This window comes from Nyctibius grandis, chromosome Z (assembly GCF_013368605.1).
Source record: "Nyctibius grandis isolate bNycGra1 chromosome Z, bNycGra1.pri, whole genome shotgun sequence".
In the NCBI taxonomy this organism is placed as follows: Eukaryota; Metazoa; Chordata; class Aves; order Nyctibiiformes; family Nyctibiidae; genus Nyctibius; species Nyctibius grandis.
Window position 1 is genome coordinate 36,305,357 of NC_090695.1, and position 72,089 is coordinate 36,377,445.

The 72,089-nt window shown below is 40.4% G+C and overlaps 1 protein-coding gene across 2 annotated transcripts; it reads left to right on the forward strand.

Moving 5' to 3' along the window:
• Positions 1-7,703: 7,703 nt before the first annotated feature.
• Positions 7,704-42,049, forward strand: LURAP1L (leucine rich adaptor protein 1 like). 2 transcript variants are annotated; one of them, XM_068423834.1, is made up of 2 exons: positions 7,704-8,260; positions 40,995-42,049. In XM_068423834.1, the coding sequence occupies exons 1-2, from the start codon at positions 8,051-8,053 to the stop codon at positions 41,367-41,369; spliced, it is 585 nt and encodes a 194-aa protein (XP_068279935.1). In that variant the 5' UTR covers positions 7,704-8,050; the 3' UTR covers positions 41,370-42,049. The 2 variants fall into 2 exon arrangements, 1 of the variants encoding a protein (XP_068279935.1); XR_011050136.1 differs by lacking the exon at positions 40,995-42,049 and adding an exon at positions 21,561-23,004 and having other exon boundaries at positions 8,173-8,260.
• Positions 42,050-72,089: the final 30,040 nt, after the last annotated feature.

The window sequence follows — 72,089 nt, forward strand, 5'->3', positions numbered from 1 at the left end:
TGCAGAAAGGTTCTTGCTGTACTTGTTCTTAGAGAAACCAAGGTCACTGCTAAATTCCTCACTGATTACAAGTGAAGAGTTGTAGAAGGTCACACCTGCAGGGAGGAGCGGACAGGGCAGGTGACCCAAAATTGACCAACGAAGGTATTCCATCCCATACACGTCATTCTCAGTATAAAGCGGGGGGATCACGAGGGTCTCGCCCCTTCTTCGCCCTTCTTGCCCTTCTGGTATGGCCAATGTCCAAAGAGGACTCTGTCCGTTTTCCTGCTGCCCCCGATCCTGATCCATGCATCCCTGAATCCAGCTCCCGTCCATCGCTGGGCCCAGCCTGGGCCTTCCCGGAGCCTGCCCTGCAGTGCCGGTGGTGATGTGACTGACATCGGGGGAGCTCGATCTTGGTTTTGTATATATTTGTATATATGTAATCATTTCTATTATTATTATTATACTCTTTTTAATTATTATAGTTTATTAAAACTGTTTTAGCTTTCTAACCTGTAAGTCTCTCTCCCTTTTCCCTTTCCCTTTCCCTTTGGGGGGTTGGGGGGGACAGGGCAGGGAGGGTTAATAAAGACCGTCTGTCACCGGTTTAATAGCCAGCCCAGCTTTAAACCATGACACAATAAAATAATAACATTCAATTTCACAGCAAAAGCAATCCCCATACTCAAGCTTTGCATTATGATGCATCTGTGATATTAGAAGGGAAGACGATCAAAGGATTTAGAAATTCCCCTTAGCAACTCTCACATTTCCTCCTGTAATGTGTCAAAGCAGCAAAGGATGAGCGTGATTCATAGGATGCTGTTATTCTGCTGCTTCTTTATATGTCTGATCTGACTGCTTCTAGAAGTTCAGTTTGCTTTCTGCTGTAGATGTGATGTAACTCAATGCTTGGGCCTGATGTGAGGGTTTTGGCACAACTCTAGGGGAAACTGGATGGGTGGAAGCTTTTTGTCCCAGGAAAAAAGGCTTCAGTCTAGGCTGTTGCCTTGATTAGAATTCTCTTGTTTACTTTATTTGTAAAAATTGATACACATTATGAATTTCACTGCAGCTAAAGGACTCTTCTGTTGGTGCAATGGGAACACAGTTGGTTGAAGCAGTTTTTCAATCAGTGGCTCACAAACCTTGGGAGATCTGTGGACGGTTTCTTTGTTAGGCTTGTTTTGCTAAGGAGACTGTAAAATCCACTGCCAGTAGATTTAAAGCTATTGTCCAGCGACGTATCTTTCTGCAGGAAAATATTATGAAGTTTGCAATTGGGAAAAAAGGCTAAACCACTGGACTTGGAGGTTGCTGAGATGGCTGTCCACTGATACTTACAGCCTTATATAAATCAGTACAGTTACCACTGTGACTCTGAGATAGATGCTTACCACAACCTTTAAGGCTTTTATATTAAGCTTGACCCATAGGTGCAGTTCATTGTTCCATGTATTTTTAAAGTAAAGGCTGGGCTGTATAACTGGTATCTACAATCTTTGCCCCGTGGCGGTAATGGCTAATGAAATCATGTATGTACATGGGCAGAGCAGCAGAGAAAGAATAATAATGCTTTATATATGCTTCTATGTTCTCTACATGCCTCTGAAGTCAGTAGGGTACATTAGTACAAGTTGGTGTGAACACATTGCAAAACTGGGCCTTCTCTGTATGCCTTCAGTTCTGATTAATCTGGATTCTTGTACAAGCCCGTGAAACTGCAAGTGCAGCAGTCTCATCTCCTCCTTTTAAACAAAGCCAAGCAAATACTATTCTGTGTTCCTGAATGCTCTTCCTGTGTTCCTTTTTCTGCTCTCTTTTCCCAGCACTTGGCAAGGAACTCAGGAAAAGGGATTAATTACTTTTAGAAGGCATCGCTGACACAATGTGTCAAAACTGACAGAAATAAAATGCCCTGCTCCTTTCTCCACCACCATGTCCATGTTCCACTGTTCATGGGCCTTTGGGCACAGGACAATGCATCACAGCCGTATTCCTCCTGCTGCTGCTGAGGTAACAGTTTATCAGTGCAAGGTGCCCTTGACAGCTGTATCAGACTTTCACAGTTCTTTTTCTTACAATCTTAAATTTGGGTAAAGCCTGTTTTGGGGTGAACTACCTACACACTGCTTTGCCTCAGATGAAAGTTATAACTTTAGTTGGTATGACCCAAACTTCTCCTGCTCTGTTAGCATGCACAAGGCTTTACCTTGTTAGTGAATTTGAGTAAGAGTCACCTTGATGATGATTATTAATGGCTTCTGTTAGTCTACCTGACCTTACTCATCTGCAGTAGTTCTTCAGTTCTAGAGTATCTTCATTCCTCCTAAGGGACCTACTTAAGAAGTTCAGCATTATCCTACCTGAGTAGGAGTCACGCAATGTGACACCAAAGCACGACCAATAAACATCCAGCTCAAACTGCCTCACCCTCCTCTGGGTGTTGGTTTCAATAAACAAATAATAATTGCTTCCTAGAAGCTTCTGACAAAGAATATTGGCATTAGTGAGGTAACTAGTTGAAAGCAGGAAAGGCAAGACTCCTGTCTACCACACCCTGTGTTGTCATGTACCTGGAACTCTTTTAATGCTCCTGCAGCCTTTGAAGACAAGACAAAGGTCCCACTTCTGTAGCCCGTACTTCCATGGGAAGGTCCACTTACAGCAATTATTTATGTAAGGCTTATTTACTTCAGTGAGACTGTGGGATTCCTTCAGGACCCAGATTACTAAAACTGCGTCTCTTACGGTTTATTTATCAGAGGCCCCAGCTCCTTGGCATAAGCAATGCAAAGAATATTCTCCTCATTATCTATGATATTGTCTTTGTCCAACACTTAACGGGAAGTATAGTTTATTATTGGGAATAGTTTCCTCATTTAAAAAAAAAAGGCTATTTTATTACATCATGAAAAATAACCCCCACAAAACTGGCTGTCCTCCAGGAAATGTATTTTTATAAACCATTACTCATCCACAGTCTGATAGGACATAACTCCAGGTTAAATATCAACCAAACTTTTTGCTGTACTGTAGGAATCTGTCTGACACTGTCAACAGATTAAGGAAATAGAAAACTTGTATGGACCTAGGTACCTGCTGGCTACTTTCCAAGATATTCTTCCAGCATAATTTTTATGGAGGGACACTAGTGATGACAACATCTGAGCACTCCGCTCAGTATGGCTAAGCAATTTATGTTGGCCAAAGGTCAAGATCTGTCTGATTGCCTACCTAGTTAAGTGGAAACCTTGAGCAGTCTCTGGATTGGGCTAGTATTTCCAACATGGAGTCAAATTCATCTTGGACGGCACTCTAGCTGAGGGAGGGCCTGACTATATGTGCCCCCTTTGGATCTGTCTTCAGGAAAATTCCTACATTGCAGGATCATATTACAGCTACTTTTGACCTCTAAGACATCTTAAAGACTTTATTTCATAGACATTGAAAAGAAATTTATTATAAAGAGATACACTATTATTAAAATCAATAAAATAAATAACCTGAGCTGCTGTGTCTCTTCCCTTAAGTATAACACATCTAGAAACAAATTTGCTTTTGTTTTGCTGTTCCTTTCCATTTTGAATTCTAGCACTCCTGTCCTGTTTAATGACTTTCATCCTTTGATATCCCATGTGATTAGCCTCAACAATCATTCAAAAGCTAAATCTGTAAAGAACTACCGTTAAAATAAGGATCCTACCTTACAGGGTGGAAAGTAGTTACCTGGTTAAACTACATGCTTGAAGTTCATAAAATCAAGTTGACAATGTGATCTTTGGAAAATGCAGAGGTGTTGCGTGATGGCACTATGGTTTTGTTTACAGTATTTTCACCCTTCTGGACAAAGACAGTACCGTGTTCCAGACCTAGCAGGTTTAGGGCTTCAAGAAAAACTACACAGTGGAATCATTTTAGGATCACCAGTTTACTTTCAAAACGTTTAGCATAAAATCCACTCTCCAATTTCTCATGTAAAATCACGGTTTGACCTAAGGCAACTCTAAGGCAGTGCTCAGTAGAGTCACATGAAAAAACTTTTATTCCTTGGCTCTTACCCCTAGTAGCAGATGCAGATGAGATGGTGTGACAACAGAGAGCCTATCCAAGAAGAGGCTGAACAGCCTCATTTCTTGTCTACACAAGCATCCACACTTTTCTGGACTGAACTATCAAGACTTCCAGCTACAGAAAGCACGAAGTGGTTGATAGGAGGATTTAACAAGGCAGTAAAGTCACTGAGTATGTCTATCTGGACTTAAAAAAAAAAATAAAAAGCTAGCAAAGTCTGATCTAAATGGCCTTATTTAGCGATTCAAAGTAAGAGATTCAAAAAGCTCTGAATCTCACCCAAAGAGTAGACAGCACAGGGCAGAAGAGAACAGGGCGACATGGGAGGATGGCCAGTGTCATCATGGGACGTCTCTCCATTATTTTTCAACAGTCTTGGGAGTCTGGAGAGGTTGCAGTCAACTGGAAGCATGGCATATGTTGTCCCAATTTTCAAGAAGGTAAAGGTCTTCCGACCTTGGTAATTACAGGGCTATCATTCTCACTTCAGTGCCTGGTAAAATTACAGAGAAGGCTATTCTGGGAGTTATTGAAAAACACTTGAGAGACAACAGAGTCATTGGTCATAGCCAGCATGGGTTCACAAGGGGAAAGCCCTGCTTAACTAATTTAATTTCCTTTTATCACAAGGCCACCCATCTCATTGTCCAAGGGAAGGCAGTAGATGAGGGTTTTTTTTTTTATTTTAGCAAAGTTTTTGATACTGTCTGTCACAGTATCCTTCTGGACAAAATGTCCAGCATACAGCTAGACAAGTCCCTAATACATTGGGTGTGCAATTGGATGATGGGTCGGGCTCAAAGTAAATGGGGTTACATGAGGCTGGAAGCCAATCAGCAGTGGGGTTCTCCAGGGTTCAATTTTAGGGCCACTGCTCTTTAATGTTTTTATAAAACATCTGGATTCAGGAATCAAATGTACATTAAGTAAGTTTGCTCATGATGCTAAACTAGGAGGAGCTGTGGACTCGTTTGAGAGAGGCCTTACACAGATATCTGGATATACTGGAGAGCTGGGCAATCACCAACTATATAAAATGTAACAAGAGCAAGTGCCAGATTCTGCACCTGGGATGGGGTAATCCTGGTTATATGTACAAACTGGGGTCAAGAGGCTGAAAAGAAGCACCAAGGAAAGAGATCTGGGGGGTTGGGTTGGTGGCAAGTTGAATATGAACCAACAGTGTGCCCCAGCAGCCAAAAGGGCCAACCGTGTCCCGGGGTGCATCAAGCACAGCATAGCTAGACAGTCAAGGGAGGTGATTGCCCCACTCTGCACTGCACTGGTGCAGCCCCCACCTCCAGTACTGTGTGCCGTTTTGGGCACCTCAATGTAAGAAAGACATCAAACTATTAGAGTGTGTGCAGAGGAGGGCGACCAAGACCGTGAAAGGCCTTGAGGGCAAGACATACAAGGAGCGTCTAAGGTCACTTGGTTTGTTCAGCTTGGAGAAGAGAAGCCTGAGGGGCGACCTCATCGCAGTCTATACCTTCCTCAAGGTGGGCAGCGGAGGGGGAGGTGCTGATCTCCTCTCTCTGGTGACCAGCAACAGGACACGAGGAAATGGAAAGAAGCTGCATCAGGGGAAGTTCAGATTGAACATTAGGAAAAGGTTCTTCACTGAGAGGGTGGTCGGTCGCTGGAACAGCCTCCCCAGGGAAGTGGTCATGGCACCAAGCCTGTCAGAGTTCAGGGAGCATCTGGATGACACTCTTGGTCACATGGCTTAGTTTCAGATAGTCCTGCAAGGAGCAGGGAGTTGCACTCAATGATCCTTATGGGTCCCTTCCAACTTGAGATATTCTATGATTCTAAAATGAAGGTGGAGGATCTGTCCCACAGGATGAGAAAACAATTTAGATACTGTTTGATGCACACGTTTTTGTTTACTCAGAAACCTATTTCCTTGAAACGCAGATTAGTCTACCAAATCTGGTAACCTTGAAGATTTAACAGGGTGGCTTTAACATAGGCATATCTTTTTATCTTTGTATTTCAAGAGTAAATCCATTGACTTGCATGCTGTTATACTGATGCAAAGCCTGCGGGAGGTGAGAATCAGGCCATCAGATAGTAAAGCATAAATTCATGAATGCGTAGGGTACATTGTATACTTTCTGAATGTTGCTCACCTGGAACAACAGAAAACTTATTTTCATTATTTTCAGATTATTTACAGTAGGGTTCGGGGAACTTTTTTATCATTAGGAACATTTTTTTTAAACTAACGTTAAACTTTAGATTATTTCTTCTTACATTTTCATTCTAAAAAGCTTGATAATTGACGTAACCTGAAATCTTAAAAAAAAAATCTTTTAGATCTTGTTTTTAAAAAGTCTCTTCAAAAAGAAAGTTTGAATACAGTCAAATCATGACCGTTTTTATAAGGTGCTTCTTGTATAACAAAGAACCCTCCTCTTACAGTTTAATATTGTAGCAACAGTAACATAAACGTGAACCTTTAGTTAACAAGATGTTCTAGTTCACATAGGAAAAACTTCAACATGATCCTTGCTATTTTACAGAATGGCACAAATCAATATTGATTTGAGGTTATATAGAAGCTGTTCTCCAAATATCCATAGATTAAAATAGAACTGTAGGACACATTTGGGGGTGGTGGCAGTAAGAAGGAGGATTCTGTGATTTCTTGGAGTCTGATTGTATTGATGCAATAAGGGTCCTAGCCTGACATCAATGCACCTATAAGATTATCACACATGTCTGGGATTTTTGTTTGATTGTACTAAACCCTTGCAAAGTTCTCTGATCAATAACTCTGAGATTTTAAAGTACTGATGAAATTATTACACAGAGGACATCTGGTTTGCTGTAACAGTATTTTGTTTTCCCAAGCTCACCACACCACTTCTTGTAGTTCTAGTTGCTATAAAGGACCTGGCACCCGAACAGAGTGGCTGGCCTCACTCTCTCAACCTCACTGATACATGTCAGATGCAGCTCCATGGATGGGGCTATTCATACCCCAAGTTTCACGCCTAAAAGTTTTTTCAGCGCCGGGACAGGTGTACGCAGCAACACCCCGGGCCAAGGAGCAACAGGGAGCTTTCAGCGCTGCTTATCTGCATGGCCAGCACATGCCTCCCTATCAGAGTCAGAGCAACTGGCTCAGATAGCAAACTTTGCTTTTCAAAGAGGAGGAAGGGGGTACAAAAATAATAATTGGGGGGGGGGGGGAGAATCAGCCTGCCTGCATTAAAACTTGTTTGATGAGCGGGAATAACATTCATACTGTACTTATACTACTATCCCTGGTAGAAAGTGATCTAGCGTCACAGAGCTCTGGAAACTATTTTATTTTGTCCTTTTTTTCCCCTTTTTCTTTTCTTTTTCTCTTCTCTCCCTCTTCTCTCCTCTCCTCTCCCCTCCCCTCCTCCCCCGCTCCCCTCTCCTCTCTCTCTCCTTCCCGCTGCCTTTTCCCCCAAGGCACACGCCGTTCCCCAGCCCGGCCCGGCAGCTCCCGGGCGGGGGGCGCACTCCCTGCCGTGTGGGGGCGCCCCGCCGCCGTGCCGCGCCCCTTCTCCAGGCATTACGGTAGGAGGGCCGCGCCGCGCCTCTTCCACCTGCCAGCGGGCTTTAAAGTTGCAGCCGACCGAGACGCGCGATGACTCGGGTGCCGGTGCCCGCGGCGGGCGGGCGGGCACGCAGGCGGCAGCTGCCGGGGCGCATCCCGGTCCCGCAGCCGGAGCAGGGCCGGGGCGCACTCCCCCTTGGCTTAGGGAGAGTTTTGCTCCGTCGCCCCCGCCTGCCTTTGTCTTTCCACCCGTGGCAAAGGAGGGCCGGGGAAGGGCGGGGTGGGGGGGACCTGGTTCGCCCAGGAGATCCCCATGTCTGCGGCGGGTCACTTGCGCGTCTCGGCCGCCGGCCCCGGCGCTGCCGCGCGTTACCGCGCGTCCGCGCCCCTGCAGCGGCCGGGCGGCTGCGGGTAGTGCCGGCGCCGCCGCCGCCGCGAGCCCCTCCGGGTCAAGCCATGGAGCCCGGCGCCCCGCCAGACCTCCGCGACGTCGAGCAAAAGCTGGGGCGCAAGGTGCCCGAGAGCCTGGCGCGGCCGTTGCGCGGGGAGGAGCTCCCGGGACGCCCCGCCGCGCCGGCCCGCGGCTCTGCCGCGGCCCCCCGCCGCCGCCGCGCCGCCGCCCTGGCCAGGCTCGAGACGAAACTTCACCTCCTGAGGCAGGAGATGGTGAGTAGCCGGCGGAGCGGCCCTGCGGCAGCGCTTGGGGCGCTTGCAGCCCTCTCGCACCGCCGCCTCCCTCCCGGCGGTATCGGACCTCCGTGGGCAGCGCGGCCTGCAGGGTCGGCCGGGGACGGGGACAACTTTCCCCCTGCTCTGCGACCCGGCCCCGCCACAGGAAGGTAGTGCTGCCCGCCCCCGGCAGCAGCCGCCCCCTCGCATCCCTCCGGTACGGCCCGGCAGGAGGCCGGTGCCGGCGGGGTGACGGGCAGCGCGGAGGCTGCAGCCGCTGCTGCAGCTGCCCAGGTGAGGAGGAGGTGGTTCAGCTGAACGGCGGGGTGGGGCGGGCGTGTAACTCGTCGGCCCTTTTTCTCGCAGAGTGGCAGTTCGCCAGTGACTCGCTGTTGGCTTCTGTTCCCCTGTCAGCGCTTTAAAAGTACTGAAAGCTGGTGTGTCAATAAACAAAACAATGCACTAATCTCTCTGTTGTAAATGCATGTTCTGCATCGCACCCGTTACCTGCTGGGGACTAAGACCTGAAGAGACACTGGATGTTTTCAGGCTGAAAGTTTGGCCTGGTATTTAGTGACTCAATTTCTGGATGTTGGTTTCCAGAGACTAGCTTGGTTCCAAACAGACTGTGCAGAAGATGCACAGTAATTCTTGGACTATTTATAATTTGGCTGAGAGGGTTTTTTGCTAGTGGTCTGTGATGGGACTGCTGTATTTAGTTCAGAACTTCTACCTTGTTTACTATCTTAATGCTGGTGCTTGTCCTACTTTGTATGTCACCATCTCAATAGATTTATTTTTTGATGATGGCATAAAACTGGCTTCATTTTTTTTTTTAAGACAAACCAAAAAAAACTTCTCTTTACAAGCAAGTGAGCAAGCAACTAGTGAACACTCAGCAGATACGGATTCTGATGATGCGGAGTACTTCAGATGTGCAAGCATAGTTGGCTTCCTTTTTTATTAGGGTGTAATTGTTATGTGTAGTCCCAAAAGAGACTTTTTGGTAGCAGCTCTTTCCATAGCTCTTGCCACTAAGCTTATTTGAAAACAGTATGGAATTTGATCTTTTTGGGATGACGATTTTCCTGGCAACGTGTTGAGATGACTCTGTGCAACTATCTTGGAACTCAGCTGTTTACAGCAAACAAAGCAATCTTATCCTGTGTGAACAAGTATAATGCCATACCATCAGTCCCTGTGCAACCTTATATATAAGCAAAAGGTGTGTGGGTTTATAGGAGTTTTTAAAGAATAAGCTTGCTAGGGGAAAAGGGAAATCAAGAATGGATATTCTGAGAGTTAATAGCCAAGATGATGACCTTAATCTTGAGAGGTAATTTATAAATCACACTTGCTATTGTATGGCTTCATATGGTTTAAGAGATCCTCACAAATTAAACTACCAATGTATTTTAGTGTAATGAACACTGTGAATTTCAGTTTTAACACTGAGTTCCACATTGTTAGTATATCTCATGTTTATTTTTGAATTTTAAGCTTGTACGAGGGTTGTAGAGTGAGCTGCAGGTAGCTTATAATGTGAAACTGTTAGGGGTGTCAGACTGCGAAGGAAACAAGGTAGCCAGAGTTCTTGGCATGGCTGTCTAGACGTGTCATGACAGTTAGGCCTGTTAAGGGGGTGGAAAATGAGTGACTTCCCCCTCATCACCTTTTACTTTTGAGTTGGTCTCTTCACCTACTTTACATTTGCACGTTTCATGTCACAGTCTTCAATTTGCTGCTTCTCCCTCCTGCCACTCAGTTTCCCTCTTTTTCCTCTCTGCCCTCAGCATGAACGTGTTTTAGTCCCAACATCCTTGACCTTTCCTGTTCTTTGTCACTTCCATGACTGACTGACTTTCACAACTGAACTGATTGCTCATGCTTAATAAGGGGAGTTCTGTTACACATCTCTTCCTGTTTGACGTCTACTCTGTGTATGCCCATTAAACCACCAATATAATGACTGTTTGTGAAAGGTAAAGTATTGGCACTCTGTTTATATCTTTTTCGTGCTCTCAAATGTCCTCTGTAATCCAGAGCATGAAAGTGAACTGTCTTCCTGGGATTCTCCTCTACTTTCTTGAGCGACTTAAGGATTTTCCTCTATCCTTAAGGTTTCTTCTGGTTCTTAATCTGTCACTTCCCCCTCTGCAATTTTCTTTGTGACATTGTACAGATCTGATCAATCTAAGAATAATATCGGGTAAAAATCACACTGTTTCTTTCTATGTTTCTTTCTCCTTTTTCTGCACATTCATTCCTAAAACAGAGCCAAAACTTATACCTAGCTTCTTATTTCACACCTCTTTGTAACGTGTTATTCTTTGGCTTCGCTGCAAGGCCTAAGAGGCCTTGAACATGTAGAAAAGTAGTTTATAGCTGCTGCAGGAGTAAACAGCTGCAATCAATGGAAAAGATCAGAAGTTTAGAAAACAAAGTGTAATCCATCAAGCTCTTTTTCTAGTTGCACTATGATGGCAGCTTCTGCAGCCCACTCTACTGAACTTTGGATAGACAAATCTGTGTTGTTTTTTTTTTTTCTTGCTTGCTTCAGACTTGAGGCAAACTTTTTCACAGAATCACAGAATGTTAGGGATTGGAAGGGACCTCGAAAGATCATCTAGTCCAATCCCCCTGCCGCAGCAGGATTGCCTAGACCATATCACACAGGAACGCGTCCAGGCGGGTTTTGAATGTCTCCAGAGAAGGAGACTCCACAACCTCTCTGGGCAGCCTGTTCCAGTGTTCGGTCACCCTCACCGTAAAGAAGTTTTTCCTCATATTTAAGTGGAACTTCCTGTGTTCCAGCTTGCACCCATTGCCCCTTGTCCTGTCAAGGGATGTCACTGAGAAGAGCCTGGCTCCATCCTCATGACACTTGCCCTTTACATATTTATAAACATTAATGAGGTCACCCCTCAGTCTCCTCTTCTCCAAGCTAAAGAGACCCAGCTCCCTCAGCCTTTCCTCATAAGGGAGATGTTCCACCCCCTTAATCATCTTTGTGGCTCTGCGCTGGACTCTCTCTAGCAGTTCCCTGTCCTTGAACTGAGCGGCCCAGAACTGGACACAATATTCCAGATGCGGCCTCACCAGGGCAGAGTAGAGGGGGAGGAGAACCTCTCTTGACCTGCTAACCACACCCCTTCTAATACACCCCAGGATGCCATTGGCCTTCTTGGCCACAAGGGCACACTGCTGGCTCATGGTCATCCTGCTGTCCACTAGGACCCCCAGTTCCCTTTCCCCTATGCTGCTCTCCAGCGGGTCTGCCCCCAACTTGTACTGGTACATGGGGTTGTTCTTGCCCAGATGCAGGACTCTACACTTGCCCTTGTTATATTTCATTAAGTTTCTCCCCGCCCAACTCTCCAGCCTGTCTAGGTCCCTCTGAATGGCTGTGCAGCCTTCCGGTGTGTCAGCCACTCCTCCCAGTTTTGTGTCATCACCGAACTTGCTGACAGCGCACTCTATTCCCTCATCCAACTCATTAATGAATATATTGAATAGAACTGGTCCCAGTACCGACCCTTGAGGGACTCCGCTAGACACAGGCCTCCAGCTGGACTCTGTCCCATTGACCACCACTCTCTGGCTTCTTTCCTTCAGCCAGTTCACAATCCACCTCACTACCCGATCATCCAGACCACACTTCCTCAGTGTAGCTGCGAGGATGCTGTGGGAGACCGTGTCAAACGCTTTACTGAAATCGAGATAGACCACATCCACAGCTTTACCATCATCTATCCCCTGGGTTATGTCCTCATAAAAGGCTATCAAGTTGGTTAAGCATGACTTCCCCTTGGTGAAGCCATGGTGACTGCCCCTCATGATCCCCCTATCCTTGAGGTGCCTAGAGACAGCACCAAGAACAAGTTGTTCCATCACCTTTCCGGGGATGGAGGTGAGGCTGACCGGTCTATAGTTACCCGGGTCCTCCTTCTTGCCCTTTTTGAAGACTGGAGTGACATTCGCTTTCCTCCAGTCCTCAGGCACCTGTCCCGTTACCCACGACTTAGCAAAGATGATGGAGAGTGGCCTAGCAATGACTTCCGCCAGCTCCCTCAGCACCCACGGGTGCATCCCGTCAGGGCCCATGGATTTATGGACGTCCAGATTGCTTAATTGGTCCCTGACCCGCCCTCATCAACCAAGACAGATTCCTCCTCTATCCTGACTTCTTCTGAGGCCTCAGGGGTCCGGGGCTCCTCAGGACAGCCTCCAGCAGTATAGACAGAGGCAAAGAAGGCATTCAGTAACTCCGCCTTCTTTTTATCCTCTGTCTCCAGGACCCCCACCTCATTCATCAGTGGGCCTACATTGCCTCTAGTGTTGGTTTTACCTGCAATGTATTTGAAGAAGCCCTTTCTGTTGTCCTTGACCTCTCTTGCAAGGTTTAATTCTAAGGAGGCCTTAGCTTTCCTAGTTGCCTCCCTACATCCTCTGACAACAGACTGACATTCCTCTCAAGTGGCCAGCCCCTCCTTCCATGATCTGTACACCCTCTTCTTCCACTTGAGTTTGCCCAGCAGTTCCCTGGGCATTTTGTAAGCATTTACAAAACAAGGTTATTCAGGCTTTTCTAGTCACATATAAAAAACTTGACACTGGTTACTCTGCTGACATCTTGATCTTTAGTGCTGAGCAGTACTATCTCATCTTCTTGTATTCTTGTTTTTGTTAATGAAGGTATTTTGGACAGATGTGGCTATTTTCTGTTTTGGTTTGGGTTCTGGGTTTTGTTTCTTTTTTTTTTTAACTTGGCTTTATACAAATTGTGCAATTTTGCAGCTCAGCTTCTGTCCCTTCCCACAGCTATTGTTTGTCATGATGACTGTGCCTATGCTGACAAATTTCAACTAAATCTGACAAATCGGTTTTATAGATACTACCTTAGTATGTTTTGACTTACTGCATTAAATCATGGTGATCCCAAAGCTCTTGGCTATGCTAAGGATGTATTTTACTGTTCACGACATTTTCTCATCACTTTCCAGCTCATAGCTTCTATAAAATACCTCTGTGTTCCCCCAACATCCTATCATTTGGCCCCTGACAGTAAAGAACAAGGGAAGCATACATGAACCTGTGTGTAATGCTTGGGAGTAGACACCAAGCCTTAGTTTGGGCAACATATAATCCTTCCAGTGACCAGAGTAAATTCAAACATACAGGCGTGGAAGTAGGTGGAAGTTTTTGTTCATTTGAAAAACTGGAGGGCTGTCTCCTTTCCTGTCAATGCATACTTTGTCCTTCCAAAGAAATTGATCTTCTAATCTTCCATCCACCTTGTATATGAGAAGCTAGTGCTTATCTTGCTTCAGAACAAAGTAGTGATATCTGTTGGACTGAACACTTCTGAGGAAGAGAGAGATGGTGGAAGCTTTGAGAGCTCTCTCTCATCCAGTTGCCATGTCCTTGGTCTGAAGAGCATGAATGAAATGGTAGACGTGATTACCTCTCCTGTGTCATCTGCTGCAGGGGAATGTTAAGAGATAAGCATATTATCATGTCAATATTTGACTTGGAAATGTAGGTTTTGAGAGTTAAGCACCTGACGGATCAGTGGTGTATGTATGTGGCAACTGTACGTATGCTGGCTAAAGGCCTTGAGGCTTGCATCTTGCTGCTTCAGATTCTTTTGCTGTTCCAAGTGTATGGTTCTTTTCCCCTGAAGCCTGATTTTGCTGGTAGTCACTGGAATCACACACGAAGCACCATGGAGTATCTTTCTGGAAATACGGACGTGCGTGGCCAGGCCTCCTTCACTTTCTTTACCTTCAGTTTTCCCCACCAAGGCCATGATGGAGACTGTTGGACCTGAAAACGTTTGAGGAATAAGGCCATCAAGTAACAGCAGAAGCAAGACGTAATTGCCAGCGTGGGTCAAAATGCTGTGCTCCAGTCAGCGTTGGATGTGATGAGTACCTCCTACTAGCCGATGTGCCCTTGATTCAGCATGAAATTTGTCATAATGTTAATATCAAACTCTTTCTTCCTGTGGTATTTTAGGTGGAATCTTCCATTGGGGGATTAATAATAACCCTTTACAGCTGCAGACCTGTTTGTGGTGCATCATGCTCCTGAAGTCACCATTCAGTACGTATGACTTCAACAGCTACACACGGTGGTAAATAATCAGTGAGGTTCATTCTGCAGCCTGAAATGATACGGCTTCAAAAGCCTCATTTCTCCTTCACGAGTTCTGGGGTTACTTAAGTGGAGATTTTCCTTAACACCTGAAGAAAAAAAGTGTAGGTTTTTTTTCTTTTAGTTCAAAAGTTTCCCAAATCAACTTTTTATTGCCTCTTTGAAAGCTAAAAAAGTTAGAGAGTATAGTTTGTATTACATGCAATAAAAAAAATCGCATGCTTTGCATAAAAATATTTCAGGCAGAAAAGGTAAACTGTGTCTTGGAAGTGAGGAGTAAGTGGCAGTGCTGGGACTTTTAGAGGAGATTCCTTCTAGTGAACACAGCTGAGGATCAGATATTGTTAATGAGTCTGAAGGCCAAACTGGGTATTCTGAGTGCAGCAGTTTTTAGGGTGAAGGGATAAAGAAATGGAAATAACCCTATTGCCAAGAAGTGGAGCATGTCAGATCTAGGCTAAAGGTGTTGGAGATAGAGGCATATTCCTATGTTGTCTCATTAGTTGAGTTTTCTCCCCCTTTGCTCTCCTAGTTCTATTTTAGTATAACTATTTTTAAAAGTCTAATTTACATGGAGGCCTGACAAAATGAAGCAGAAGTAAAAGTACTTTTTATTGATTGGAATTAAGGCAAATATAGTAATTACAATGCTAGTCCTTCTCTTATTCTTTTTTTTTTTTTTTTTAACATATCCTTAGCATGTAAATGAAGGTGCAGGTTGGAGGGCAGAGCTGCTGTAACTCTATTCTACCAGCTCTTAAGAGTTTGAACAACTTCAGATTTGCTTAGATTTATTAGAACTACAGTTGTGGGGGGTCTGCCTTTATTAGTTTCTTTAAAGGACCTTTTTAAAAAAGTCAGCAACTGTGACCTGAAACATTTCTTTAACCCATGCTGTAGGTACAGGCTGCTACATTCACTGTTTTGTGTGATAACATCAATTGACTTAATTGAAGCCAAGATCTGGTTCAGTGTGTCTAGTCAGCAATGCAAAGCTGTGTATCAGATGCTGGTTTTCTGTTAGATTAATTGGAATTTTTGCTTAAAAACTTGATTGAAGATAAAATCTTAAATATAAAATTACTAGTGGCTAAGCCTCAAGGCTGTGTAGGAGGATTTGATTAACATTGGTTTCTTACTGAGCAGTTATTCAGTGAATCCCTAAAGTGAGGCTCTTAGAAGTAGAAAGATGACATACAAAAATAGAAATTAACGTATTTACCCAAGTTCTCCTGAAGTTCACAGGAAAAGCTGGTAAACTTGGATCTTGCTAACAAATTCTCTCCTTTATACCCTCTGGTTTGCATGATGTGGTAGAGGAGTTTGTAATTTTTACATATAATGCAGATTGAGCAATGGTATCAGGATACTCAGGTGAAAAGGGATTTGTTGATTGATCCCTAGGGAAAATGATCAAAGCTAGCAAGAAGAAATTGCAACCTAATTATAGTACCAGAACTTTGCCAAGTTTTCCTTGGTCTTTTCAGACCATCTTTGGAAGGACGAGGTGAGCAAGTGTCTCTGCTTAGCCTGCACCTGGGGTTAAACGATAACAGTTGCTCACTCACCCAATGTCCCTTCCCCAGCTGAGGAGGGGGATTGGGAGAAGAAGGGAGACTTGTGGGTTAAAGTTGAACAGATTTAATAAAATAAAGAAACCAATATCAGTGATAACACAAAACCCACAAAATTATACTTGACTAGAGCGCTGGCAAGTTGCTCCAGGAATAGCAATTGTTGGGAATGAGAGAGGGAGGGAGGGAGGACAGAAGAGAGGAGAGCAACAAGAGCCCTGCCCCTCCCCGGCAAGCTTTGCCTTTTGTAGTGAACTTGATGTTAGTGATATAGAATACACCTGTGGGCCAGCCTGGTCAGCTGCCCTTGATCACCATGGCTGGCCACAAACTGAAACAAAATCTAACAGAAACTTGCTTCTATAGAATTTATCCCATGAAACCAGGACAGGAAGGTTACTTGAATTATGCATATTTAAACATATCTTTTGACTGGCAAATCTCACCCAGTGCCTGGCAAAAGGATTTGAATTGTGGAACATCTCCATGTTGCACTAAGTCAGTGCTTATGACCATTCTCATTGAGCTATGGCAGCAGCTGGAGGGTTTAAGTCCCCAGGAAGCACAGATGAATATGTGCTTACATTATTAGCTACTGCCTGACTGTCTGTGAAACATTGCTGAAACCTTGCCTACCAGCATCAGTGTGAAATGCTTCAGTACAAGTGCTTCTGTCTCATGTATGGATCATCAAAGCAGTGTCAGGAATACTTCACTCAAGACTTCCAGTTAGACTGCCTGTGTACAGTGAGACTTTTGCAGGTCCTTTTTTCGAGCAATATATATTATCAGTTCATGGTGTTGCTTTCCTGATTACTTTGTTTCAAGGGTAGAGGAAGCATTTTGGCTTTGAAGTTGCTTTTTAAAGTCTGATTGCCAACAATTTGTAATAGAAAGACGTGAAGACTAAACCTCCTCTGCAGAGAGCTCTACAGTTTAAGTGATTTATAATAGCTTTTAGCAAATAGATTACAAACTTTCTGATGAGATCAGCAGAACATCATGACTTTCATAGAACCTCCCAGGCTAGAGGACCTCAAAAGATCATCTGGTCCAACTTTTCATGGGAAAGGGAGCCTGGATGAGATTATAAACCACCCTGTCCAATCACATCTTGAAAACCTCCAGTGATGGGGACTCCGCCATGTCCCTGGGGAGGTTGTTCTAGTGATTGATTGTACTCACTGGAAAAAAATTATTTCTTATATCAAGATTAAACCTCTCCTGGTGCAACTTGTATCTGTTGCCCCTTGTCTTCTCCACATAGCTCCTTGTGAAAGGAGAGCCTCCGTCCTCTTTGTAGCAGCCCTTTGAGTTCTAGAATACTGTGATGAGGTCCCCGCTGAGACTTCTCTTTTTCAGGGAGAAAAAACCTAACTCCTTCAGTCTTTTCTCATAAGGCATGTTCTCCAGCCCTTTGATCATCATCATTTTGTATGGATACTTTGTTTTTTGTGGATACTTAATGGCTAACAATAATTTAAAAGTACCTTTTGTGTGTGAGCAGTAAAAACTTGAAATGCACCATACTGAATACATATATTGAGCAGCAGTGAGGGCCAACACTACACTGGCATTTCTACTCTTTGATACTTTTTTCCTAACCGTAAATAGTTAAAGAATATATTTTCAATTTGTTTTTTTAAAGGTTTCAATAACCTTTGTCTGTTCGCTGCCTTCAAGCTCAAAACCTAGTAAACTTTCCACAGTGGACGTGTTTATTTCCTGCATGTTTCCTTTCTGTGCATGTCCTGGAAGAGAGGCTGGATCACAGAATCACAGAATGTTAGGGATTGGAAGGGACCTTGAAAGATCATCTAGTCCAATCCCCCTGCCGGAGCAGGATTGCCTAGACCATATCACACAGGAACGCGTCCAGGCGGGTTTTGAATGTCTCCAGAGAAGGAGACTCCACAACCTCTCTGGGCAGCCTGTTCCAGTGTTCAGTCACCCTCACCGTAAAGAAGTTTTTGCTCATATTTATGTGGAACCTCCTGTGTTCCAACTTGTACCCATTGCCCCTTGTCCTGTCAAGGGATGTCACTGATAAGAGCCTGGCTCCATCCTCATGACACTTGCCCTTTACATATTTATAAACATTAATGAGGTCACCCCTCAGTCTCCTCTTCTCTAAGCTAAAGAGACCCAGCTCCCTCAGCCTCTCCTCATAAGGGAGATGTTCCACTCCCTTAATCATCTTCGTGGCTCTGCTCTGGACTCTCTCTAGCAGTTTCCTGTCCTTCTTGAACTGAGGGGCCCAGAACTGGACACAATATTCCAGATGCGGCCTCACCAGGGCAGAGTAGAGGGGGAGGAGAACCTCTCTTGACCTGCTAACCACACCCCTTCTAATACACCCCAGGATGCCATTGGCCTTCTTGGCCACAAGGGCACACTGCTGGCTCATGGTCATCCTGCTGTCCACTAGGACCCCCAGCTCCCTTTCCCCTACGCTGCTCTCCAACAGGTCTGTCCCCAACTTGTACTGGTACATAGGGTTGTTCTTGCCCAGATGCAGGACTCTACACTTGCCCTTGTTATATTTCATTAAATTTCTCCCCGCTCAACTCTCCAGCCTGTCCAGGTCCCTCTGAATGGCTGTGCAGCCTTCCGGCGCGTCTGCCACTCCTCCCAGTTTTGTGTCATCAGCGAACTTGCTGACAGCGCACTCTAATCCCTCATCCAAGTCATTAATGAATATATTGAATAGAACTGGTCCCAGTACCAACCCTTGCGGGACTCCGCTAGACACAGGCCTCCAACTGGACTCTGTCCCATTGACCACCACTCTCTGGCTTCTTTCCTTCAGCCAGTTCACAATCCACCTCACTACCCGATCATCCAGACCACACTTCCTCAGTTTAGCTGCGAGGATGCTGTGGGAGACCGTATCAAACGCTTTACTGAAATCGAGATAGACCACATCCACAGCTTTACCATCATCTATCCCCTGGGTTATGTCCTCATAAAAGGCTATCAAGTTGGTTAAGCATGACTTCCCCTTGGTGAAGCCATGGTGACTGCCCCTCATGATCCCCCTATCCTTGAGGTGCCTAGAGACAGCACCAAGAACAAGTTGTTCCATCACCTTTCTGGGGATGGAGGTGAGGCTGACCGGTCTATAGTTACCCGGGTCCTCCTTCTTGCCCTTTTTGAAGACTGGAGTGACATTCGCTTTCCTCCAGTCCTCAGGCACCTGTCCCGTTGCCCACGACTTAGCAAAGATGATGGAGAGTGGCCTAGCAATGACTTCCGCCAGCTCCCTCAGCACCCGCGGGTGCATCCCGTCAGGGCCCATGGATTTATGGACGTCCAGATTGCTTAATTGGTCCCTGACCCGCCCTCATCAACCAAGACAGATTCCTCCTCTATCCTGACTTCTTCTGAGGCCTCAGGGGTCCGGGGCTCCTCAGGACAGCCTCCAGCAGTATAGACAGAGGCAAAGAAGGCATTCAGTAACTCCGCCTTCTTTTTATCCTCTGGATAATGGAATCTGGAGCAAATGAGGATGAACTTAAGCGGAGTAAAAAGACAGGGGATCTGAGCTGTTGAAAAGCAATTGGAATTTAATTAAATAGAGTGCAATTTCTCTCTTGGGTTTTCACTTGCATTTATAACCATGGAAGCTGGGCATCTTAAATGTAAGCAGTTTTATAAAAGATGGTTCTCAGATTACTGTTTGTAAAGATGAAGACCTCTGAACAGAAAATTATGGTCGATCTCATAATAAATGGGGAACTTTTTTTGTTACAAAGGTGGACTTGTAGCCTTTGTTTTCCAGCCCTCACTCTAATCAGTGGGTCTGCTATTTGTAACATTTCCCAGGCATTTTTGCCTTCATGCCAGTTGTTCTCTGTGTTGAATTTTGGCTTCAACCACCCACTTATCATTACTGGTGTGGAATGGGAGCAGGTATCTAGTAGGGCAACTGGAGCCTGAGATGGCATCAGTGTATCATTTCATTTCTTGATTTGAGAATTCTGTAACTATTTGGATAGCAATGCTAAAGCCACCTCAGGTCAAAGGATCTGTCCCCTACGCAGTCTGAAATCTTCTGTATAGATATTTTTAAATTCTTACTGAAACAGAGGTAACAGGCAATGCTTGAAACGTTAGCGTGTTTTTTTGTGAATGCAAACCTTCTGTGCTGGAGATATATAAGAAAGTGATGACTTTATAAGCTGTGGTGACTCAGAAGCAGCTTGACCAAATATTGCTCTAAAATAATTGCAACAAAAATGGCTTTTTGCAGGCTTGTGAGAAAGCTATTACATTATTTACAGTGCTGAAGAAACTATTAAAAGCAACAAAAGGAGGGAGGAGAAACTTGAATTTGGACTTAAGTGTGAGGGTGTCCATCAACACAGCAGTTCTGAAGACCAAGATTACCCAGTTTTGGCCGATTAGTTTACTGAATGCTGGGGGGAGGAGTGGGAGAGGGGGACCAAAACCAAACTATGTAAGACTTCCGTATGTCTGGTTTTCTTGTTAGGAAAGTCTGGATGTGTTTTGGTCACTTAAACTGTTCTGTCTAGCTGTCCTGTGGCCTTGTACATACTGTAGTTGTTTTCAAGCCCAGTTTTGAAATATCATCCTTGTCACTGGATAACTTCAGTTAATGCCAAAAGGGAATCATAGTACTAAGAATTTTAAACTTGTGAATCTTGATCTTTTCAGACGCTTAAGGAAGGCATTAACTTTTTTTGTGACAGAATAAGTTGTTCAAGGACTGGAGAAGATTTGGAGACAGAACTGGATAGAAGTGACTGGTTCAGATTTTGAGGAAGAGGTTGAAAGATTTGTACTGAAATATATGACTGCAATAAAAGCCAAGGAGAAGATTAATAATTAAAATAATGGTGTTTCTTTAATGTAGAAGATAAAACATTCCTGCACATCTGTACTTTGCAGTTAAGGATATGTCTGTGAGGGGCTCTTTCTTTATTAGCTGAATGACTACAAACCATATCTAGCTGGGAAACCTTTTGTGCCTGCACTCACCATAGTAATGCTGATTATGAAGTAGTAAGCCTTGCCTGCAGGGTAAGTTGCTTTCTGAGCTTGATTTTACTCTGTACCATGATGCACAGAGCCATGTGAGTACACAAATGGCCTTGATATCCCTACAGCCAAGTAGGGATGCTCTTACTTTGAGTCTATAGCAAGCTGTAGCTCTGCTAGGAGTAAAACCTAGAGTGACAGCAGCAATATTTTTGTATGTATCTGTTGAAGCAGTTGCATTGTGATCCACGTGGTATTGCTATTTGTTTTCCTGTAGTAGATAGGTGTCTGACTAGCATACTTAATTCAGTAGTTGTTGAATTCACAGCTACATAGTGGCTTCTGTCAGGTTAATACATCACTAAGGATTATGCCTGCAGCATGTCTAGACTCCGTTTTGTAAAGTAACCAGTATTGGAGGATGTGGTTTGGAGAAAGATTTTAACTATACTTATTGAAGTAATCTTCCTTCTTTTTCACAGCTTTTAACATACCTTCTCTTTGTCATCAGTCATTTACAGCTTAGGTGTCAATGGATGTCTTTCCATGTCTGTCTTTGTCTCTAGTGAGAGCTGGGTTGCATCCAAAGAGACCAGTGGGCCCAATAGGTTCATCCTGAGATGTCCTCTTCAACAAGTTCTGAAAAGCTGTTCGGCCACATACCTGTGCAGTTTGCAAGCTTCAAGAGGTGCTCAACCGTGTCAGGAAAGTGTTCATGATAACCAACTGGAAGGAACGCTAGTCTGGAATGTGACCAAAATAAGTGACTGAAATACATCCAGAGGGTCTGTAAGCCACCTTGTATTACAGCTTTGAAAGGTATAAACAACACAGCTCAAGTTTTTTCAAATCTAGAAGCATATTCGGATGGTCAGTTATTTCAGAAATATCCTGTGTTATGTTCCAGTGGTGACTCCCTCTGGCTGCCTACCTGCATATAAGCATGTGGAATAAAACATGTCTGAGGATTCCACCCTCAAAGTTGCTCCGAAGGAGATTTCCCTGCTTCCATGAGAGGAAATATGGGGAGGACACTAGAGAGTGTATATATGTCAGGTGTTAAAAGTTAGTTACTCTGTTTTGTCAGAATATGCAGCCTCTCCCAGAGCTTCCATAAACATGGAGAAGAGCAATCCTGGTACAGCTATGCAACTCTGCTCTTAGCAATCTAATCCTTCTCCTCCTTCCCCACCAACCTGGCATTTTGTCAAGGGAATGATATGCCACACTTGTTAATTAACAGGAAACAAAAACTAGCAAAGCTGCTAGGAGAAGTTATCTGAATGTTTCATTTGCCGTGCTGTAAAATAAACTCGCAATACTGTATGGCCCTGCTGGGTGCAGTGCCAGGTGGAGTGAAAGCATTTAGTGCCTGTAAAGCAATAATAAATTGCTATTTAACTACTGGGAGTTTCAGATTTTGTAAACACTTTACTGGCTTAATTTGTAATTTTGTTCACTGTTGTTAGATACCAGCTGCATTCATGACTAAAATACAGTTATGAGAGGAGTGAACATGAAGCCAGAGTGATACTTTTTAGAGGACTTTTCCTACTCTGTGACTGCAAGTGCATTTTGCCTTCACAAGGCCACTTCAACCACTGTAACCGTTAATGGGCTATCTGTATGTCATGGGAAAATTGTGCCGTACGCTGAAATATTTTAGTCTGAAGTGCTGGCCTGTGGCGGGTTCCTAGCGTTACAGGGTTTGTAGGAGAAAACTCTAAATCCTGCAACAGTAAGAGGAGAAAGCCTCTTTGCAACAGAAGAGCAGTACTACTAGCATGCCAAAGCAACAGTAGTTTTGTTCAACTTCAAATGCCCATGGAATTTACGTTCCCATTTCAGAGGGAAAAGAAATGCAACACAAACAATATGATGTTTAAGCTTTTGTCATTTCTCTGCTTAATTTTTATAAATTTGTACTCTGTTGAAGTTTAATGACATTATGGGTCTTCTGAAGTAACTAGCCCTTTTCAAATAAAACCGTACTTCTCTAGTTCAACTCTATTTTGTCTCAGATTTCCTTTTTCTAGTTCTCTCACTTCCCAGGTCACTCTTGATTATTGAAAAGGACATACTTGTCTTTTCCTAGCCATCTGGTGCAAGTCTTATTTCTTCTCCTTATTTCTGCTCCCCAGCTACCTTAGTAACTAGTATTTCCTCAGTAGAAGGAGAAATGGGAAATGTAACCAATGACTTTGATTCCTTCCTGCTTTACTCAACTCTGGTAACTGCATTTATAATTATGATTAATATTCTTTGCTGAACTAGGATCAAGCCACACTGCCCCAGTAGTCTGCTATGTAGAAATCTTTGGTAAGAGCAGGTGTGGGTATAAAAAGAGCAATATAACATAAGCTAGAGTGGTGTAGGAGAAGCTGAGGTCTGCACCACATGGTGTGGATGATGGTCATTGGTCAGAGGAGGAATAAAATAATGTGGAAGAACTGGTACCTCGAGTGTCTGGTTTTTCCTTGTTCATGACTGATTATTTCTGCTGCCTTCTCATGAGAAGTCCTTGGCTAAAAGCATAGGATTTCTGTTTATTTAATTTTTAATATATGCTTTCACTTTATTACCTGGATAATCATGCCTTGTGACCTCCAGAATGGATTACTGCAATGTGTTCTGTAGGAGCCAAAGGGGCACTTGGCTTTTTGAGCCAAAAGGTCTCAAAAGCTGCAGCTAGTATAGCCTACATCAGCCTGCTTGGCTAGTTGTGTTGGCCAAATTCAGTGTTTCAGCTTGCTGAAAATGGTCCTAGCATCTTGTTTGCTTCTACCTTTTTAACCTGTAGCTCCCAGATGCAGGCTGGCTGCTAGCTGTTTAATACCTTCTTAGTGGGTGAGAAAGAACTAAAGTATCACAGAATCATAGAATGGTTTGGGTTGGAAGGGACCTTAAAGGTCATCTAGTTCCAACCCCCCTGCCATGGGCAGGGGCACCTTTCCACTAGACCAGGTTGCTCAAAGCCCCATCCCACCTGGCCTTGAACACTGCCAGGGAGGGGGCATCCACAGCTTCTCTGGGCAACCTGTTCCAGTGTCTCATCACCCTCACAGTAAAGAATTTTGTCCTAATATCTGTTCTAAATCTACCCTCTTTCAGTTTAGAACCATTCCCCCTCATCCTCTCACTACATAACCCTTGTAAAAAGTCCCTCTCCAGCTTTTCTGTAGGCCCCCTTCAGGTACTGGAAGGCTGCTAGAAGATCTTCCCAGAGCCTTCTCTTCTCCAGGCTGAACAACCCCAGCTCTCTCAGCCTCTCTTCATAGGAGAGATGCTCCAGCCCTCTGATCATCTTCGTGGCCCTCCTCTAGGCTTGCTTCAACAGCTCCATATCCTTATAGTTAACTATTAACCATGTCCTTAATGTAGTTAACTATTTATAGATACCTGGAAGTTTGGAAGGGTGTTTTTGGTTGAAAATCTCAAAATAGGCAACTTTGCTTCATTTTATGTGAAAGATCATTCAGATAGGCACAAAGCCTGTGTATGAACCGTATTTTAGCAGGATGGTGGTTACACCAATAGGGAGATTTGAATGAGGTTTTTCATTTAAAAGAAAAAATAAGGCTGAATGTGAAAGACACACAACTTCAAATAGTGCACAGATTAAATTTAAGGAAAAAAAAACCCAAACCTTATTTGATAAGATGTCAACTTATTTTTATTCAATAAGTTTGAAAAGATTTAACACTGAAACATGATGTTTATAACTTTCTTATAGGGACAAAACAACAGTGATCAGCATATCACTTTCTAACTCTGTTAAAGCAGTTCTAAGAGGACATGTGATCACTTGTAATTAAAAGGCTGTCTTGAAGTTCCTTTTCTTATTCAGATAAACCTTCAGCAAATAGGACAGGAGTTTGCTGTTAGTAAAGGTTTGGTTGTTTGTCACGGTTTAAAGCTGGGCTGGCGATTAAACCTGCAGCAGACGCTCTCTGTTAACCCTCCCCCCCCACCCGAAGGGAAAGGGAAAGGGAAAAGGGAGAGAGACTTACGGGTTGGAAAGTTAAAACAGTTTTAATAAACCTATAATAATGAAAAAGAGTATAATAATAATATTGGAATAATCAAATATATACAAATATATATACAAAACCAAGATCGAGCTCCCCCGATGTCGGCAGCGTCACCACCGGCACTGCAGGGCAGGCTCCGGGAAGGCCCAGGCTGGGCCTAGCGACGGTCGAGAGCTGGATTCAGGGATGCACAGATCAGGATCGGGGGCAGCAGGAAAACAGTCGGAGTCCTCCTTGGACACCGGCCATAGCAGAAAGAGCAAGAGCGAGCAAGAGGCCCGAGACCCTCGTGATCCTCCCGCTTTATACCGAGAATGACGTGTATGGGATGGAATACCCTCGTTGGTCAATTTTGGGTCACCTGCCCTGTCTGCTCCCCCCTGCAGCTGCGACCCCCCTTCGGCTTTTCACTTGTAAGCAGTGAGGAATTCAGCGGTGACCTTGGTTTCTCTAAGAAAAAGTACAGCAAGAGCCTTTCTGCACAACATCCCTACCGGTGCCTCAGCGATAACTACAAACTTCGAGCGTTATCAGTCCTGGAAGCAGACACTGTCTGCAAAAACATGCAGTTAGTTTCAGAAAGTGCAGTTATTTAGAGGAGACTTAGCTGAAAGTAAAAATCACTGAAAGGAAAATCGGCCTGGTTTAGGCCAAACCAGGACATTCCACCCCTTATTCCATACCATTCACGTCATACTCAGATCACCACTAACTTTTCATTTTAAAATATATACAGATAACATTAGTTTATGATTCATCTCTATACAAAAAAAAAAAAAGTTCATCAAGTTCATTTAGTTCAGGATTGTGGGTTTCCATCTGGCTAGGAGTCTCTCAGGGCAGGAGAGATGGTATGAGCTTTGTGACAGTTTGTGCCCACGGGTTGCAGGTTAAAGATGTCACTCTCGAGGAGGTTACTGGACGCCACTTGCAGCTAGCTCTATTCCCATCACCACTGCTTCAACCTGAAAGACACTTATGAACACTGTTAGTATTATGCAGCAATTAACATCATGCAGTTCAGAATTAAGTATTCTCACCCAAGATCAGATCACCTTCAGGGACACATCGGACTCCACCATCCTGCAGCATCACCCACCAAGTACATCCAGGTCCTTGAGCAAAAGCAATCCCATGAATGGGTTTACCTTTGCCTGTAGCAGGAAGAACCCAGACAGTTTTTCCCAACAGATTCCTTTCATGCACCACAGGGACTTTATCCCCTTCTACTGTATGTAGAAGGTCTGACTGAGCAGGGCCAGCTCGGTTGATAGATCCTCTGGTGTTAACTAACCAGGTAGCTTGTGCCAAATGCTTATCCCAGTTTTTAAAGGTTCCACCCCCCATTGCTTTTAGGGTAGTTTTTAACAGCCCATTATACCGTTCAATTTTCCCAGATGCTGGTGCATGATAGGGGATGTGATATACCCATTCGATGCCATGCTCTTTGGCCCAGTTATCTATGAGACTGTTTTTGAAATGAGTCCCATTGTCTGACTCAATTCTCTCTGGCGTGCCGTGTCGCCACAAGATTTGCTTTTCAAGGCCCAGAATAGTGTTCCGGGCAGTGGCATGGGGCACAGAGTATGTTTCCAGCCATCCGGTGGTTGCCTCCACCATGGTAAGCACATAGCGTTTACCCTGGCGGGTTTGAGGGAGTGTGATATAGTCAATTTGCCAGGCCTCCCCATATTTATATTTCAACCACCGCCCCCCATACCACAAAGGTTTTAACCATTTGGCTTGCTTAATTGCGGCGCATGTTTCACAATCATGGATAACCTGTGCAATAGAGTCCATGGTTAAGTCCACCCCTCGGTCACGAGCCCATCTGTATGTTGCATCTCTTCCTTGATGACCTGAAGTGTCATGAGCCCACCGAGCTAAAAATAGTTCACCTTTATGTTCCCAGTCCAAATCTATTTGGAACACTTTAGCAGCCTGATCTGCTTGTTGGTTGTTTCGATGTTCCTCAGTTGCCCGACTTTTTGGTACGTGAGCATCTACATGACGTACCTTCACGACTAGTTTCTCTAGCCGAGTAGCAATATCTTGCCACAGTTCAGCAGCCCAAATAGGTTTACCTTTACGCTGCCAGTTGTTTCGCTTCCACTGCTTTAACCACCCCCACAAGGCATTTGCCACCATCCATGAGTCAGTATAAAGATACAGCCTTGGCCACTTTTCTCGTTCAGCAATGTCTAGAGCCAGCTGGATGGCTTTTACCTCTGCAAATTGACTTGATTCACCTTGTCCTTCTGTGGCTTCTGTGATTCGTCGTATAGGACTCCATACAGCAGCTTTCCACTTCCGATGCTTTCCTACAAGACGGCAGGATCCATCGGTGAACAGGGCATACTGCTTCTCATCCTCTGGTAGTTCATTATATGGTGGGGCTTCTTCAGCACGTGTCACCTCCTTTTCTGGTGGCATTCCAAAGTCTTTGCCTTCTGGCCAGTCCATGATCACTTCTAAGATTCCTGGGCGATTAGGGTTTCCTATTCGAGCCCTCTGCGTAATTAATGCAATCCATTTACTCCATGTAGCATCAGTTGCATGATGGGTAGTGGGAACCTTACCCTTGAACATCCAGCCTAGTACTGGTAATCGAGGTGCCAGGAGAAGTTGTGCCTCAGTACCAATTACCTCTGAAGCAGCTCTAACTCCTTCATATGCTGCCAGTATCTCTTTTTCAGTTGGGGTGTAATTGGCCTCGGAGCCCTTGTATCCTCGACTCCAAAATCCTAGGGGTCGACCTCGAGTCTCCCCTGGTACTTTCTGCCAGAGGCTCCAGGTAGGACCATTGTCCCCAGCTGAGGTGTAGAGCACATTTTTAACATCTTGTCCCATACGGACTGGTCCAAGGGCTACTGCATGCACAATCTCTTGTTTAATCTGTTCAAAAGCCTGTCGTTGTTCAGGGCCCCACTGAAAATCATTCTTCTTTCTGGTCACTTGATAAAGAGGGCGTACAATCTAGCTGTAATCTGGAATATGCATTCTCCAGAAACCCACAACGCCTAAGAAGGCTTGTGTTTCCTTTTTGTTAGTTGGTGGGGACATAGCTGTTATTTTGTTGATCACCTCTATCGGGATCTGGCGACGCCCATCTTGCCATTTAATCCCTAAAAACTGGATCTCCCGGGCAGGTCCCTTGACCTTACCTCTTTTTATGGCAAAACCAGCTTTCAGAAGAATTTGGATTATTTTCTCCCCTTTGTCAAAAACTTCTGCTGCTGTATCACCCCACACAATGATGTCATCAATGTATTGCAAATGTTCTGGAGCTCCACCCTTTTCTAGTGCAGTCTGGATCAGTCCATGGCAAATAGTAGGACTGTGTTTCCACCCCTGGGGCAGTCGATTCCAGGTGTACTGGATACCTCTCCAGGTAAAAGCAAACTGTGGCCTGCACTTTGGTGCCAAAGGAATAGAGAAAAATGCATTAGCTATGTCTATGGTGGCATACCACTTGGCTGCCTTTGACTCCAGTTCGTATTGAAGTTCTAGCATGTCTGGCACAGCAGCACTCAGCGGTGGCGTAACTTCATTTAGGCCACGATAGTCCACAGTTAATCTCCATTCTCCATCAGACTTTCGCACTGGCCATATAGGACTATTAAAGGGTGAGCGAGTCTTGCCAATCACTCCTTGATTTTCTAATTGTCTAATCAGTTTATGAATGGGGATCAGGGAGTCTCGATTGGTGCGATATTGTCGTCGGTGCACCGTGGTAGTAGCAATTGGCACCTGTTGTTCTTCAACCTTCAGCAACCCCACAACAGAAGGATCTTCTGAGAGGCCAGGCAAGGTAAACAGCTGTTTAATGTCCTCAGTCTCTACAGCTGCTATACCAAAGGCCCATCTATACCCTTTTGGGTCCTTAAAATACCCTCTCTTGAGGTAGTCTATGCCAAGGATGCATGGAGCATCTGGGCCAGTCACAATGGGGTGCTTTTTCCATTCATTTTTAGTTAGGCTCACTTCGGCTTCCAATACAGATAACACTTGAGATCCTCCTGTTACTCCTGAAATACTGATAGGTTCTGCCCCTTTATGATCCGATGGCATTAGGGTGCACTGTGCACCAGTGTCTACCAAGGCTCGATACCTTTGTGGTTTTGATGTGCCAGGCCATCGAATCCACACAGTCCAATAAACTCGGTTGTCCCTTTCCTCCACCTGGCTGGAGGCAGGGCCCCCCTAATCAAGAAATGGATTTGTGCTGCTCACAGGGACTGGACCTTCATTTCTCCTATTCACATTTGGGAAAAAGGAATTTGAGGCCCATCTCCCCTGACTGGGGTCCTGCTCACTGGTAACTGGAGCAGCCATCCTCCTAGAAAAATTCTCTCTGGTATTTCTTTTAGCTTGCAACTCACGTACTCGTGCCTGTAGGGTACTGGTAGGTTGTCCATGCCATCTGTTCATGTCTTCCCCATAACCATGCAGGGCAAACCACAGGATACCTCGTGATGTGTTCCGTTTCCTTTGAGCTGGTCCTGTAGGAGGGCGTTTTCTCTTAACAGCTGCAACGCGGGCCTGTGTAGGTAGAGAGTCAAGTTTATTCTCTATCCTGGACAGTTTGTCTGACAGTTGTTTAAATGAGTCCTTGTTTTCCTTTGTCAGTTTTTCCACAGCTGAGACACGGGCCTGCAGTGGGGAAGAAATACTATCTTCATACTGTCGCATACAGTTAGCCATTTCATCCACACTAGGTCGTGCCATATCATCTTCTCCCCAGACTAATATTGATAATGTGTGGGTATATGTCGGTGGAGCATTCTTCACAACCTTCCGGAACATGGATCGGTTGCATTCCACTTCATCAGGATCTACAGGATCTACAATTTCCCGTGGGTGTCTATAAACGATCTCTTGCACAGCTAGTTGTCTAAGGTAGTTAATACCTTTTTCTATAGTGGTCCATTTGCTCAGGTGGCTCATAACATCATCTTTATAGGGATACCTGCTCTTTACAGCTGACAAGAGTCGCCTCCAGAGACTGATAGTGTTTGACTTTCTTGCGAGCGCCTTATCAATACCACCATCTCTGGACAGGGATCCCAACTGTCTGGCTTCTCTGCCATCTAATTGCATGCTATCCGCCCCATTATCCCAGCATCGGAGCAGCCAGGTAATAATTGGCTCACCATCATAACGGCTGAAATCTTTCCTTATATTTCTCAGGTCCTTCAGGGATAAGGAGTGGTAGGTTATCTCTACATCCGAGTCCTCCTCCTGTGATAGTTCTGCTTTAGAAGGACCTTTCTTCGGTGATGGGTCTGCTTTAAAATGACGATCAAGGGAACCCCCATCTGTGTCAGGCCCTGACTCTGCCTGAGAAGTGCCCTCACCTGGGTCATGTGATGGCTCTGCCTTAGAAGGCTCTGAGTCATCATCCTCCTCTTCACGAGCTGATTTCTTTTGGTATTTCTTCCTGGTTACAGGAGCAATTGGTACAGATTCGTTAGATGCTGGGGTCTGAGTAGATGCAGTGGCTGTCGTGGGAGTGCTGAGACTCGTTAGAGTCTGAGTAGCTGCAGTGGCCATCTTGGGGGGTGTAGCAGCTGTGGTGCAGGCTGCCGAGGTTTCAGTGGATTTAGTGGCTGTAGCGGCAGCACACGCTGTAGGATCTGAGGTGGCTGCACAACATCTACAACTGTCCCTGCACCGATATTTAATCTTATCCCACATCAGAAACACATTCAGGACAACCAAAAATAAAAACATGCCACCTAGACAGCACCATCCTAATTTCACAAAATCTAGAGGAATCAGCTTGGCAGAAAAGGAGAAGGTACTATTTCCCGAAGTAAAATTGGAAGTGTAATCATTAACACAATCAGCTAAAGGACGCCTGGAGTCCGCAGATAAAATCGCTGCTACCGCGGTCAGAATAGTAACTGCCCAGTTTATCACGACATAAATCAGTATGAAACGCCATAACAAAACAATGCACATTGACCAGTGCCCAGCAGTGATAAACTGCACATAAACAGTAACAAACAGTGCACACGGCAAGTAAGGTATCATTACACTTAACTCTGTAAAAGGCTTTATAAACAGATGAGATAGCACAGCATTCAAAAATGACATCAGCATCTTCACTATCTGTTTTAATTTCCAACCCCTCGTAAATCTCAAAGGAAGAAATCTGATACTCTCTCAGCTAAGCTCTCCGGGTCTCCTCCTGCCGGAGCCGGGATTCGACTTATCAGAGCAACCTGTTGGAGCTTCTCTCGTGCCCCACGTTGGGCGCCAATAAATCTGTCACGGTTTAAAGCTGGGCTGGCGATTAAACCTGCAGCAGACGCTCTCTGTTAACCCTCCCCCCCCACCCGAAGGGAAAGGGAAAGGGAAAAGGGAGAGAGACTTACGGGTTGGAAAGTTAAAACAGTTTTAATAAACCTATAATAATGAAAAAGAGTATAATAATAATATTGGAATAATCAAATATATACAAATATATATACAAAACCAAGATCGAGCTCCCCCGATGTCGGCAGCGTCACCACCGGCACTGCAGGGCAGGCTCCGGGAAGGCCCAGGCTGGGCCTAGCGACGGTCGAGAGCTGGATTCAGGGATGCACAGATCAGGATCGGGGGCAGCAGGAAAACAGTCGGAGTCCTCCTTGGACACCGGCCATAGCAGAAAGAGCAAGAGCGAGCAAGAGGCCCGAGACCCTCGTGATCCCCCCGCTTTATACCGAGAATGACGTGTATGGGATGGAATACCCTCGTTGGTCAATTTTGGGTCACCTGCCCTGTCTGCTCCCCCCTGCAGCTGCGACCCCCCTTCGGCTTTTCACTTGTAAGCAGTGAGGAATTCAGCGGTGACCTTGGTTTCTCTAAGAAAAAGTACAGCAAGAGCCTTACTGCACAACATCCCTACCGGTGCCTCAGCGATAACTACAAACTTCGAGCGTTATCAGTCCTGGAAGCAGACACTGTCTGCAAAAACATGCAGTTAGTTTCAGAAAGTGCAGTTATTTAGAGGAGACTTAGCTGAAAGTAAAAATCACTGAAAGGAAAATCGGCCTGGTTTAGGCCAAACCAGGACTTTGTTAGATTAAAAATATGCTTTTAACAGGACCTACCCCATCTCCAGGGCCACAGAATTATTACAAACAGAATGCCATTTTGAATTCTGGGAAGACTGCGACAAAGACTTGATTTTTATTTTTTCATCTCATGTGTCTCTCCAGTGGTATTGTGAAAGCAGACTTGAATTTCAAGAAAGTTCAGATTTGTCTCCAATAGTAACATTGTCGTGTCTCAGCTCTGACTTAATGAGAAAAGGGTTTTTATTGATTTTTTTTTTTTCCCTTTTAAAAATAATAATGAGGTGAGGATCACTGTTGTCTTGGTAAAAGCAACATTTTCAAACTTTGGATATACCTGTAAGCAAAACCCATGATCTTCTTTCACATTTATTGTAGTTCTGTGCTTTTGAGCATACTTACACAGTACCAGTATTAAAACTAACTAATTTTAAAGGAATGACCAGGTCTGGAGTGCTCATTAATCAAACCTAATTCAGAAATTAACAGATATTTTATCCAGGTTTTGCACTGTATTTTTAAGAGCATGTTTTGGTCAAGATAAGCATAAATAAGGCAGAGAGTGAAATTCAATAAAGAAAAAGTAGTCTAGATATGCTATTGAGCCCCAGTGCTGTCTCATGTTGGTGGGGAAGACACATACAGACCTGTGTTGCAGCTGGTGTTCAGAACATGTTATAATGATGCTGTCATCGTCCATCTGCTGTATTCTGACACCCACAGCCGATTGTTGCCGCTGCGTATTGACCTGAAGGTTCGCAATGGTATTGTCTTGTCTGTCAACATGTGTGGATCGGTAGTATGGATTTTTCTGGATATTTTCACCTCTGTCGTAGTAGGTACATTTCTAAGGTCAGATTCTGCTTTTATGACAGCAGTATGGGATATTTGGAAACATTCAGGAAAAACTTCCCATAGTATTAGAAGCCTTTTGCTCTTCTCAGCCTCCTACATTTCCTTACTGCTCCCTTTCCTGTTCATTCAACTAAGCTTTAAAATAATCAGGACCTATCTTTTTTATTCATTCATACTTATGAGGCTGGATCTTTCTCTCTGAATTCTGTGGTGCTTCCATATTTAAAGAGCTGATAGCATTTATTTTATTTGGACAGGAGGTGATGAAATAGGGACTTAACTAACTAAACTTTATTTTTTCTCTGCTACGTGCTCTCTGATGTATAGCATGTTTCTCTCTGATAATCATCATCATACCTACTTAGTAAGTATTTAAATTGTTTCTTCTTTTTCACAGTAAAATGAAAATATGGCCAAAAAACTAAAATGAACAAAGATTTTTCCCCCTGAGAATTTTGTGTTACACTTAAGTATACAAGATACCTCAAATAGTATAATGTTAAAAAAAAAAATTGTACCCAACTGAGTGAATGATTCATCCAAATCATTGAGATTTTACTAAAAATTAATGCCAATGGCAGGTTGCCCACAGATACTCCACAGAAAAGCATCATGCACATTTCAGGGAAGTGGAAAAAGGCCTTGAGATCCACTTTTTTTATTACAAAGATAATGTAATTAAACAATTGCACAAGTTGGTGGTATGTATTTTCCTGTCAAGTCTGAAGGGGATCAATTAAGTATGTATCAAATTAACATATTAAAATAGGGTGTGGTAAGAGAAATGTAAATCACCATTACTGTAATTTCGTATACCAGATGATAACCATACTAGCAGAATATTTTGTTCATATATTTTCAAGAAATGTTCTTGAAACCTGTTCATTAAATTATTTACACTCATTGCTTACTGAGCTAACTTGCTCCCTCATGAAGTTGCTCTGCCTCCTGATTATTCTGGTGGTGGCTCAGATCCGACGCTCACTTCCTGGCTTTAACTAATGGGTGTTTCATAAGCTCTGCTTACAGAAGGAGAATCCTCTTCTGCCTGGTGTCAAACCACACTGTCTGTCATTCTGATTCCTAGGTAAAAACTCTGTTCAGAAAGCTATGTTATGTTGCTGCCAAATTTTACAGAGGGACCTGTGGAAATAGTTACTATAAGCATTTAGTGCAGGATTGCACTGGAACTGCAGCAGGTTGAAACAAGATCGTGGCTAGGCTAGAGCTTCTTTTTAAACTAGCAAGGTTAAGGGCACAGACAGAAACTGAAGACTTAATGACTGCTCACTTGCTGAACAGCTGGGACTTCAGTGATTGTAATGAATGCTGCCTAAAAATCTGCTATGAGAGTTTTAAAAATTTTGGAGTCTTTAAGAGAAACAAGAGTATAAATAATCTCTTTTGTCAAAGAAGGCTAAAAGTAAACGATCAAGACTACTTCCATAATCTGCCACCATGTTTTTATTGTGACTCGTCATGGAACTGAAGCTGAGAAGGGTTAGTGTAACTTGCTCAATTTGCAGAAATAAACTAGATCAGCAAACTGCAACTACAAACGGACAACTGGTCACATAAATTTAGGTTTTGTATTATGTAGCTTTTGTATCTGCTCCCTTGTCATCTGAGGATTACCACAAGCCTAAAAAACATGAGGAAATAAATGGGAAAATGTTCCAGCAATACATTATAACACAAGTCCGTGCTGAAAGAAACCAGACACACAAAAACTATTGATCTACATATATCACTGAAATTTAGTTTACGTGAATCAGTGTGAGGTAAATCACCATCAAACACGCACGGCATAATGATGAACACTGGAGCACCTACCTTGACTCACTGACAGTCTCATCTCTGCCAGACTTTGGTCACCACCTCCATTGTTTATGCATATAAAGAAACTGAAGACATGAAAGAGCTCACAAACAGTGTCAGGTCGATTGGGTTAGCTTGAATTACTGTAGTGCCTGAATTAATCCAAGCTAGTTGACTTTGCCGTGGAGTGGATGTGGAACATTCCCACAAGCAGTTAAGAGTTCCACCTGTGGTGGATGATCCCTTCTGGCTAAGGATAGCAAACCTGTACACTATGTCACATAAAAGCTCCCTGGCTTTTTAACAGGTGATGCTGAAGAGAGATTGCATTCAAATTCAGAAGTCAGTCTAGGCATTCTGCTTTTTCATCTTGATCTTGAAATACCATTGCCCAAAGTGGCTTAATTGTATGAAGAAACCAATGCAAACATCCTAAATCAGTAGGACAATTTTGAAGTAGGCAAGAAGTTTAAAGTCATGCACATGCATATGTACTAATAAAAGTAGGACGGAGCTCATGCACAACCTGTTAATCATCCTGTGTGTTTAAGGAGCAGGCATTTGTCCCTTGTCTGGCATTTGTGGTTTTATTTTAGACATGTTAAATGGAAAAAACTCATTTATTTTACTCACTGGTGTTAAGAAGCTATTGTAATATCATTCTGAGCTTGCTAACCTTCAAGTGGCATGCTTCATGCTTTATGGTGGATGCTTAATAAACAAAGCCTGTGTGTGTGACCACACTCATCCCTGTCATAAGTGTGTTAGCTCAGTGACTCCAATTAAATAATGCTTCCATTCACATATTCTGAATTTTGGACTTTGAGCAGGTTGCTTATGGTCTTGTTAGCTTGTTATGTATATTCTCTCACAGAATTGGTTGATGAGGTTTTACTGATGAGTTTTATATCCGTTTATATCGGCTTAATAATTTGTTAGTCTTCATAAGGCTCAAATAATTCAACATTGCCAACCATTGTTTATTTTTCACACTCTCATCTTTGTCCTTGGGAATTAATTTTCTTAGTTACTTTAAACAGTGTTTGTAATAGCAAAAGCAACACTAGGAGAAAGTGGAATAAGGTTTGCTTTTGTGAAGGAGACTTCTGAGAATTCAAAACAAATTAGTATTTGGACATTGATTGTTAGATTTTTAAAATGTTTTTGTTTACATCTCAAATGAGTTAATGGAATTTATTATTCCATGGAAAACTGAGGTAATCTGCCTTTAAAAAAAGAAAGGGGCGGTAGGCAAAGCTGGGTAACATAAGGCTGTTTATCCTGTGCCCATTTCATCTAACCTCTTCATATGCTAATTATCTTCTGCAAGACTGCTCACACACTGAACCTCAGAGCAGCTTTCAGTGGGGTCCCTTATTTTGCTACTGTTTCCATCCAGCTTCTATTTGTTGTGGAATATCTGTCCAAAATTATGCTGCCTTAGAAACACAGATTATATAGTAGCCAACCCTAGGTCAGTGTTGCAGAGCAGAGCTTCTGAGCTGAGTGACTTAAATAGCTCCCTGAATCCATTAACTTGTAAGTTTAAGATTTTGTGTCTTGTAGTGACTTATTTCACTGTGCTCTGGCTAAAAGATTTGTCTTGAAGAAAATACCTTGCTATTCAGGCTCATTCATTACCTTTCCTCTTACTAGTGGGCTCTTTACAACACAGAGCATAAGGTGTTGAGGAAAAAAAAATGAAACTAGTATCTTTAAAATAAACTTAGCACTCTATTTTCCTTAGGCTGCGTTTTATGGTTACCATTAATATCCCTGCAGACTTCCTGTAGTTAAAAACAGCAACCACATGTGACCCCAGGAATCTAAAAGAAAGTAATCTGCAGAAAGGAACTAGAGTTGCAGAGAGTTTTGACAGATTAAAAGGATATATTGAACAGAATTTCTAGCTTTCATTTTTGGAGGGGAAGGGGACCCACTGTCTTTGGAGCTGAATGGAAGCTGTGTCTGCAGAACATGCAGCATGAAAACACAAGTCTATTCTGCCCGTAGTCAGAGTGGAAGTGTGACTTTGATCCAAAAGCAAAGTGACCAGGCTAGGGACAGCTAATGCACTATTTTGTGTGACTGCCAGGAAGCGATAATTGTTAACAGCACTGGTCATTAAGAGTTTCATTCTCAAACCGATAATGTAGTCAAGTCCTTTTTAAAAAAACACTGTATTTATAAAAATAACATGGATATTTGTATGTATCTGTGTATACATATATGTACACAGATGTCCATATGTTTGTATATATATAAATTCTCTTGAATGACTTATGAGAATGTTGCACGTTATTATGGGAGACCATAAGCAAGGCTAGTTGTGTAAGGAAGAAATATCTTCTTAGAACAAGCAGTATGAGAGGGTGGGAGGCATAGGCAGGTGTTTAGGCCAGTTGTCCCTTCTATACTGAAGATCTGATTGTGTCTGAAGGCTAATCTGTTCTGTCCACCTATGCTACCAGACTGCATTACTTGAAAGATGCTCACTGTCACTTTAATTTCATTATTTTCTCTTGCCATGACTAGCTGTTTAATGTTAAATATTTAAGATTGTTCCTGGGGATCTGCACTATTGTGATTATAAAAAACAAAGCAAAAAGATATAAAAGCTAGCCTGTAACCAGAATTTCTTTTTTGCTATCTTGTCACATTCATTTCCTCTGTACACCACAAGTTTGTGCTGAGGAATGATACATACTCACACACATCTTCGCTATGGTGGTGCTGTGCTCTACCTTTAACTGAAAGGACAGCTGTAGAAATTGTTCTGAAATACATATATTAGCTATGATACACTTTATATTATTTCTGAAATGCACCTGTTAACTGTGCTTAAGGAATGGAGCTGTCAAACATGATGAGATTTTATTGTGTTTAGTCCATTTAGTTGAACCACCTTGGAACTGACTTGTTTACTCCAACAGTTACATGGGTTGCAGCTACATAAGTGAGCACGAGCTAATGTGATTGTGTCGGGGCTAAAGCAGATAAGAGGCAAGATATGCCATAGTGACATTTTTGTGTTATCAAGCAGATTATTAAGTAAACCATATTAAAGAAAGATGACACTAGCTGGACTACTTTTTAATGTTTGCTTTAGGAAAAGCACACTCTTGATATGAGAGACTTGGGATGACATGGTAGCTTGGAGGAGGAGAACTCAAAGTATGCAGGAATGCAAAGAATTACTCCCAGTAAGGCTGTTCCACAGAAATGCTGAAGCTGTGGGTGTATTTAGAGAAAAAAATTACTTCTGTGAACTGAATCTGAAATATATGAGATGTCTGCTTTATCAAAAAGGGACTGTTTCATTAGAGGCCTATTGGTGCTAGCTCTGTTAAACATTTCCTTAATCAGCCTTTTGGGAAATTTTCTGTCTCCAGGCTTGCTTATATTCAGCAAGTTGCTGAAGTCTGTAGTTGCATTTGAGAAGTCAGGTAATTTACTGCTTTTGTGACAGCCTGGTTGCTGAGCAAATGGTTTATAGTGATTTATGGGTAGTAGTAGAGGAACTGACTTGAGCAGGAGGGCTGCAAAATGGTCAATCTGTTTTCAGAATTTCACGTCTGAAACAATGATAGATGGGCAGTATTGTTAAAATTGTGAATGGTAAAGCTGTTTTGCACAGTACCAGGTTAGCTATGTTAAATCCTGGGATACTGGTTTGAGGATAATCCAGAAGTCATTCTGGGGACTGGGGGAGGAGACTGGGAATACACGAGAGTTACGTACACAATCTGTTACTAGCAGAGCTTGAAATATCTTTGTGTTGGGTTGACACTGGCCAGTAACTAAGCACCCACCACCTGCTCACTCACTTCCATCTCCCCCTCCGGTGGGATAGGGGAGAGAACTGGAAGAACAAAAGTGAGAAAAACTCATGGGTTGTAATAAAGACTGTTTAACAAGTGAAGGAATGAAAGAAAAAAAATAAGTGATGCAAAGTCAGTCACTCATTATCTCCCACCAGCCGACTGATGCCCAGCCAATCCCCAAATAACGGCTACATTGGAAAGACCAAACCCATGGATTTTATTGCTGAGCACAACATTATATGGCAGGGAATATCGCTTTGGTCGCTTCTGGTCAGCTGTCCCAGTTCTGTCCTCTACAAATATCTTTCCCAGCCCCAGCCTAGTCACTGAGAGTGCAGACTGAAAAACAGAAAAGGCTTTGATGCTGTGCAATCACTGTTCAGCAACAGCTGAAACACTGGTACGCTATCAACACTATTTTACTTGCGGATATAGAGCACAGCACCACACTGTCTGCTATGAAGTATCCCTGCCAGAGCCAGTACAATCTTCTGCACTATCTAACAGAATAAAAATACATTAAAATAACTTTTTGAACAACTGTACTGGGCCAGTGTAATTTAGGATTTTGAGAAGATGGCATTGAAAGAATCATGTCCAGATTGTACTCTCGGCAAAACAAGATACAGTCTTTGCTTACTGAGAACACTGATTCCATTGTGGATGAACAATACAGGTGCTATATTTCTGTATAATAATTGTGGACTTGGAGAGTAGCGTAAAATGTCTATTGTCTGGCATAACAAATCTTACTTGTTTTCTTCCTTATTTCTTTATTGAGTGAAGACGTTCAAATTTTCGATACACTGTATTGTCTTTTTTGAATTAATAACCTGAAAGTTATGTTAGTGCCCTATGGAAGAAGAGCATGTAATATATGTGTATATATATCAGACATTATGGCACACATGTTTTTATAGAGAAGTACACTCAAATTATATACAAGGGAAAGTATTTTCCAAATGCATGTATTAAAGCAGTGACATACCTGCATGTAGTATGCTTGATTAGTACAATTAAAGGATGTAAGAACATGTGATAAAATACGACACAAATTACATGCTAGACATGGTATCCCTATGAGTTAATCTGAAAAGACTGGCATCTTTTTTTCCAGTGGTTTTAAGCATGCATGCCCTATCTTGGCACTATGGCAAAAGTTCATCTAGGCGGAGGTCTGACTGTGGAAGTGATGAGACTGGAAGTATGTCTGTTGTGATGTCAAACATTTAGTAGTGCTGAGGTGCTGTTGGAAAGGGCTGGAGAGTTGATTAGGTCACAAATTAGCATTATCTTCTCACAGTATGGATGGAAGTAGCTTCTGACTCTCCACACTTGATACTATGGTCAAACCTGGAATTATCTTCAGTCTGTCAGACTGCCTTTTCAGTATTTTTACTTGTTTCATGTGATGAATATGAGGTCACACAGATTTTTTTTGCCAACACCTGTGATGTTTCAGATGAAAAGAAAGAAGCAACAAATAAAAGCCTTTAGGCCTCTCCTTTATGTGTCTTCTCATTGTGGAAATTTGAGTAAAACAGTGGCTTATAGAGTTTGTCTGTTAAGGAAAACATTAAGTCAGTTATCTTAAATGTATCTCTGAAATGCAGCACTGTAATATTCCATTGTGCTTTACCATTAACACTTCTGTGTGTATGCATCAACCACCACAACTAAGTTGGAAAGTAGGACTTTGTGCTTAATATGTATTTTTTATTTAGTTATTTTTTGCAAATTGTTGCTCTTTATGTTAATCAATAATAAGTGGTTGACTGTGAACTCATCACCTTCATCTAATAGGAGTTTAAATAATTGGAAATTTACAGTTTCAATAAGTTCAATATTTCAAGTGTCAGACATTTACCCAGCAGTTTGCAACATAAGCTCAGGTGTAGTGTGAATAAAAGTTAAAAGTCCACAAGCCTTTTTCCAAATGATGCACATCTGAAAATTTTAGGTTAGCCAGGGAGCCATAATAAGGATAATTTGGGGTGAATACGTAGCTGCCTGGATCTGCTAAGTAGCTTAGAGTAATTGTAAATGGAAATGGGTTTGTGTCTTGCTTCTCTGAATAATGAAAAGCTATCTCCAAGAGTTGTCATAAAAGCTGTGTTTCTCATCTAAGTAGCATTGTACTAGTGTGTGTACAAGCCTTGTCATTGACTAGCATTCCTGTTAATGGACTGCTTATGTAGCCTGATCAGGTTCCCACTTAGACTTCATTGAAAGTATTAGTATAGCAATACTTTTTTTTTTACTAAGTATTTAAATAGATTTGTCCTAGATGTGAAAGGTGGATTTTTTGTGTGTGTGTTTTTTTTAACCAATTCATTGCCTCCAGCCTGCTATTTAGAGTTTGATTTTGAAGAAAATGAGTAATTTTTTTAATCACTTTTGTCTTGTAGGTTAATCTCCGAGCCACTGATGTGAAGGTTATGCGCCAGCTACTCATCATCAATGAAAGTATTGAATCAATCAAATGGATGATTGAAGAGAAGGCCACTGCCAGCAGAGGTAGCAGTTTGAGTGGCAGCCTGTGCAGCTTGCTGGAAAGTCAGGAGACATCCCTCCACGGCAGCTGTAACAGTTTACACGACTGTAGTGATGGACTGGATGGAATATCAGTGGGGAGTTATTTGGACACCTTAGTTGATGATGTCTCTGGTCACCAGACACCTTCAGATGTGGATCAGTTCAGTGATTCTTCTATTATGGAGGACTCACAACCTCTGCATAAGCATCCCAAACTTGATTCTGATGAGTACTACTGTTTTGGTTAATAAAAACAAGTTCCAGTGGGACACAAATGCACTTGTACTTACCCTTTTCTTTGCTGCTATTTTATTTCATGTGCAAAACCCCCAAAACTTCTCTTGGAAGGAAAACATAATATGATACTTTGGTTCCACTTCATAACTTCTCTGTTGCTTTTAATACATTTTCTTCTTGGTGGGCTGGGCTTTCCTCTTCCTCCTCTTTTCTTTTTCTTAATTTATTGTTGCAGTTTTTCTTTTTTGTTTTCATTTTTTACAATGCTGTATTTACAGGTCTCTAAAAGTGATGAAGGAAAAGCTTTATCTTTAAAATGAGACATCAGGGAATGAAAGCAACAATTTTGTATTTGTTGGCAATAATTACTTCTGATAAATATATGTTGTGGTAAATTTTCTTGGCTACTAGGTTTGTCCTTTCCAAAGACACCATTCTTACTGAGCCTTAAATCTGAATCTTGAAAATACCTCTACAAAATATTTTTCCTTTTGTAAGCAATGATAGTTGATTCTGTTAAGCTGTCTTCACTTGGAATATAAAGTATCCTAAACTTTTCTGTGTGGGGTTTCTTTCTTCTTGAATGTTCTCATCCTTCTTGTCAAATTATGATTTTAAATTCTCAGCTTCGTTGGTGTCTTGCATTGATGCATTCCAATACTGGAAGCTCTGCATTAAAAGTATATTTAAATTTTGTGCTTCATACCTTTCATTTTCATTGAACCTGCTGTTTTATAGGCATAGCCTATATCTGTAAAAAAAATGAAAGCGTCATCTCACATTAAAAACAAAGAATTGTAATAGTTTGGATACTAAGCCAAAATTCCTCAGCAGAGTTATTTTTAAAATGTAATTTAAAGTCTTGACAATTTTTACCTTGATATTTTGAGGGATTTAGAGGACACTGGTGAAACATTTTACAGGAGGCGACACACTAGAAGGCGTGTCCTGTTTTGCTTTTGTATGCACACCCTCATCCTTAACAAGTTTACTTTGTTTTTACCAATTATTACTAAGAGAAAGCGTTGCCCTGTTGTCTTTTTGTTTCCTGTTTTACAAATAAGAGTTTGCTTTAATCTCTTTGTGCCTACTGGTACAGTTGAAAGCTATGGCTAGTCATTCATATTGGAAGCATGTGAGAAGAAAAACAGGAACAAACTGCTGTGTGGAAAGTCTCTGGCTTTCAGACCCCCCTGGCCCATGCTTTTGTGTAGAAGATTAAGAGGCAGACTTTTCGTTTGATTCCTTCAGAATCATAAAGAAACAAGCTTTTATCCTTCTGGAGTAAAGAATAAATAGAAGAAACAGAATTGAACTGGACACTTTAACAGATTAATGAACACGTATTTCTAGCTTACAGATAGTGAAAGAGATGTTGATATTTACACATCATCTAAAAGTGTCCTGCCTTGCCATGTCTCTATTCCTACTGCCAGAAAAGTATAAAATTCCCTCACTGAAGAAACTAATGTTTGCCAAGTATAATACAGACTCCACATTTAAAATACATTTTACACATTCTGAAGGAATAAAGCTAATGTATGCAGCAGTCGACGTATGTTGGTTTGGTTTATTTTGAGATAATATAATAGTCCAATAAGGTTCTGCTCTTCCAGGCCGTGTTTCCATGGATCTGGCTTGTCCAGCCTTGATCAACATGAAATATGGAGAAAAGGTCAAAACCCAAGAAACTGTAAGAGGCAATTTGTGCTTTGTGGTTAGCTGTATTACTTCTCAATACTGCAGATGTCTGTGTCCCTCAAAATTAAAAACCAAGATATGTATATTTTGCTTCAGACATCATGATTTATTCAAATAGGATGAGTGAAGAAATGTGTGGTTATCAAGAATGATGCTTCTCAGTTCAACTTCTGAGACCAATCATGGTATTGCAGATAGCTTGAAGGAGAAAAGAGGCAAGCCCTCAAATGACAAGGCTATGCTGACTTGACATTTTTAGGTTTTTTTATTCCTTCCCCAGCTTATGACTGCTGGACATAGTTTGAAAAAAAAAGTTTGAAGAAAAAATCTTGGAAAATATTTCTAAGTGTACCGTTAAATAGAACATCATCTGTGAATTCAAAATAGGTTTTATTACTTTACTTTAAATTATTTTAATCTAGGGAACAGAACTAACTCCCTGGTGTAAAACTGTGACTCTCTTGGAAGTTTTTCTCCCTTCATTGCCTGGGGTGGAAGTTAAACATCAGGGTGTATACTCCCTCTAAACGTAATGAATGTGCAATATATGCAGCCTTTTCTTCTCCAACCGAGATTTTGGGCAGTAGGCCAAGACGCACATAAAATTTTTCTACTATAAAGGGAATTCAAAAATATTCTTAACATACCTTCTGAAATATCTCCTAGAGTTACAGTGAAATTACTTAAAGAAAGATACAGGCTCTAGCTGTCACCCACACACTCGCAGCTGTAATACTGGATAAAGAGTAATTAGATCAGTGATAGATTTATCATATTATGAATAAAAAGTTCATTTAAATGGGAATCAAAGCTCGCAGAAAAAATACCCTACTACTAGAAGTGGTGAAATAAAAACTCTATGTGATTAGAAGCTTTTATTCCTGTGTGTCTCTTAACTGGAAGTGGAAAAAGAGTACAAATGACAAAACAGAGATGCCAGGAGACTGTTAGAAGGAAATAAGAATTTCCAGGTGTTGTGTTTCTTATATTCAGGAACACGAGTACCTTAGTTTTTATTTTTGAATCATAAAAACTTCAAAGATTTAGGTTTGACTTAGATTCCTTAGTTGCATTAATAGGGCTTCATAGCCAAAAGATAATAATTTACGCTGACTTCCTGCTGAAGACAGACCATGAAATTTTATTATCTCCTAAAATGAGTCCATTAACTTACAATTGAACTACAACTTCGCTATTTAGACAATGGAAAATGTTCAATGCTCCATAAAAAAAATATTCCCTTTAGGCATTTAATTTTGCTTTTAAACAGTTTACATATTTCTTTTAGCTTCCTCTTGACTTGGTCGACCTTGGTCTTGCAAAATCGTTGTCCAGTAAAAAGGCATCTGGATGCCCTCTTCTAGAATTTTGAAGAGCTAGGTTCTTTTTTTCTTTTATGTTTCCTTGATGTTTTTTTTCTGATTTACAGAACTAAAAAACAATATTCAATAGTGTAGGGCAGAGTATCTGAAAGCACTTTACAAAGCTGCCTGTTTCAAATGGATAAAAGCAACAGAATTTAAAAAAAATAAGTGGAAAAAGAAAATATAATTCATTTATTCTCTGTCACTTTCTGTCATCTTGGCTTTTCTGTCATTTAGCATGCTTCCAGGCATGACAATTTCAAGACAATTTGTGAAATCACAGACAACGAGCAACACCCGGTCCATTCTTATTTCCATACTGCTGAAGTTTTGTCTTTGAAAGACATTCTACTATGTAAGCTGTGTAATTGAGAGACAGTAAGGGACAGTCCAAAAAGATAGATTCAGTGTGCTTTCTGTTTTAAAATAACTATTTCCTGCTAATAATAGGAACCAGCTAGTAAATGGATCTGCTCTGGTTCACAAAAAATTGAAGGAGAAAAAAAAAAAAAGCTCAAACTTTCACATCTGAAAAATGTGATGCTTTAAAATTCTGCAAAGACAGTCTAGCTGTGATGTTTTGTTGCAGTTTCAAAAGAGCAATTAAAATTCTTTGAAATCTCTCTGCCAGCTGCCGTGTCTAGTATTGATTGCAAGGTTTCCACAAATGCTATGAGAGGATGAAGAACCAGGCGGGAGCTCTTGAATCCATCAGTAGGCCAGAAACTTTGTACTAGGACACTGAAGACAGAACAGCATCTCTGCCTTTGGAAGGCGCACTGCCATTATCCTGCAAATTGAAACAGAATGATTAAAAAAGGCAGAAATCTGGTGCATCTTGTTAAAATGAGCCCTGACGTTTGAAGGGAGTGGTAAAATGCTGGAATTACTGTCAAAATGTTTGAAAGTTTGAAGGTTCAAAAATCTTTCTCTGCATTTCCCTTTGAAAAAGAGAACTGGTTAGTCAAGGTGGGTGAAGTGCAGTCTGAAATAATGTCTGGTTACACCATGTAGCTGCATTTCATAAAACCCTATAAAATCCACTGAGAAACTGTGGGGTTTTTGTTTGGTAATCTTAAGCAGTTACTAAGCTGTCTGAAAAGTATTTTTTATGTTGCCAACACTTCTTCTGAACCAAGCCCAAAAGATGTGTCTTTGATATAAAGAATTAACATACGCCCAATAAACATGAGATCAGTAGAAAGCATCCATCACCTTAGAGCAAAGGAGGCTTTGTTTCACTTTAAATGTGCTCTGTTACAGCAAGTTTGTCTTTCTCAGAATAGCTATGAATTTACTATAGAAACAGAGTAAGAGCATCCTGCCCTGAAACAAATAGAAGGTTTTCCCTTACATAATTAAAGAGATTAACGCTGCCTGCACTTGACCTTCCCATTGGTCAGAGATTAAATTTCCCTAGTGAGTACATTTAGAGTGAAAATTAACATTTCTTTTTTTCCCCCATGGAATTTTCTGTCCTATGGCATACCACTAATAAGATAAACAGTCTTCATGAAATCTTTTTAAAAGCATGCTCTTCCAGCAAACACGTCTGGTCTTCAGGACTGACATTTTCGTATAGTCTTGATTGCTTTTGTTGGCTCAGTCCTGAAAAAAACATGTTTGAAAAGATGTCTTTTAGTTACTGTTAGGGGACTACATGATACAAATGTCTGAGAATAAATATCGGTAACACAATCACAATTTATCTTTTTTTTTTTCCAAAATTGGCTGCAGAAACTATGTTGGTATTCCTGAGGAATTTTTTTTTTTAACCACTTTTTTTTCTGACGTCTGTGTGGAGACAAAATAGTAGACTGACCCCAAAGGTATGAAATAAATCATACTTTTACCTGTGGACCATAGAGCACACTTACCCTCAGTGCAAACTTGTCAGCATTGCTGGGTCCAAATTTTTAGAGCTAACAGCTATAACTTTATTAAAACACTTTCATATGATCTCTATACTGAACATCTTCTGGAAACCTGTGAGACCACTGAAACCTGTTTAATTTAGAAAGGATACTGTTTTGATTTTATGAAGGAAAATTTTATTGTTAGAACGGCATAAATTTTGGCCTATGAATTATGAACTCCCAAGGAAAAAGTACACAATAAAATTAAAAAACTTTTGTGTTAGCTCTGTCTTGTAGTAGACTGTGTTTCTCTTCAGTGTTGTTGGAGACAGTTTCTCTTCAATGTTATACCACTTGAAAATAAAAAGCGGTTTACTTTTATTCAGATGGCATTATGTGCAGTTTTGTCACTACTGTTCAAAGATGTAAGAGCAAACAGATGTAGTCCCTTATTTAAAAGAATGCACTAAAATACTGAGTTTAAAAAGAGATTTTAAGCTTTAGAAATTTTAATTGTAAGCTAACTATTTATTGTTGGGCAATATGGCTATCACTACTAATTTCATTTTAAAGAAAAAAAATCATTTTTGACTCTCAAGTTCTTTTTTATTTGCATTCCAAGTCAAATTCCAAGAACCAACACTACAGAAAGAGAACAACAAATGCTATATGTGAAAGTATTTGTAGAAAATAACTTGGTTGATTCTTTGTTCAACTTTTACTGTCAGAAATGTTCCCATCATCTTACTGGATGAGTGTCTAAAGAATACCATATAGCTTATCAGGCAAATCAGAATTAAACAATACAGCATAAAGTAGTACTTGTAATAAAGTGATTGTGCTGCCTTTTTAGAAAAAAAAAAAACAAACCAAAACATTTATCTAGGAAGGAAAGGAAGAAAGACAATAACAGAGTAGTTATTAATATACCCAGTCCTGTGTGCATCCAAATGACAGTGGATCTCAATATGTTAAGGACAGATCTGACCCTATGACCAAGCTCGCAGGAGGCAGCCTAAATGTTTTACATGTACAAAACAAATCTGAATGCCTCCTCTGCATTTTCCATCGCAAACCATTTTCTGAACTCTACCTAAAACCGTTTGTTAAACCAAGGGAAAAAAAAAATATGAGCCTAGCATTTGGTAGCCTGGCGTCCTAGATTGCTTTTTCTAGCCATAAGACACTGATTTCCAGGGGACTGTTCAAATGTTTGAAGACAAAGTGCTACAATTGTCTTAATGTTGTACATGAATATTAAAAGCTATTTAACAGGCGTATTTGGTATTTATTTTTCCCTTTTCTATTTTTTGAGAGCCATATCTTACTTATAGCTGGTACCATTTTTTCTAAAAGGCAGGTTTTTCCTGTTAACATGACAGGACTCTCCCAATATTTATGTATTTTGCAACCAAATTCTTTAGGCAAAGTTATTAACTGCACAGCTGATACCACAATTCATCACATTACGGAGAACCTCTTCACCTTTTGTGCATCTCTGAGAATTTTGATTGCTCAGAAGACCATCTCTTTCCCTCAGGGATACAGTGCCCTTTGTTTCCTGACTACTGGCTATCACACAGTTTGCACAATCAAGTAATCCTAAAAATATTTTAATGCGGGGGGAGGAGAAGGGTAATTAAAACACTCCTCGCTTTTTGCACAGAGGGGCTGTGTTTGGAACAGTGACATAATCCTTAGGACAAATATGGCTTTCATTGTGACACCCCACCTCCCCGTTGCCTGAAGTAATGTAAATATTTGCTTCAGTCCATGAAGCTACCCAACGTCCCTGCTGGGTCACTTTCCTTCTGGTATTCAACATGCTGATATCAGCACAGAGGTTTCCAAAATGAGTCATAGTGCTGTATGGGAAGCTACCAACTTGTTTTAAACTTCATATAGAACAGATTGCTTCTTCAGAACACAGTCATCAGGAAAGGTAGAGTTCAGAAGGGCTTTTAGATAATAATTACATTTTTTTAAAAAAATAATGTAAGCCTAGGGATTTCAGTCTTATCATTCCATTTGCCATACTGTAGCTTAAATTACTTTGGCAACTGAAGAAAGCTGAAGAGTGAGTTTCAGGTTGTAAGAGGAAAACTGTGATTTATTGATGACCCTTTATGCAGAAACATAAGTAAAAGAGAAACATACCACTAAAAACGTTATGAAAATACTATCATGATACTTTTCCCTCTGAAATTAATTCAAATTCAGAATATACCCTTGGATTTGCTGAAGCGCAATATATTTTCTTTTTTTTGAGAGAGAGAGAGAGAATATAAGCTCTCCAGGGAGTATAGTTTCTTGGTGAACTGGGACACACAGATGAGGGAGTGAGTGAATATGGAGAGAATATTTTGAATAAATACAGTAGACCACTGATCCTAGTGAAGTCTTCACTAGCATTGGTCCTGGAAGCCAATTAAAATCTGAATGGATTTCCAGAGTTGAGCCTTACAAAGGATAGGGAATTTGATACACTATTTGTGGAGACTATTTGTGGAGACTTCCTTCTGGGTAAAGTCCAACTGGCGACGGGTCACTAGTGGTGTTCCCCAGGGCTCAGTTCTGGGGCCGGTGCTGTTCAATATCTTTATAGATGATCTAGACGTAGGGATTGAGTGCACCCTCAGTAAATTTGCAGATGACACCAAGCTGGGTGGGAGTGTCAATCTGCTGAAGGGTAGGAAGGCCCTCCAGAGGGATCTGGACAGGTTAGATAGATGGGCCGAGACCAACGGCATGAGATTCAACAAGAACAAGTGCCAGGTCTTACACTTTGGCCACAGCAACCCCATGCAGCTCTACGGGCTGGGGGAAGAGTGGTTAGAAAGCGGCCTGGCTGAAAGAGACTTGGGGGTGCTGACTGACAGCCGACTAAACATGAGCCAGCAGTGTGCCCAGGTGGCCAAGAAGGCCAATGGCATCCTGGCCTCTATTAGGAATAGTGTAGCCAGCCAGTCTAGGGAAGTGATCGTCCCTCTGTACTCGGCGCTGGTGAGGCCGCACCTTGAATACTGTGTCCAGTTCTGGGCCCCGCACTTCAAGAAAGATGTTGAGGTGTTGGAGGGAGTCCAGAGGAGGGCGACCAAGCTGGAGAAGGGTCTGGAGGGTCTGACGTATGAGGAACGGCTGAGGGAGCTGGGGTTGTTTAGCCTGGAGAAGAGGAGGCTCAGAGGTGACCTTATTGCAGTCTACAACTACCTGAAGGGAGGTTGTAGCGGAGTGGGAGTCGGCCTCTTCTCCCAGGCAACTAGCAATGGGACAAGAGTACATAGCCTCAAGCTTTGCCGGGGAGGTTCAGGTTGGACATTAGGAAGAATTTCTTCTCAGAAAGGTTTATTAGGCTTTGGAATGGGCTGCCCAGGGAGGTGGTGGAGTCACCATCTCTGGATGTGTTTAAGACAAGACTGGACATGGCACTTAGTGCCATGGTCTAGTTGACATGGTGGTGTCAGGGCAATGGTTGGACTCAATGATCCCAGAGGTCTCTCCCAACCTGATTGATTCTGTGATTCTGTGATTCTGTGATTCTGTTTGGTGGCTGTGGGTTTTGGGGTTTGAGTTGGGGTTTTTTTGGTTCTTTTGTTGTTGTTTTTTGGTTGACTTTTTTCCTTGCTGAATAGTAAGGTAAAAACCTTACATTCCTACCAATATATCATTTAGGAAATCAAATACCTTCCCTTTTTTCTGTCTGTATTTTCAAGTGCTTGGCTACAGAGCCAATAAAGCATTCTATGAATGATGCTAATGTGTAACACCATGACTGGAGTTGGACTTTCTGTTAAAATATTGACATTTCTATACCTTTAAATAAGCATACCTGAAATAATTTAGTATATATTTGAATTTCCTCACTAGAAAATGACCTTGAAGCAGATTTACTGAGGAAATCATTCTTGTACCAAGGTTTCCTTACATTTCTGCACAATGTGAATTCTTTGTTTTTTTTAGCTCTCTTTTCCGCAATATGATAAATCCACAATACAACTAATCATAGAGCTTTTTTTCCCTTTCCCTTTGTCATTTGGGCCAACAAAATTCTGGCAAGACTGTTAAGCTCTTGTTATTTTATAAAGATGTAAGAATCATTTAGAAAGACAGAGAAATTTACTGTGTTTTTTCTCGAGTAGTTCAAAAATTGTATAGGACTTACAAGGTAACATCCATGTCCTCAGATCCTTTACCACAGCAATTAGGGCAATTAAAAGCGCAAGTTTAGTTTACTCCACATTTCTAAGTGGATGTTATTCTTGATATTATGACAGGCATGTTTAAAGCCTGAAATGCTAGTTTTGCCATGTCACCAGGCTAATGAGCCATTGACAAGGTAAACATGATATATCGTCATGGTTTAAGACTAGGTAGCATATGATGTAGCCTGGGAAATGCTTTCAGTGAGGCATCCTAGGAAAGGCTGATTTCTGCTACAATCCCAAATTGATTCTTATGCTTTTATACAGATTAATATTAATCAGCTAGGACCTGGGGTGGTATCTGGAATATACAGTACACAGAAGATTGTACCATTACAGTCTGTCATAAACAGTGTGCAATTCATTCAATTTATTAATGCTCTGTTTCCCCTTCAGGCAAATCATTTCACCAGTGTGTGATAATCAATGGCTTCAGTCAGACACTTTTGACAAACTTGACATGTTATTGGACAGAAGCCATGTTCTCAGATAGAAACTCACAGCTTTCTTTGCTGAGTTTTCTCACAACCAGGCCCAGAAAAGGAACACACATTTCCATCAGTGCCAGATTATTTGATGCAAAACTTCAGAGGCTCTTGGCATGCATGTGATATTGAAGAGAACTGTCTAGCAAGAAAGATTAGGAGTTGGAGAGGGGAAAAAGGATTATAACACAGCCAATGACAAAAGATGCTGTTGTTGCGTAGGTTCCAGACGGTCATTGAGAACCAACAGCACAAAGCAGGATCAGTCATGAAAGAGAGGAATCAGCAAAAGAATTGCATCTCATCTGTCCAGTCTATCTCCTTTCCACTGTTGCAGATCTCATGTCTATATATACTTGTAGGGCGATCACAATCCATCATTCCTTTTCACTGTCTGTTTCTACACACATAGGGGATAATTTCATGAACCCCTTAAAATTTTACAGCTTGCTTGCCTTTTCTACCTCTTTCCTCAAACCACTTTCCTTCTTCACCTTGGGAAAAGCCTGGAAGAAACCCTAACCTGTACATTTTAACACTCAGGGAAGGAATCCTGGCAGAGAGAGAACTGGCCACTGCTCAACCCACCTTGCCTTCTCAGAACTTTGCCAGCTGCTGATTTGTGTTAGCCGGTACAGTAAACAGAGCTTTATTAGCCAAAAAGTAGTGGTGAGGGGACAAAGTTTATAGTTTTAATTCAGCAACAGTCTATATTCTGTTTATGTTTCAGCAGCTTGTATGCAAAATAGGTCTTTATTGTGCCAAAACATCACAATAGCAGGTAAGAAAGACTAGGCTTTGCCATGAAGACATTAAAAAAAAAAAGAATTATCTATGTTTTTGATGTGGAGCAATAAAGTACAAAGGTTTGTCCCTTTTCCCTGATAATGAAGGCAGTTCAAAGTATGGTTTGGAATAAAGCCCAGAGTACCTGAAGTCACATAACTTTATGAAGGACTACCTTTTCCTATTGACAAAATACTGTTCTCTTCTGTAGGTATCTCATTTTCTAACATGGCTTACGACTTTCATCCTCTAAGGGAAAAAAGTGGTGTACTTTATAAATCTTCATGTTTTGTGTTTTATCCTTTATGCGTAGAATATGTGGGGTTTTTTCAGATGAACAAGTCATAGTCATTTCTTGGACAGTTAGCCTCATTTTGGAAATTAGGCAGGTTATTGTTCTGTGTACAGGCTCATTGTCCTTTTGGTGTTTAAAATTATTTTAAATGAATGACCCATCTATTTTTTTGGAGCATCTTGTTTTCATAACACTAAAGCATGGACATTGTTTTCTCTCTTCTGTTACTATAATTGAAGTTAAATAAGAACAATACTATAGTCTTCCCTTTCAGCTTCAATTTCTTTTCAGTAGAGAATGCTGATCATTGACAGTGATAGGGGACCTCCTTTCAAACTTCTGGAATAATGCAGTTGGGATATTTTGGCCTTTTTGAAAAACAACCGACATGAATAACATTTTGCAAATCTTGCAAATCAATCAGCACTTGTTCTTTAATTTCATTTTAGAAGTGCTTCCCAGGAGGAGGATTTGCTACAGTAATAAGCTTACTCATTACGATTCAAATATGAGAAAATCAAGTCCAGAAAAAAATTGGCTCTCTTGACACACAAGGCAAACTGGAAAGAGGTTACTCTATGCCTCAGCATAATCTTTTTAAAGAACAAGGCAAAGGACTATTTTATCTGTTTTACCTACTTGCTCCTAGCTATCCTGGGAGTTGAATGGGGTGGAGAAACGTACCTTTTCATGGGAAAGCTCTGACAGACTTTCCAAACAAACATTACAAAGCTGATTTGTAGCCAGTCTCTGGCAAACCAGTTTCCTACTACCATTCTGCAAGTGTAGGCATCCATTTCAGAAAGATACTTAAGTATGTGGTTAACTTCAAGTGAGTGAGTAATCTCTTTGACTTTAATGGGACTATTCATGCCCTTAAATGACTGGCAGAATTAGGAACTAAATCTTCCTAGTTATCCTTTGAGCCTGCACAGAGCCGACTCTGTGCAGACACTGAATCTTTCCAAATAAAACTTTGCCAAACAGTCTTCACTTGGTATCCACAGTTAGTTGTTTTCACTGCCTCTGAAATGCCTCTGCAATCATTACATTACTAGAAGATAGTTCAACTTTCAGCTTTTTCCTTCTTAATCTTTACAGAGATCATCATGTAGCAATGTTCTCTGATAAAGCTGTCATTGAAATTGTGACCATACCAGGGTTCAGTCAAAAACGTAGAGGGTTTATTAGTCAGAGTATGAGTTAGTTTTCTTTTTTAAGAGCCAGTACTTGTTTTAAGAGGTGTGATAATCTAGGCCAACTATTCTATCAGTCTTTCTTAAAAAAATGGAAAATATGCATCAGGCCAGAAGAAGGGGAAAATGCTAATCATTCAGCCATAGCTAAATTGGTACTACTTTATGTCATGGCACATGCTTGAGATGTTTAAAAGTTCTAATTTCTTTGTAAGCTTGCCAGATATCTTCAAATTAGCCCATTAAAAATGAGCTATCAATGGCTTTTTTTTTTTTAAAGGATAAGGGAAAGTGTTTCTTCATAATGAGTAAAGACTGCACTTCTCAGTTCTTTCATTGAAGAACAGTCCTACACATTGCTAGTATATACTCCTGTGAATTGTGTGCCTGAAGACATTACATGTGTGATTAAAATCCAGAAAAGTGAGAGCAGGAGAAGGAAGGATAAATCTATTTGTATTTCTCTAACTGCTCTGTATGGATACTGTTCCTAGGTCCCTATTATATTTTTACTGATATCCTCATTCCATGAATTGTTAACTGGTAGTAAGGCTTTTTTTTTTTTTTTTTTTTTGGCTAATGCTTCTTTTGCTGCTGAAGTTCTATTGTTGTCTATCTACACAAAACAAGCAACAGAAGCCTCTTCTTTTTTATTGTCTCCTAAGGAACCATGGGAGAAAGAACTAAAGAGCCTATGAAATCATGAGACTATCACAGGCAAAGAGAGAGAAATGCAGCAGAAGGTACCCTTCTAGTTAGGGATATACAAGAGAAGCAGTATCACTGTGGAGGGTTATAAGGGTCTTGTGATCAGGTAGTTCAGACATGTTATTGGATTTTTCATACAGTGTCTCTGGACCTGGCTATGGATTAACAAAAGGAGATCCTTTTTTTTCTTAAAATGAGAAGGAAAAGTTAAATGTGTCCTAACTATCTTCATACTTTCTCACAGACTGCATAAGCAGAAAATAGGTAGACTTGGTAGTTCTAGGGATGAGGAAGCAGAAATGTACAGAAATAGCAGGTATTTAAAATGAAAATATAAGAATAAGATTTTAGCATGAACTATATCTTTCAAAAATGCATGATGACTAACCCTCTTTCTGTCAACAGCTACACATATACTCAGATTTATTTACCACTGTGGTCCCAGGGACTTTGATAGAATGACTTGTGTGTGACAATAAACTGCACACAGTATATCAAAGCTTAGTACTACACAGTGTGACTGGTGTAATTTATTGTTTTCTATCTGTTATGCTATCTACTCCTTGTGTGTGTGTGTGTTGTGACCTCTAAAAATCATAGACCTGGTAGGGGAAATCAGACCTTAATTTGAGAGCATAAGCACCTAGTTAGTGTAAATCCAGAGGTATTGGTAGACTTGGACCTTCCAGTCTTCCTACAAAAGAGAAAGGAGACCCAAACTCTCATTTTACACATCAAATCCATTTCTATTATGCATTGGTTGTTGTATTTTAAATGGAAAACTATCTTGCAAGGACAGTTCCAGCTATTTAATCCTCATTTCTTTAGTATAATTCACATTTTAATTAGAAAGGTGATTCATGCTTACCAGAATCAGCATCTATTTTGTTTTAGTGGAAATGCAAGTTTGTTTAAGGAATGCTCGTTTGATTCACTGTGAAGCTCAAGGACATTCAGACAAATGGTCGGCTGGATCACATTTAATGGATTATACCAAATAGAATGCAAGAACCAAGAAACCTGTATAATAGGCTGTGGAATTAAATAAGTATTGACCAGTGCAGAAGGAATCAATGGCTGTTGAAAAAAGAATGATTCCAGTAGATTGCATCCCCAGGGTATAAACATACAAGCACATGCAAGCGTTTGGTGGTTTTGAAGCTTTGTTCTGTTTAGGCACTGGAGCCCAAGAATAGAAAAAAAACCCTTGGAATTATTATCTGATCTAATTGTTGCGTTCACTGAAAGGGAGAAGCAGTAGAGAGACAGTTAGTCTTGTCAAAATATGATAATATCTTTGTGGAAAAAAATATGTGTGGCATAAAGTCTTTCAGAATTGTCTAAATGTTTACAAGGGCCTGATCTAGTCTGACAAGAGCTGGAATGTCTGTAATCACATTAGGACAGAAACATCAATTTATATTCACTTCACTCTGAAAAGCTATGTAGTAAAATGGCTCCAGGGGTTCCATGCTGATTACACAGGAAAGGCTTCTAGATCATTGTGGAAGAACACAAATATTTTGAGCCAGCATCTCACAGCAGTAAAGGATTAAATCATAAACAGTATTGATGTAGATAGACAAAACACAATTTACTTGGCCAAAAAAGTGAAAACAGAACTATCATACCCTGTTCTCAAAAAATCTGGCATAGCAGTGTCCTTGACATTTTTATACTGCTTTTTGGAGATATTTCTGTGTGAGGTTCATATTTATGCTTTCCCTACAGGAAGTATGTAGTCTGGTGCTTTCAAAAGAGTATGCAGCTACAGTCAATTATTTTTCAATGTGAATCTTTTATACGGTTGATTGACTTCTCCTGTCAACAGAAATAGATTAATATTGATGTTCTTTCCAATATTATGAGATACAGTTCAACTACTTCTATTGAATTCAGTGAGAGTTTACCTTTGACTTGAATAAGTTGTCCTTAAATAAAGGTCAACAGCTTAAAACTATGTTGTCTAAAACTCAGCAAATAAATCTGCATTTAGGAACACAAGAAAGTGGTCCAGCTTCCAAAGCACTGAGCAGTAATGTGAAACTACACATGCACATCACAGTTACACTTTCTACTTAGGGGAACATGTTGCCAACATCTTCGCAGAAAGGTACTAAATTTTTAATTTTCTGCATCTGGAAATGTGTAGCAAGTGCACAAGTGAGGTGCACATAGTGAAGTCCTTGAATTCTATAAAGCAGGCCACAATGCCTGTTCTTCCCAGTTGGCTTGAAAATTTTGGCTCAATTGTCTTCATTAGTAGTCCTACTGATATGATTCTGGCTATTTAACTCTGGCTAGTTGCATGACTCACACCCAGATCGAAGAACTTTCCACTAATAAAGATTAATTTTACCAGCCCTACGTCCCCAGTGGTGAAGCTAAGTTCAGAATGCCCATTAACTTCATATTAATCAATTAACCATGCACTTGACTGAACAGCTTCATTAATGATTTAACTCCATCAAATTCAAAATTGACTTGGACTCTATGAGCATTAGTTAAGCTGTGGATATGACTTGGATAAATAGATCTGCACAGGAAGTATTTACAGCCTAAAAGATTTCTGTGGTAGAGATCTGTTTTTATTTCCTGGCTTGTTTTATAGTCATCTTTGCTGAGAAATGTCAACTTTGCCACATTAAAGCTATTTATAAATCCAGCCCTAATTCAGTTAACGGTTTAGGTTGAACAGAAAGGAAAATTATTTTGAAGATCTCAAGAAAGTTCGTATTGACTTTTTGTGACCATACTCTTTGAAGTTTCCAAGCCAACCTTAGAAAGGGGACCAAAACCCCAACTTCTGAATGAGTAAAAAGGAAGTTCTTCCAACATACTTTTTCTTCTCAAAGCCCATTATTCAGCCTACCATTCAGGTGTGAAAATCCTGATTCAGATCCCTTCTATCCCTTATTTAAATACCTTTCCTTCTAGATACTTCCCTGTTGAGTGATATGATTTATAGGTTAAACCAGCCCACTGGGAAATGACATATCTGAGTTTTGGTCCTGCTGTCAATAAATATATATGTGTTTTGTACAAAATGGAACCACATCATCGGGAGAAACTGAAGGACTCATACAGAACACCTCCTCGCCTGCTTCTAAGGGCATTTATTCTGTGAAACAGCTAACCTTTGTCCTAATGTCTTCTCTAAACAAAGCTGAAAGGGAAATAAAATTATAACAATATTTCAAGCTGGATAAAATGTTTAATTTGACCTATAACATTTTTTTCCCCAGTTTGACCTCTATACTAACACATCAATTTTTGAGAGGGATTTGAAGTAAGATGAAAGAGGTCATCTGGAAGACAACACAGAAGGTTTTTTCAAGTACATGGACATTATGAAAGTAGATGTAGAGCCAGATCTTCTATGCACTCTATTTATCTTCTTCCTTGATGATAACAGTCCTGAAGTGTTTGAAGAATGTAATCATATCCCCTCCTAGTAACTATTTAGCCAAACTAAGGTATTTATTTCATTTGAGCTTTCTTCATAAAATAATCCCTACAGCCACATGTTTATTTCTGTTGCTTTCTCTGAATTCCCTCCAGCTTGCTGAATTTTTTTGGCACAGAGGTGCTTGTAGCCATAAGCAGTATCTGTGGTGTGGTCTCCTTCATACTACACAGACTGGAGCTATCTTCTCCCTAGTCCACAGTACTGTGCCTCTACATGTACAGCCTAAATTTACACTGGCATTTTTTGTTGCTGTGCTCCTTTGCAAGCTCCCTTACAATTTGCTATCTGATGTCACCCTGAGGGATTTTGGCTGAATACCTTCTGCTGCTAAATATCTGTGTTTCAGGTTAATTTTCCCCTATGTGCAATAGCCTGCATATTTTCCAGATTGGACTTAATTTTCTTATTTCCTGCCCAAGTTTCTAACCTTTCTCATTTCTTTTCTGACTTTAGTGTTCTTTTACCACACCAAATCTTATAGCATGTAAATCTCATTTACATTCCATTTCTCATTATTTTTAGTTCATCAATGAGCAATTTAAATGAGACAAAATTTAAGGTGGATCTCTTTTGTGTCCGCCACCCACTCTCTCTGTTACTGGCTATTTTGCCACTTACAGCATTATTTTTTATTAACATTTTTACTATAATCCCTAGAAAAGCTGAATATGTACTATCAGATATCTTTTTCTTGCCCATCTTCTTTCCTGTGGTATCTGGTAAAACGAGAATTCAGATTAGTAAGACGACTTTGGAACTTAGAGGCATAACAGTGTCAATGCACTCTACCTTGAGAATTTATATGTACATATTATTTTTGCATATGAGAACCTCAGAATTCCAAATTTAATTAACTTATTATTATTGTCATAATGTGAATGCAGGACTAGGGCACAAAAGACTGAAGCTATGACTAACAGGAAATCTAGGTTTGCCATGCTTGGACCCTAACCAATACATCATATTAATGAATTAGGAATCCTTGTTCTAAGTAACTCTCGTAGAAATTGAAAGCATTGGAGAGAATGGATAATATGATTTCATTAAAAGAAAATAATGAAACAGTTGACGAAGATGTACTGGAAAATGCAAGAATGAAGATTCAATTGCTGTTACAGATAATTGATCCCAACAAGGTAAAAACAACATATTCATATGTAGAAAGAAGAGTAATGTTACAAAAAGGTTTAATTTGCCCATAGGAACATTAATTCCAAGGCTTGCTTCAAAGTGTTTACTCTGTAATCACTGTGTTGTTGAAAAAGGAGGCTAGGGCAATGCAAAATCACCACTCTGAGCTATTCTGATCAAGCATCAAAAGGAGTTTAATAAAAGTACTTGCAAAGACTTTGTAGATGAATAATAACCATGGAAAGACTTTTTATTTCTTAAGGAATGAGAGATGGTTGATACGGCTGTACTTGGAATGTGGGAAGGTGTCAGTTTTATTAAGTATGGGTCTGGATTTCACTTTCTTGTTAATGGAAGACCACTGATGAGACGGGTGTCTATGATCTGAAGAGGTAATAATATTTTATTTGACACTCTATTAGAAATAGGATGGAGAAATATGCCCCCAAATGTTTTAGAGGCTTACTTAATCAGCAAAGAACATACCAAATGGTTTTCATCAGGAAATAAAAAGAAAGGATGACGCTTTAAAGTTAACTTTTTGAAGTGTAGATTTATTGGGTAAGAGGGTTTGGTTTGTGGGGGTTTTTTTTAAAAAAGGAAAAAAAAAAAGATAAAGCCTTGGAAACTTAAAGTGATACCTCTAAAAACTGTAGCTCTGAAACCTTTCCTTAACTGCTACCACAGAATTTGATCTGAGGTGCCATGGATATTGCCAAAAACCTATAACATGTCAACAATGACTTCAGGAAAATGAAGACTTCTTTCCTTGAAAGACATTACTCATAGGCAGTTAGATGTTAGTGTGTTATTAGTACATACACACATTGTTGAAGGTATTCCACACCTTCATATTTAGTGGAAAAGTCTGAGTTCTCCATTATGGGGCAGCAAATTACTGTATATTGTTTTATCCTACCTTCTCACATGTTCTCTTTTTTCAAGAGATACTTTAGGAATTTTATTCCCAAGACAGTCTGGAAGCAGAGTTTTTCAAAATCCACCAGTCCTGCAAAACCTTATGGAGACATAGAAACATCACAACAGGTCCCTGGAATCTTGCTTGTCTCCTTTGCTGGACCCCACTCATTCAGACTGCAACTGTGGCACATAGCTGGGAAAAAAAGTGACTTTGTAGTCTACTCCAGAAAATAGGTAAATGAATCACTGCTGTTGACTCATCAAGAATTCACAGAACCAAAACATTTCAGGTTCAAAAAATGAGTGTTTTCCAACAGAACTCCTCAAGTGAAAACGTTTCACCAGACCTGATAATAAATAACATTGAAACATACTTTGGTGCATTTGATTCTAAAATGAGGCAGAGTAGAGAAAGTTCAATCACCGTATAGAAAATCTTGAGAGATGTAGACATTGGTTCAGGAATTCTGCAGTGAAAGATTCATACATATTTTTCTCTAAACCAGAATTATATCACTCAATGTGACTTTACTGAGTTCTTCATTATTCTTGAGAAATGGTTTGCGTGCTGTATTGCATGTCACAGATTTTAGAGCATTTACTATAGAATCTAAATGTAATGATTCTTTTGTCAAAATGTATTAGATGCTTTTTCAAATATCCCAGAGCAATTGTTTTTTTTCCCAAGGAATTAAATCTGAATAATTTACAGTTCTGCTGATAGCTCCTAAAGGAAGTTTCTGAAGTTTGAACGCTCATGTAACTGGCTCTGTCTTTAACTTTTGGACAAGTAGTTCCATCTCCAGAGCTTCAACGTGGTGATCCATATATAAGAGTGCATAGTTACAAAGCACGATGAGGTAAGACTCCAAAAGCACTTTTTTTAATATTTCCATATTAATTTCCTCATTACTTTTTCTCTTCTTGGCCTCAAAAAAAACACCTGTGCTTGTTTCAGCATTGTTCTAGGTGTGCAGTGAGACACTACCTCTTGGAGGATGCAACATACTAGTGCATTTGATGAGAGGCTTTTGTCTGATAAGCAAAAAAAGGAAGCTCTTACTCAGTCTCATACAGCATCACAGTGCAAACTCAACTGCTGTCATATTCTTTTACCCCCTCCTTCCCACACATGAAGCAAGAGATAGGGTTTGTTTTGTTCTGCTTTCTTTTTCAAAGGAAAGGGATGTGCAAACTGTCTTCTGTAGTGTTTCAACTACGATATTGCAGTGTGGAAAATTTCAGGCCCAGTGCTTTGTGCTTTCAACTCCTGTGTTTCTCTTAGCATGTAGAGAAAAGATGTTTGAGGGAACAAGTAAGGGTATGCTTACTGATACGCAGTGTTTTGTTTTTACCGTTTGTTTGAATACCAGTGTGAGGCTTAGTTGGACACTTTTCATTTTCATCTTGAGGGAATGACCCCTATGTATTCAGTAAAGCTCTGATATGAACACTATCACGTCTTCATTTCTGTGGCTCACATGAATCTGGAGTTGCAGAAATATTTATAGCCTGCTTGAAAGTGCTACCGAGTAGCACTGTGGTCCTTTATAGACTTAAAACCTTATTTTTTGATACTTAAAACAGTGCTGCAGTGTGGGATGGTATCTTCACTGTACAGGGAGTCAGACCAAGAACGTTTTTCGCTCAGTTCACATATTCTGATTTTAAAAATGTATCATGCAGTCACTATAGCTTCTATTGAATGGACAAACTCAGTTGAAAATATAAATCAGAAATTTTCATGCAAGGATGGCATGCTTTCTTAAAAGGACACTTTTTTTAAAAAGATGTCCTTTGATTTAAAAAGAAGCTTGAGAAACACATCTCAAATATGGTCTGAGAACAGAGCAGTTGGAGAATATTAGGAGGAGAAGGAAAATGCTCTTACCCTTTATAGCATCAGTGAGGCTATTACTGTGTCTGACAGACATATTTAAAAGTAATATATAAAATTGGAAAAGGTCTACTGAGATGGTCTGAAGTCTGAATAATGGACTATATAGGGTAAGATTTAAGACCCTTCTACCGTGGAAGATTTAAGGTGTCAATCCATCAAATAATCCAACAGGAGGTTAGCCCATGACTTGATCTCATTTTTGAAGTATCTACATAGGAGAGATTTATGGATTTTAGAAGGGAAAAAAAAGCTTAAAGATATCAGGAGAAGGAAGCTGGTGGAGGTGAATGCAAACTAAAAATAAAGCACTGTATTAACAGTGGAGTGGTTTCCATGCCACATGAAACTATTAAATCAATACAAGCTGCCTTTTCAAAAGAAACACTATAATTCAAAGAGAAATTATTATTTTAGTGCAAACCCACCAGTGTTATGCAGTTGCTCGGAACTTAATTTCTCCTATGTGGACAGGAAAAGTTTCAGATTGTACTTCAGAGCTCAACCTGTTCCACTGCCTGTGGCTGAGATTCCTTTACTTTTGGTGTGGGATAACTCAGGAGATAGAATGCCACAGGCCAGAAGTTGTACACGTTTTTGCCATTCATAGTGCTGTTTCTGATGTCTACAAGCTAGCACTGAAGGTATGACATAGACACTGGGCACTTTGCTTCTTGCATGTTACTTAATAGGCATATCCTCATTTTAGAAGAAGAGACTCGTCAAACTGTATGAAATTATTCCAGGTGCTAAGACATCCCATGGGCTTTGCTCTCTTGAACTGGAGACTATCTTAAGAATTAGCTCTCAAGTCATTCAAGCTTGTATTCCCCAAAGCAGATATAAAGGAGGTGAAATTGTGGAAAAGCTGCTCTGACTTTGAAAAACTTGATTTATGTAGTAGCAGCAGCATTGTATCTCAGGGTTCGTGTCCTTCCCAAACTGCTATTCATTTCCCCAGCAATGGATAGCTTCTTATTATGTCTTAACCTTTCGAACAGCCTTAGGCTCCTGAGTGGCTTCCAGGAGGATTTATCATCAGTCCTTCCTTCACAATTAAGACATTTCTGATGTTAAACAACCCTCCATTGTTAGAAGAATAGCTGCTATATCACCTGTTAGAGATTTTCTGTTTATCAGTAGCGAGCCTAGAGATCATAAAATATATGTCTCGAGTGTTAGGAAGACTAAGATGCTACTCTGTAATAGCTTTCTTCAGCTGCTGCTGTCATGGACATTTTGTACAAATACAGATCATTTAGACAACTAATCTTGATAAATCAGTTTCACATAGAATTTTTTTTATCTGTTTCCAGATTGTCGTTCGAAATTACTCAGTTGAAAGAGAAATAAAAATGTTCTGAAAGACAATATTCCATAGCCTCATAGCCAAGGCATATTAAAAAAATCATTAAATCTCTTCCTTTATGAAGTATTTATTGTCTAAAAGTTTGTGTTCCTAATCCTCTTTTTTATGTTTATATTACAAGATTTTCTCTTTGTAACAGTTTGGACTAGAAGACAGTACAATGTTCCAAACAAGTAAGAATTATTGAATTGCTGTTAAAATGTGTTGGTTTTAAGTCCATAGATAATTTTAATTATATGGTGGAAAGTGAAGGAATGAATAACATAAATAGTGAATTAGTACTGTGTTTCTATTTAACTGTGGCTTCAAATGTGCTTGGAGTTGGCTTAGTATTCCAAATTAGTAATAAGGATGTTAAAAAATAAGCCATACTTAATTCCCTATTAATTTGTTCCTTATTAATGAATGCTTGCTTGTAAATTGCTTTGATACGTGCAATTGAAGGCACAATTATTCAAGTCAGTAGACCATCAGTAGAGCAGAAAAGAAGGACTGACAGGTAACAGTGATCTCATGAGGCTGCTATCACAACTGTTTATCAGGGAGCATTTGGAAGACCTTTCCTCCAATTAATAAAGTATAATTATCAAAGGTTGACATCCTAGTGGCTGGTGAAGGAGCTAAACAAATCAGGTGCATTGCATTCCAGAGTTCTAGCCAGGGGTTTTTCAATCTTATGAAATTCATGATTTTAAGCAAGGTTACTTTAGACCGGGGAGTGGACATAAATGTACTTAATGCAGTTTGTTTCTTGTTTCAAGGTTTATCTTTTCTCTCTGCTTCTCTTAATTGTTTTGATGCCACATTTACTTTGCCTTTCTCTCCAGTAAAAAAAAAAAAAAGTCTTACGCAGAGTGAGGTGATAAACAGTATAGAAATAATTCATCATTTTAGCAGCTCCTTTGGCTTCCACAGTGACAAATGTTTCTGTTTCCTTCCAACACATTGGCAAGGAACTACAAAAATTTTGCAGCCAATTTGTTCCAAGTTTAATCAACATACTTAGGATCAGATAAAGAATTTTTTTTAGAGGACATCTTATGGAAGCTGTTTGTCTTAACTCAGTAGAGAATCAAAAGTTATTTACTGATATAAAAGCTTTTCCTTGATAGCCATCCAATAAAGGAGCAAGGGCAACTCCATTTCTTGTACTGTTTATCCATTATCTGTCTAAAATGCTTTCTTCAACAACAGCTTTAGAATAGAAAAAAGGCAGCGGCCATACTCTCGTAAACAATTTCTTCCCTGGTCTATGTTCTACTTGCAGCAACAGATAAAGTTTTTGGATGATCTTCACAAATATGCATGGCTGTTTCATTTTATGCTAGCTCAAAATTAAGAACAAAGCCTCATCTTAATAAATGATCCCATTATCATTTAATAGCATGAATTTAGGTCTTTCTTCCCTTCCTTTCCTCATTGAAATTATTTGTGCGTGTTAACTCTGTCACCTTGAGAACCCCTGGGGAGCAAAGTACTATAGACCTCTAGATGAGGTCAACATTACACTCATATTTGTGGTTTAGTTTACCTTGTGTTTCTCATGGCGCACACTTAGGTGACATGAGGATTTTAAAGTCAACCTTAGATTGAGATAATGCTACATATCTCATCCCTCCTCACCTCAAAATAAGAAAAAAAAAAGAAGACCCTGCAAGCATACTGAATGCTGTGCACTTTGCAATAAAGACAGAGCCATAAATAAGAGTAATTTTAGAAGACAAGCTCTTCATTTCCTGAGGAAATGGAAGCCTTCCCTTATGGAACTTAGTAGACTTGATAGATGTTTTACCTGACATTTTTTGGTTTTATCTGCAAGAAGCAGAACAAATCTGAAGTCATTATTATTTAAAAATTCATGAAACATACCACCAGAATGGTCACTGTGTGTTTACCTGCCTCAATGCAAACTATAGCAGCCTTGAACAGAAACAGGGCTGTTTATACCTCGAGGAAGAATGCTCAGAATATTTAATGGAGAGAATTCCAAAGACAGAACATGCTGCTAAGTGAGTGTCCTTCCCTCCCTTCCCTCCTTCCCTCTCTTTCTTCCTTCCTCCTTCCTCCACTGCTTCTCACCCTCCCTCACTCCCTTGTATTGGTTTGCTGTTTAAATCAAGATGAGAGAGCAACTGCAGACCTTCATGCTTTGAGGTTTCTTTATTACAGGTTGAAACAATATCTTGGATGCCCACCTGTGTGTAAAACCTTACTTTTGAAACTCACCTGTGATAACCTAACGAGCCTAGATTTGTTCTCCATGAGTAGTTGTCAGTAACTATTTTATCTCTTCTGGTTTATATATCTGTTTGTATCTATAATTCTCAGGGATTAGCCTAAGCCTAGGGTAGCAAGTAGTTTTAATTAAAAATAGATTGAGTAGACCAATGAACTGTAACACAAAATCCTTGTGAACTTAGAGTGATACTGAACCTGAATAATGTTTCCTGTGCAACTTTTAAACGGGAATGGGTTTGCTCTTATCACTGATCTTTGGGTTTAGAGTACATGGAATGCATATTTATTATATTTTACATTTTATAATTAATTCCTAAAACTCCAAATGTTTTGATCTGAGTATCTGAATTCCCATATGTCACCTATCTGTCATCTGTAAAATTGTGTTTATTTATCCAATCCTGTGAAATGGCAAATAAGATCTTGGCTTCTAAAGCTGCACAAGGGTAAGTCTACTGTATAAGCATAACAACAAAAGCATAATATATTGCTACTTATTCAAAGAATTCCACAATATTTGAAATTCCAGTCATGGTAGATCCTTGAGTCAAAATCTTGAAATACAAAAAATTCCAAGACTAATAAGATTCTCTAGGTGATAACAACAGCCACAAGTCTCTTCTGCTTCCTACGCATATCTGTACGCATCACTTTTCATAAAACAATAATGTAATAACATGATGAAAGACTTTAACGTAAGTAAGAGTTATTCAGCCATCTCAAGGTAAGACAGGGTTGTTTTCCTGTTCACCAAGCTTTTACATAACCTTATTTTTTATCAGTTTCTGCTGTCTGCAGTTTCTTAAATCATGAGTCCTGGGTCACTAGACTCAGAAATTAAACAAGTCGATGGTAGTATGAAGATGTGGCCTCACAAGTCTCTACAGAATGAATAAGAATACCTTGACCTGTACTTTAGCAATGCATCTGAGTCAAATGGTCTGTGTTTAAAAAAGAAATCACAGACTACATTTTGGTTGTGATAAAACCCCCTGGTTTAGGACAGGGATCCTTCTTGTAAATGTAATTTCAGCCTCCAGTAAACATTGTTGAGCTGTTTTTTTTCCTGTAAAAGATGTCTATTTTCTTTTTGTAGCAATACAGGAATTCAGACTTGTAAGCAGCAAGTTGTATTCGTATCTGATTTTCACTTTTGTGACCAGTAAATTCTGGTATTTGTCAAATGTCACTTCCACTTTTTCTCCATCTAAAATGGGTAATAGTATACTTGAGGATGATTTTGCTGCTTTTCGTAATTAGAGTCTCTGCTTTTTAGCATGGGGCGCCCTGTTACCAGTTAGCTGCATTTTCTTCAGGACGTCAAGTAATGTAAGTTACTGCAGCTCTGAGGTAGCAGAATTTGGTACAGTGCTTTCCAGGTTTTCTCTCATCTGGACAGTCACTAGTGAGTATCAAATTCAGTAAATTTTTGAAATAATTGATCAACAGCATATTCATTTAAAAGTATGGCACACCTTGTACTTGCTTGTAACATAACCCTTACCTGCTGGTTTAGATATTGTAAAATTTATTCTGATGAAGTAGAGGTGGAAATGAAGAATGTAATCATGATTCAGAAAGTAATGAGTAGGAGGAGAGCTAGAGGAAAACAAGCTTACCAAAGCAACTGAAAATTGATGACTGCCCTAACTACTGATGCTATAAAGCACTAGCTGTGTTTCAGAGACAGTTTTACTGCTTTCTAGTCCTGCCAAGAATCATTACCTTATATGCATACTGTATTTTGTCTCTTTTAATAAATACAGTACTTGTGGAATTCGAACTACCCTTTGTCTGTAAACTCCAGCAAAATATCTAACTTTAAAATACTACAGAATTCCATTTGTTTCCTCAGTAACCTGTGAACTTCCAGGTGTCTATTCCTGTTGTCACTGCTAATGTCCCATATCAGCCCAGCCAGGAAGCCTCTGGACAAGAATAACTGAAATACTCCCTTCAGAATCAAAAATATAATCAGGAAAAAAATCATATAAGCTCCTATTAAAACAGTTATTTCTTTCAGAACTCATTATCACACATATAGAGGTAGATCTGTACATAAAAATCACAAGGTTTTAGCTTCCATATTATGATTCAAACTGAGTCTTTAACCTTCATGAAAGTTGTTTAGTATTAATATTAATGTTTTTCAACCTTTTCTGTTTCTCTGGATTTCCTCAGGGTTGGGCATGCTGTTTTCAAGAGCCAGTGGCAAAGATTATGGGATTCTCCTGTTTGTAGGCTCTCTTGGAAGATGCTGGTGTCATTACACAGGGAATCCAGATGAATTACTGCTGGCACATTAGTACATTGACACATGGTTGGTGCCTTTAATAATATGAAAGGATGGAAGGTAATTTTTAGACAAGTAGATTTATTTACATGTTTAAAATTTATTTAGGTATTTGAAGATTCCTACAGGCCCCTGGTCAGAGTTTGAGAAGCATGTTGGTATGCATTTCTAAGAGATTTCAGTGACATTAAGGACCACATTAAGATCATGTTAATCTTGAACACCTTTGTGAAGCTAGGCTGCACACTTTAAAAAATGTCACTATCCACTTAGATACATCTTAGAGCATTTAAGCACCTGGTAGGCATGGCCTTTAATTACTGAGTAATATTTGGAGCGAAAGAGTAAAGCACCGAAAGTTTCCTTTCATTTTGAAACTACTTTTAAATTTATATATATAAAAGCCCTCCTTGAAGACATAGCTTTGCACCATGCCTGAGTAGCTTCTCTTTGCAGCCCCATGAAGCCCATCTGCCTACCACTGCACCATGCAGTGTTCCAAAAACAGTGACTTCAAGGAGCTCTCACATGCACCTCTTGCAGATTTACTTCTTTTTCTCCCTTTTCAGTAGCCTCACAGCCACACACCATTCCACAAAACATGTAGTAATGCAAATGATATTCAAAAGGACTGAGCAAATGTTAGGAAGGTAAAACTTCACCAAATGTCTCTTTAAGGACTCCTTCAAAGCACTGCTGTGTTTAGCTGTTAGGAGGTGTACCAGCCTCATGGCTTGACAATGTAACAGGAAAAAACTTGACATTAGGATAAATATGTTGTTTCTTTCTTCATACTCTGCCTTTAGATACCTAACACTCACAGTTCACTGTGGGAAACTGGATGTCTGAAAAGCACACAGCCTCGGTACTCTTTACCGTTGAATCACACAGGCTGAAACTCCTCTCTATATAAACACTGAAATACCAGAAATGCCACTGCTGAAGAAGCTTATCCATCGTGAGTTTTACAGTGTCTGTCTGACTGGTTTGTCAAAGAGATTTGCAGATAGAAGGAAAACAGAACAATTTTGATGCCAGGTTTCTCAAAACAGCAGTCAAAGCAGTAGGGATGTATGTGAAATAAATCAGACCATGAAAGGTTCCTAACTTTTGAGTTTTCACTTTTTCCCCTTTTCTTTCCAGCTCTTTGGCACATCTGTGTCTCCTGAGCAGATTAACTTTCAGATTCCTCAGTCTACGTGAGAGGAAATTTTGAAATTTTCCAACTAGGAAGGAGTTTTTGCAGTCTGCAAATGATGTGTATGTGACATGGTTTGGTTTCCATCACTGTGACTTTGAGAGAAGCCTGAATTTTATGATTATTTTTTATAACGGAGGCATTTGCCAGAGGTCTTTACTTTCCCTAAGTATTGAAAATCTGGAACAGAGAGGCAAACTTTCAAGATAGCTCAGAATCTAGTCTAAATCTGTGAAGGGAATGTCTCCAGTGTCTGAGAAAGAGGAAAGCAATAGGAGGAAATAAAGGAGTAAGCTAAGGAAACTTTGATTTTTGTCACTCAAGGTTGTCTGTCTAAAAAAATTAGCTTAGTCTGTGGTTGCAAACAGCAGGGTATTTTGTTATTGCACTGAGCTGAAACCAGAGCTGAAAGAGTTGTCTGGGGCTCATGAAACAATAAAATACCATTTGATTTAAGAAACAAGGAAGAAGGAGCTGAAATGCCATGGCTTCAGAACGCTGATAAGTGACCATGATGTGGGAAAGTGTAGGATGGTTTATTCAGACTTGGAGAGCGTGAAGCAGGAGAGGCACTAGCAACATAAGTCGGGCAGCTGCCACGGATGGCCTGGTGCTCTGGCTGCAGCAAAGGGCACAGTAATCATGCTCTTCTGCCTGACAGCTGGTGAGTGAAAGACTTTCGGGTGAACTCAGGTGAGGACATGTCAGAAGCATCTAATCCTCTAATAAATACACTAAGTCCCATGCATTGTGACCTCATACTTTGTACAGTAGTTTGAAAACACAACCTTCTTGTGTGATTCTTTCTAGTTTCAACCAGTAATATCCATTAATAAACACTCTCTTATTAATATTCACATGCAGAAATGTTTTCCTATGTACTTGTCTATTCTGGGCTTAAGGAATGCAAACACCATTAAGTGAACTTTTAATTATTGTAGTTAAAATTATAGCTACATATACAATTCATCTGCACAGCGTTCACTATTCAGTGGCACAAAACTAATCACCAAGGTCAGGAGAAAAGTGACTTAAAAGGGATAAAAATGATGATGATGTGCCTGAGTCCTGTTTCCACTTTGTGGTGATTAGAATATTCAGCTGCCACAGCTGGAAAACTAAAGGCAAAAGACGAAGTTTTACATCTGTTATGAAAGAGTTTTTCTTCTAAAATTCTTTTTTAAAAAAAAAAAAGTGGGGCCTTCATTGAAAGTAGCAGAACCAGAATCTAGGACGCAGCAATTACTGTGCTGAAAGAGCACTGATGTAGATGAAATGCTTTTCCTCCATGTGAGCCAGTAGTGAAAGGACAAACATAAAAGCAAATGTCTGGGTAGAAGCAAGGTCAGAATAAGCTCTAAAGTTTCTCTGCAGTAAACATATTTGAAGAAATCTTGACTCTTTGCTCACAAAAGCAATTAATTTTGATGCTGCTTAACATATATGTTTCTCTCCAGTTTATATCACGCATTCTTCTTGTAGAGAGAAACATTAATCTTGGATAAAGGCCTACAGATCCTCATGAACCAGAGAGATTTCTGCAATTTAAAAAAAAAATTATGTGAAAAATTTTCCATTCATCTGGATTCCTTTCTCATCCACAGAACCACCAAATCCAAGCACACTAACCCAATGTTAGCACTCTAGGCTGTCTTGGCCTAATACAAGGAACTTTAGCACTAAAAAAAATCAGTCTTAATACATGATCCTGTTAAGATACCTCTGATTTTATTGTTAAGAATGAACATAAAGAGATTACAATATAGAAATATTTACAGAGTATTTACAGAGTAAACCCACCACCTATGATATCAGGCACACCCAGTTAGCAAATGATAATAGATACTGGTTTAATGTATTTATTTTGGGATGCAACAAGCTATTGTATTCAATTCCTTCAACTGTGGTGATTTCTGCACATACTCACAAAAACTTTTTTGGGTATTAACACAAACTTGTGACTACTTGTTCTTTTTTTATGGAATAATTTAGAGTTTTATTTGTCAGCAAGTTCATCACAGATTAGCTCCTCTAAACATTTTGTCTCATTACAGTTTTCCATGACAATGAGTCTGCAAACACTGATGGCCTCCTACAATATATTTGACCTTTTATGTGTTCTGTATTTTGACTGTTGATGCTTTCCAGTTCAGTGTGCATCACCGAAGCTGTAAACAGAGCAGAAAGGATGTACAGCAGAGCAAATAGCTAAGTGGAATATATAATCAAAACAAGAGATGTTCTTTGAAGGTATCTCATGTTAAGTACTATAGAGGCACCAAAATTGGACAGGCTTAATATATTGCTTCAGTTTCATAAATAGGGGAGCTGAAATTATGCTGTGCGTGCACATGCGTATCTGCACTACACAGGTGAAAGACAAACTTATGCCAATACACCCTGAAGATTTCACAACTGTGTTTTATTACACAGCCATCCTTTTACCCAGCAAATTGCAATACTGTGCAATCAGGCCGACAGAATGCATTCCTTTTTCCCTCAGAGATTTTCTTATTTGGTAGATGACTACACTATATTGCACAAAACCAGCATACCTTACTGCAGTGCAGCTGAGAAGTGCCTGCATTTTTCCTTAGTTGGCCACAGTCCCCAAGGTATCTACAGGATGCTGGGGAAAATGGCAAGCGGTATCAAATCTGGGAAAAATATTTGTTCTGCTTAGAGAAACTTCAGTAACTTTTGAGAGCTGATCACTGCCTTATTAACTTGCCCACAAGCTGCTGATACATAAATCATTTTAGTTCTTGGCACACTGGAAAGATCATAACAAGGTAAGATTAACCTATCCTTTGTATTTGTGGATAGTGTCCTATATTTGGGGTTAGGAGAGGAGGAGGAGGATCTGATGGGGCTGAAAGCATTCAAACTTTTGGACAATTACCAGTCCCTTGAAAAATGTGACAAAAGATGCAGCTAGCTGGGCATCTTGGTGGACATATTTTCTACCTGAGCACCAGCTGTTTCATACTAGAATTAGAAGAGATTTCGGGCTTTAAGTGGACTTCAGTAATTGCTCTTATTAACTTGTTATACTGTTATTTACAGCTGTCATTATTAGACATACCAAAGTTTAATTTTTCCCAGGGAGTCTATTAAAAATAGGTTTGTTTTGCTTTCTCAGTCATTTACACTTAACAAAGATGGCTAATGAAATAATCTTCCTTCCTCATTGCAGAAATAGACATTCTGTGATCAGATATTCATCAGAATCACTGGCTTCATTGTTTTTGTTTGTTTTTACTGAGGCCCTGATTTAATCGAAAAATGTTTTTAATTACGTTAGAAGTTCTGCTAAATAGAGTTTCCAGCCAAACTCATAACAACCTTGAAATGTTTCTGACATCCAAGAAGAAAAAAAAGTAAGCAAAAACATGAAAGCTAGGAAAATATTACTACTTTCATCATGAGGGCATTTCATTTTCAAAAATAAAAAAAATCCCTTTCCAATACCATTTCTTATGAACATCAACAAGAAACATGCCAGAAAGTGTTTGTATCTGGCTATATTCTTATTTAAGCAGCTTTACTCTTTGGGTAACACGTGTGCAACTCTGTATTTTCTCTCTTCTTAAATGCAAGACCTAGACACGTTTCTGGTTTA

What these genes read in the sequence shown, in the direction of transcription:
- LURAP1L (XM_068423834.1), top strand. Translation starts at nt 8,051, where the DNA reads ATGGAGCCCGGCGCCCCGCCAGACCTCCGCGACGTCGAGCAAAAGCTG. An exon ending in ACCTCCTGAGGCAGGAGATG is followed by an intron (nt 8,261 to 40,994) that starts GTGAGTAGCCGG and finishes TTTGTCTTGTAG; the next exon opens with GTTAATCTCCGAGCCACTGA.